At 39.0% G+C, this 71,346-nt stretch overlaps 5 protein-coding genes across 8 annotated transcripts; 3 read left to right on the top strand and 2 right to left on the bottom strand.

Moving 5' to 3' along the window:
• The first annotated feature begins 14,385 nt into the window (after positions 1-14,385).
• LOC103973504 (ATP-dependent helicase BRM) lies at positions 14,386-31,908 on the top strand. Of its 2 annotated transcripts, XM_009388082.3 has the most exons (14): positions 14,387-14,922; positions 16,341-17,687; positions 17,843-19,147; positions 19,242-19,354; positions 19,597-19,684; positions 19,780-19,866; positions 20,221-20,313; positions 20,396-20,479; positions 22,127-22,330; positions 25,072-25,317; positions 25,388-26,962; positions 27,073-27,588; positions 29,336-29,593; positions 30,939-31,908. In XM_009388082.3, the coding sequence occupies exons 1-14, from the start codon at positions 14,758-14,760 to the stop codon at positions 31,641-31,643; spliced, it is 6,786 nt and encodes a 2,261-aa protein (XP_009386357.2). In that variant the 5' UTR covers positions 14,387-14,757; the 3' UTR covers positions 31,644-31,908. The 2 variants fall into 2 exon arrangements, with proteins under 2 accessions (XP_018676990.2, XP_009386357.2); XM_018821445.2 differs by lacking the exons at positions 29,336-29,593; positions 30,939-31,908 and having other exon boundaries at positions 14,386-14,922; positions 27,073-27,109; positions 27,181-27,420.
• Positions 31,909-33,896: 1,988 nt separating this feature from the next.
• LOC103973503 (probable E3 ubiquitin-protein ligase RHB1A) lies at positions 33,897-39,533 on the top strand. The gene is made up of 5 exons (XM_009388080.3): positions 33,897-34,037; positions 35,597-35,736; positions 37,148-37,538; positions 38,590-38,699; positions 39,113-39,533. Exons 2-5 carry the CDS (start codon positions 35,674-35,676, stop codon positions 39,164-39,166), a joined length of 618 nt encoding a protein of 205 aa, XP_009386355.1. The 5' UTR covers positions 33,897-34,037; positions 35,597-35,673; the 3' UTR covers positions 39,167-39,533.
• Positions 39,534-40,725: 1,192 nt separating this feature from the next.
• Positions 40,726-44,547, bottom strand: LOC103973502 (bet1-like SNARE 1-1). Of its 3 annotated transcripts, none has more exons than XM_065192418.1 (7): positions 44,401-44,547; positions 43,849-43,915; positions 43,048-43,195; positions 41,331-41,387; positions 41,172-41,231; positions 41,003-41,088; positions 40,726-40,836 (listed from the first exon to the last, which is right to left on the bottom strand). In XM_065192418.1, the coding sequence occupies exons 2-7, from the start codon at positions 43,860-43,862 to the stop codon at positions 40,749-40,751; spliced, it is 453 nt and encodes a 150-aa protein (XP_065048490.1). In that variant the 5' UTR covers positions 43,863-43,915; positions 44,401-44,547; the 3' UTR covers positions 40,726-40,748. The 3 variants fall into 3 exon arrangements, with proteins under 3 accessions (XP_065048490.1, XP_018676987.2, XP_065048491.1); XM_018821442.2 differs by lacking the exon at positions 44,401-44,547 and adding an exon at positions 44,262-44,396; XM_065192419.1 differs by lacking the exons at positions 41,331-41,387; positions 44,401-44,547 and adding an exon at positions 44,262-44,396.
• Positions 44,548-44,622: 75 nt separating this feature from the next.
• LOC103973500 (deoxyhypusine hydroxylase-B) lies at positions 44,623-49,244 on the top strand. The gene is made up of 7 exons (XM_009388077.3): positions 44,623-44,845; positions 46,354-46,487; positions 46,574-46,809; positions 46,888-47,026; positions 48,032-48,158; positions 48,678-48,796; positions 48,874-49,244. The coding sequence occupies exons 1-7, from the start codon at positions 44,689-44,691 to the stop codon at positions 48,904-48,906; spliced, it is 945 nt and encodes a 314-aa protein (XP_009386352.2). The 5' UTR covers positions 44,623-44,688; the 3' UTR covers positions 48,907-49,244.
• Positions 49,245-49,521: 277 nt separating this feature from the next.
• Positions 49,522-51,226, bottom strand: LOC135679043 (protein LYK5-like). Its single transcript, XM_065192417.1, has one exon. The coding sequence runs from the start codon at positions 51,008-51,010 to the stop codon at positions 49,661-49,663; it is 1,350 nt and encodes a 449-aa protein (XP_065048489.1). The 5' UTR covers positions 51,011-51,226; the 3' UTR covers positions 49,522-49,660.
• Between the last annotated feature and the right edge of the window lie 20,120 nt (positions 51,227-71,346).

Genomic DNA, 71,346 nt, shown 5'->3' with positions numbered 1-71,346 from the left:
ACTAGCAGCAGCTATGAGACCATCATATGTATGAGTATATAGTACACCAGTCTATCTAGTTATCTCAATTTCCCTCTTGAGTAACCTATAATCGGGATTATTTAGGTTTTATGTTTAAAGGCTAATCAGTCTCATTATCGTTATCTCATCATAATCCGATTCTCATTGCATAGATTTATGGATATCACAATATATATACGCATATATGCAACAAACAATATAAAGTGATAAAATACTAAATAATATAATGAGCAAAAAGAATGTATATCATGTCACATGAGCCATTACTCACGTGATTGGCTTGCAAGGCATCTATGACTAGCACTTTCAATGGGCAAAGATTAACTACCCTTACAATTCAATGGGTGAAGATTAACTACCATTATAACTCTTCCTCCTTTTTACAAGCTTAGAAGAAAACCTTTATACCTCTCTTTTAGACACCACTTTTCCTTTAGAAAACTTCTAACTCTAGGAAGAAGAAACACTAAATCCTAAGAGAGTTTTTAATTTTTCTCAAGTATTCTTTCCCCCATTTCAACTCGATTTCGTGCTTAGCTAAGCAAAAATATCTAGGGTATTCATAGACCCTAAATAGCTTCAAAAATTAAGCTAGAAAAGGTCTCATCTCGGGTTTCTCAAGTCGTAGCGATACCACCACCTGTGTTGGACGGTACTACCGCCTGCAGCATTGACACTAGGTGGTACCACTACCTGACACAGTCTGGGAGACTGTGTCTGGGTGGTGCCACCGCCTAAACTGGTGATATCATCTCTTGATACACCTTGGGAGATTGTCTGGGTGGTACCACTACTAGACCCTGCTATAAGTCACTGAATAGGCCAAACAACAAGCCCAATTCAACCTTGATTCAGGCCCAATTGGCCCCTAATTGAGTTGGTATTGTTTCATCCCAAAACTGACTCAATTAGTCCTAAACTAACTTGATTTAGACATATAATTATAAGCATGAATCCTATATTGTCCGACATATCATTAGTTCATCCGGGACTAAGTCCGATCCTTCGGCGCATCGTCCTCTCCTTTGGCGTATTACCCAATTAGCATGTTGACTCCTACAACTTCCAATCTCCTTCCCACAACTTCCGATCCTTCGGCCCGATGCCCGAACTCATGGCACGAAGTCTTTTGTCGATACGTCGACCGATCCTCTGGCCCGACGTCTAATCTTCTGACATATTTCACTCTGGCCCAATATCTGATTCCTCCTGCTTTAATCGATTTGCCTTTTCTAATCAAAGTTAGTCCTACATCATTCAAAACACAGATTAAATCGTAAACTCAACAATTAATTTCATCATCAAAATCTGAGATTCAACAACAGCTTGAGAGGTCGAGCCTCAAGCGGTGCTATTCGTGGTGCCACCGCTTCGGCTAGCTAAGGGTCATTGAATGGGTCTTTCACTTGACCTAAAACAATCCAACTCTAGCCCAATTAACCCCTAATTAAGTTAGTAAAGTTACACTTAAACTTAACTCAAATTAATACTTAACTTTGCCGATAAGGACAAATATGTTGAATCTCGAATTTTGATGATGGAGTCAATTATCATTTGTTATCTAATCTATATGTTGAGATAAGTGTGCAGGATTAACTACGATGAAAGTGAGACATGCAGCAGGAGTTGTGCCGGAGTCAAGACAATGATCATGTTGGGAGTTCGAGAGTTCGATAGAAGTTCGGACAGTCGTTGGAGGTTCTACGGGAACAAATCCGAGAAGTCCATAAGCTTGCCAAAGAAGCTTGTCGGAACTCGCCAAGTGAATCGTCGTAAGTCCAGGAGTTTGCCGGAAGTCCGTAGAAGCATCACCGAGAGTTCATCGGATGATCGACGGAAGTTCGCTGGAAGCTCGCTGGAAGAAGCGATTGACGAACTGGAGCAAGTTGCAGTAAATGTCTTAGGAAAAATCGTAGTTAGCAAAATGATTAAGTTGGAAATGGGAGGTGATCCCATTAACTTAATCTTGGGACAATTGGGCCTCTGAAAAACCCAAATTGGGCCGAATGGATCAACCCATTCGGACCCTGATTTCTACCAGGCGGTTGAACCGCCCAAAGCAGGAGGTTGCACTGCCTGGGCTCAGTCTCCAAGCGAGACTGGGAGGTGCAACCACTCTAGTCAGGAGGTGCAACCGCCTGATCCCGGAATTTCGGGAATTGATAGTTTTGAGCTCCAAATTTGAACTGGGTTGGGGCCTATAAATACCCCACCCATTCAGCACTAAAAGGGTATGAACTTACACCGAAATCTTGATCTTTTTCTGTGATTCCTATAGCTCAAAATTGTTGTAAAGGCCAAAAGTTCTTCTCCCTCTGTTCTTCCAAGTTCTGAGTTGTAAAGAGAGGAGAGAAAATTCTGTAAGGGTTGTCTCCTAAGCCCGTCAAAAGGAGTGAAACTGTAAAAGGGTGGTTGGCCTTCGCCTATTGAAGGAAGGCCTCTAGTTGACGTCGGTGACCTCGTCGGTGGAAAAAGCCAAAAGTGGAGTAGGTCAAGATTGACCGAACCACTCTAAATCTCGGTTTGCATTTACTTTGAGCATATTATCTTTACTGCAAACCTCCTCTAAAGCTTACTGCTTTCTGCGCATATACGATCGGGTTTCAAGCTTTGCACTTTCCGAATCAGCGTTTAGACGTAAATCTATTTTTTTTGTACGATCATCATATTTCAGTTTATGTTTACGTTTTGATTTCAATTATAACTGCAAACTGCCTTTATATCCTTGCTTAAACTGCATATCGCCTAATCAAGTGATTTACGATTCAGCATTTAGACGTAAATCAGCTTTTTAGTACGAACGTCGTATTTCAGTTTGCGCTTATATTCTGGTTTTCATCATAACTGCAAACTATCTTCATAGATTGATTTTAACGTCATCTCGCTTGATCTTAAGTTAAAGTAATCTTAGAATCGACATTCACTCCAAAATCGTTTTTATCATTCGAACGTGTTTTATCGTTGAAAGATTTCCGCTGTATTAATTCAACCCCCCCCCCCCCCCCCCTCTTAGTGCTCTTGATCCTAACAATTGGTATCAGAGCGGGGTTAACTCTCTAACGGATTAAAACCCAAGAGAGATGGCATACGCCGGAAACCAAGAGGGTCATTTTATTACACGTCCACCCATGTTCAATGGGACGGACTACACATATTGGAAGACCCGAACGAGGATCTTTCTTATTTCTATAGATTTTGAACTTTGGAATCTTGTCGAAAATGGATTTTCGAAGCCTTCTCTTCCAATGATCGATTGGAATGAATTGGAGAAGAAGGCTTTCGCTCTTAATGCAAAGGCTATGAATGCCTTATTTTGTGCACTTGATAAAAACGAGTTTAACCGTGTTTCGACTTGTGAAACCGCATTTGATATTTCGCACACACTCGAAGTGACTCACGAAGGCACAAGTAGAGTGAAAGAGTAAAAAATCAATCTTCTGTTACATTCTTTCGAACTTTTCCGGATGAAACCGAGTGAAACCATTGGCGACATGTTTACCCATTTCACGGATGTCGTCAACGGTCTAAAAGGACTCGGAAAAAGTTTTTCGGATTTTGAGCTCGTAAATAAGATTCTGAGATCCCTTCCTAAGAGTTGGGATCCTAAAGTCACCGCTATTCAAGAGGCGAAAGATCTAAGCAACTTCCCTCTTGAAGAACTAATCGGGTCATTAATGACCTACGAGATGACTTGCAAAGCTCATGAAGAGCAAGAAGACATCCTTCCAAAGAATAGGAAGGATATAGCACTTAAAACTTCAGAAGACCACTTGAGAGAAAACTCAAGTGATGAGGACTGTGGTGATGACTTGGCACTTCTAACAAGAAATTTTAAAAAATTAATTAAAAGAAACAAGTTTAAGAATGACACAAAAAATAAACTTGAACCCAAATAGGACCAAGTTATTTGCTATGAGTGCAAAAAGGCGGGACACTACAAGAGTGATTGTCCCCAAGCCAAAAAGAGAACATCAAAGAAGAAGGCGCTCAAAGCAACGTGGGATGACTCGAGCGCGTCCGAAGAAAAGGAGTCCAACACCGAGCAAGTTACTCACTACGCCTTAATGGCCATCAGAGAGGAGGTAACGAATTTAATAGATACAGATTTATCATTTGATGAATTATTAAATGCCTTCCATTACTTATTTAATGAATGCAAGATTATTAGAAGAAAATACAAATTGCTAAAAAAGGAGCATGATAGTCTTACTTGTAATTTTGATAAGTTAAAAGCTGAATATCATGATAGTTTAGGCTCATGTATAAATTTTCATGATCTAGAAACTCTCCAAAAGGAAAACTTGCTACTTAAGGACACCTTAAAGAAATTCGAGGTTGGTAGCAAGTCATTGAACATGATCCTTGCAAACAAGGGTCACGTTCCCAAAAGAAGTGGAATTGGATTTGTGAGAAGTCCTCACCAATATCCAACCACCTTCATAAAAGGCCCCATCTTACATGTTCGACACCAAAGCAAATGCAACTTTTGTTGCAAACTTGGACACAAAACGTATTATTGTCCATTCAAGAAAATTAGTCCAAATAAATTAATTTGGGTTCCTAAAGGAACCATGACAAATTCTATGCAACATGATAAACAATGTAGATCTATTTTTGAGGCACCCAAAAGCAAATGGGTACCTAAAAATTATCCTTTCCTGTAAAGACATAAAAAATAATAAGCTGGAGCAAGAAATAATATTCTGCTCCTTGGATTCTCGATATTCATGACCCAAGATCCAAAAAGAACTCGCAATGCTCTCTAGCCTAAATAACAGATGGAGATTAGGAATTTAAAATCACAAATGCGATTTAGATACAATCCTATTTGATTTTTCAGAATTAGAAACGCATGATTCTCAATTTACATATCCTCTGGATTTTTGAACCCATCAATTTCATCCGTTCATAACTTTCGAATCCAACTCTACATCATGAACTGACTAAGTTTGTCATGAACTTGCAAGGCTTACCAACTTGAACAAACTGTCACAAACATGTGTACGATATTGAGAGTATGCACGTCAAAAGATCTATTTTGGTCGTGCAAAAGTTCTTATCTTAAAATGAAAACTCTTACGTAATTACGTAAGTAAAGCTGATTGCTCTGAATGAAAATTCTTCCCAAGACAAAAACTCTCAAATCAGATCACACTGCGATCAGAACAAGTGCTCACCGCCTGCAGGCGGTGGCACCTCCCCAGTTGGAGGTAGCACCTCCGGTTGTCACGTGTTGCAAGCGGTTGCACCGCCCCAGCCAGAGGTGCAACCGCCCGCAACTCTGCCCTTTTTAACCCAAGCTAGGGCCGACGGTGAAACCGACCCCAACTCACTCCCTTCCCTTATTTACTCTTCCAAAGCTCCTCCATCCCCATTTCTCCCCTCATAGCATCCCAAATATCCCTCATTTCGAAGAAAAACATCAACAATTCTTCCCTCTCTTAAAGATCTCACTAAGGTATTCTCTAAGAAGCCCTTAAATTCTGTTTTTGATTCATTTACTCTTGCTCATCACTATTCTTCTAAACAGCAGTAGTTATGAGATTTAGAAGATCCTCAAGGGACAAAGGAAAGAGGAGATTAGTGGAAGATTTTGATCTCACCCTTTTCGATTTAAAATACCATGCTGAAAAGTTTTCCTCTTTCGAACTTAGGAGTGTCAATAAGGGAAAATATGTAGATTTAAACGAACTAAGAGACTTAGAGACAATCCAATGGTTTGCAAACTTAGATCTACTCCCTATTTTACAAATTAATGAACCCATCTATCCAAGACTTGTTAGATTGTTTTACAACAACATATAAATAGATGAAGAAGAAAGAATGTCTACCTATCTTTTAGGACAACACATCTCCATTACAGATAAATTCATTTGCGACATGATAGGCCTTCCCATAAAAAGTAGAGGACTTTACTTTAGAGGATCATGGGATGATGAAACTGTTGGAACAACATATGTTGAAGCCTTAGGAATAATTTTTGCCAATCCCAACTTAGCATTTGTTCCTAAAAGTTGTGAACATCTACTGCCTCTAAACACTAAGGTACTTCATCATATCCTAACTAGCATCATTCTCCCTAAACAATACCATCATGATGAAGTAAGCCAATTAGAATTAGGAACTATGTATTTGATCATGAAAGGATATGACATTTGTCTTGGTTATCTTATCCAACAAAACATGTTAGAACTATCTAAGAAAGATATGATGCTCCCATATGGTGGTATAATCACTAGAATAATGAAAGCCTACGATATTCTAATACCACCGGAAGAAGAAATAATAAAAGTAGATAGGTTTAGCATAATAAATAAAAATCTACTTCACCGATTAAGATGTTTTTATAGAAACAGTAATTGGGTTAGAATGCCTAGAAGAATCGATCCCCCTCAACCTGAACCAAAACCGGAAACACCAGTCTTTAGGGGTACCCAATCTCCTCCGATATGTCCCTTTGAGGAAACACATCCATTTGAGCAAACTCATACATCATCTATCGAAGATATTGGGATTCGGATGGACCGATTCGAACAAAGACAAGAACGGCTTGAACATCGACAAGATCAAATCCTATCTGAGTTGCAGCAAATTCATCGACAATTTGACTCTTTATTTAGGCACTTTAATTTTTCACCTTATGAATGAGCTTGTATGAACACAATCATCTGTTGTTATTGTAAACTCCTTATGTTACTCACCATGATGGGCTTTGCCTTGATCCTTTATATGGTTACCTAATATATTTTTTGTGAGCATACGCAGAGTTACAAACATCTCTCATTGTTTATCTCGGATTTTACATTGAAACTAAATGTTTTGAAAACCCTGTGCCTTGATTTCCATGATAAAGATAATTTGAGAAAGTGATATACCAATGCAGTTGATAAGTCATGACATTGCCATGATATTAATACTAAACATCAATTAGCTAATATTTTTACAAAACCTCTGAGTGAAGAGTAATTTGATTTCATAAGAAGAGAATTATGAATGTTGATGTGTCCGAATACATAAACCAGTTAAAATTATTTTTCGGACTTTATTAAATGCATAACATGTTGGAAATTATGTGTTGAAATACAAAAATGTTTTGTCTTCATGATTGTATTTGAAAATCTGTAGCATAGTCTTGTCCGAATGCATGAAAGAGTTCATTTCATTTTCGGATTCGCTTAACAATTAGAATGCTAAAAATCGAATTTTATCATACACTTTTATGAAAAATATTTTTTTTCTGAAATGGATTTGATGAAATGATTCCTACTTATGAATTCCATCTTGAAATATGGATGATAGTATTTTTACTTGCAAAAAGCTGTTTCACACACATATCTTGACTCAAAGTAAACTCACAAATAGTTGGTATCACAAATGGCTTTCCTCCTTCATGCAAAAAGATTATAACAAAAAAAAGAGGAAGAAGTATTCAAAGCAATCTACGTATCATGCCTTCCTTTATATGCGTGATAATTTGCTTATATTGTTCTCCTGGTATCAAAACTACCATGTTTTTTGTTGATGACAAAAGGGGAGAAATATATGAATTGATGCTATAAACACTGATGCTATGATTATGTCATGCTTGTATCACCAAGAGATATATGAACAGATGTCATGCATTAATTTGCATTATGCCTTGAGTTGATATCTTACCATGTGATGAAATGCAATACTTGCTAAAATATTTGAAATGTATACATCATGTAATGATATCAAAATCTTACTTCACAGCTTTACATGTTGATATCTTACAATATGATGAATTGCTACTATTACCATCATTCAAACTTGTTATATTTGAAAATGAATGTCAAGCCTTGACATCATCTTCAGAGAGATACATCATGATGGGAATCATGATAGGAGTATTGATAAGTTCAAATGATTTTAACTTATCAATATGTCTCTTGAATTCTTAGGTTTTGAATTCAAGAATGACTTATCTCAAGTATGGCATATAGACAGGGGGAGTTAAGGTTAACTCCATTATCAATTGATTGTCATCATCAAAAAGGGGGAGATTGTTGAATCTCGGATTTTGATGATGGAGTCAATTGTCATTTGTTATCTAATCTATATATTGAGATAAGTGTGCTGTTGAATCTCGGATTTTGATGATGAAGTCAATTGTCATTTGTTATCTAATCTATGTGTTGAGATAAGTGTGCAGGATTAACTACGATGAGAGTAAGACAAGCAGCAGGTGTTGCGCCGGAGTCAAGATCATGATCACGTTGGGAGTTCAAGAGTTCGACGGAAGTTCGGACGGTCGTCGGAGGTTCAGCGAGAACAGATCCGAGAAGTCCAGAAGCTTGCCAAGCGAAGCTCGTCGGAACTCGCCAAGTGGATCGTCGCAAAGTCCAGGAGTATGCCGGATGTCCGCAGAAGGATCACCGAGGGTTTATCGGATGATCGACGGAAGTTGGCCGGAAACTCGCCGGAAGAAGCGATTGACGCATCGGAGCAAAGCTGCAGAAGTTGTCTTAGAGTTAATCGTAGTTAGCATGATGATTAAGCTTGAAAATGGGAGGTGATCCCATTAGCTTAATCTTGGGGCAATTAGGCCCCTGAAAAGATTCAAATTGGGCCGAATGGAGCGAACCATTCGGACCCTGATTGCACCAGGAGGTGCAACCGCCCCAGCCAGGAGGTGCAACCGCTAGGGCTGTGAGGTTGGGAGGTGCAACCGCCCCAGCCAGGAGGTGCAACCGCCAGGGCTGCGAGGCTGGGAGGTGCAACCGCCCCAGCCAAGAGGTGCAACCGCCCAGAGCTCAGTCTTCGAGCTAGACTGGGCGGTGCAACCTCCTCTGTCAAGAGGTAGCACCGCCAGAGCTCAAGTTTCGAGCTCTGCCAGGCGATGCAACCACCGAGCTCAGTCTTCGAGCTCTGGCAGAGAGGTGCATCTGCCTGAGCTCAGTCTCGAGCTCTGCCAGGTGATGCAACCACCGAGCTCAGTCTTCGAGCTCTGGCAGAGAGGTGCATCAGCCTGAGCTCAGTTTCGAGCTCTGCCAGGTGATGCAACCACCGAGCTCAGTCTTCGAGACTTCGAGCTCTGCCAGGTGATGCAACCATCGAGCTCAGTCTTCGAGCTCTGGCAGAGAGGAGCAATCGCCTGAGCTCAGTCTTCGAGCTCTGCCAGGCGGTGCCACCTCTCCAGTCAAGAGGTGCAACCGCCTGATCCCAGAATTCTGGGATTTGATCGATTTGATCGTTTTGAGCTCCAAAATTGAACTGGGTTGGGGCCTATAAATACCCCACCCATTCAGCACTGAAAAGATATAGACCTACACCGAAATCTTGATCTTTTCTGTGATTCTAAGAGCTCAAAAGTGTTGTAAAGCCTTTAAGTCTCCTCCTTCTGTTCTTCAAGTTTTCAGTTGTAAAGTGAGGAGAGAAAGGTCTGTAAAGGTTGTCTCCTGAGCCTGTCAAAAGGAGAGAAATTGTAAAAGGGCAGTTTGGCCTTCGCCTATTGAAGGAAGGCCCCTAGTTGACGTCGGCAACCTCGTCGGTGGAGGAAGCCAAAAGTGGAGTAGGTCAAGGCTGACTGAACCACTCTAAATCTCTGGTTTGCGTTTATTTTCGAGCACTTTATCATTACTGCAAACCTCCTTCATTACTACTGCTCTCTGCGCTTTCACGAACAAGTTCTAAGTGCTGTTCTTCCGAATCTGCATTCAGACGTAAATTCGTATTTTCATACATTACAGTTTACGTTTACGTTTGATTCTGCAGAACTGTCTTCCGTGCTTTTACGAACGAGCTTCTTTGCAGTTTATACTTACATTTTGATCCTATTGATAACTGCAAATTGTCCTCTACAATTTTACGAACGAGTTTCAACATTTAGACGTAAAACTGCATTCAGACGTAAATCGGCTTTCCTCGCTCAATCATCAGATCTCAGTTCACGTTTACGTCTTGATTTCAACTGCATACTGCCTTCTGCGAGTATACAAACAAGTTTCAAAGTTTAGACGTAAATCTGCGTCTAGACGTAAAACTGCGTTTAGACGTAAATCTGCGTTTAGACGAAAATCTGAGTTTAAGACGTAAATCTGAGTTTAGACGTAAATCTGCGTTTAGACGTGAAACTGCGTTTAGACGTAAATCTGCGTTTAGACGTAAATCTGCGTTTAGACGTAAATCTGCGTTTAGACGTAAAACTGCGTTTAGACGTAAATCTGAGTTTAGACGTAAACTGCGCTTAGACGCAAAACTGCGCTTAGACGCAATCTGCGCTTAGACGCAAACTGCACTTAGATACAAACTGAGAATTTGCTTTTGCATCATAATAGTTTTTGAACGAACGCAGCTTTTGGTTTTTAATCGCTGTAAGATTTCCGCTGCACTAATTCACCCCCCCCTCTTAGTGCTCTCGATCCTAACATGTGCATGATTAACTACGATGAAAGCGAGACATGCAGCAGGAGTTGCGTCGGAGTCAAGACAATGATCACGTTGGGAGTTCGAGAGTTCGACAGAAGTTCGGACAGTCGTCGGAGGTTCTACGGGAACAAATCCGAGAAGTCCATAAGCTTGCCAAAGAAGCTCGTCGGAACTCGCCAAGTGAATCGTCGCAAGTCCAGGAGTTTGCCGGAAGTCCGTAGGAGCATCACCGAGGGTTCATCGGATGATCGACGGAAGTTCGCCGGAAGCTCGCTGGAAGAAGCGATTGACGCACTGGAGCAAGTTGTAGTAAATGTCTTAGGAAAAATCGTAGTTAGCACAATGATTAAGTTGGAAATGGGAGGTGATCCCATTAACTTAATTTTGGGGCAATTAGGCCTATGAAAAACCCAAATTGGGTCGAATGGATCAACCCATTCAGACTCTGATTTCTACCAGGCGGTTGAACCGCCCAAAGCAAGAGGTTGAACCGCCCAAAGCAGGAGGTTGCACTGCTTGGGCTCAGTCTCCAAGCGAGACTGGGAGGTGCAACCGCCTGATCTAGGAATTCCGGGAATTGACAGTTTTGAGCTCCAAATTTGAACTGGGTTAGGGCCTATAAATACCCCACCCATTCAGCACTGAAAGGGTATGAACTTACACCGAAATCTTGATCTTTTTCTGTGATTCTTAGAGCTCAAAATTATTGTAAAGGCCAAAAGTTCTTCTTCCTCTATTCTTCCAAGTTCTGAGTTGTAAAGAGAGGAGAGAAAATTCTATAAGGGTTGTTTCCTAAGCCCGTCAAAAGGAGTAAAACTATAAAAGGGTGGTTGGCCTTCGCCTATTGAAGGAAGGCCTCTAGTTGATGTCGGTGACCTCGTCGGTGGAGGAAGCCAAAAGTGGAGTAGGTCAAGATTGACCGAACCACTCTAAATCTCGGTTTGCATTTACTTTGAGCATATTATTTTTACTGCAAACCTCCTCTAAAGCTTACTGCTTTCTGCGCATATACGATCGGGTTTCAAGCTTTGCACTTTCCGAATCAGCGTTTAGACGTAAATCTATTTTTTTCGTACGATCATCATATTTCAGTTTGCGTTTACGTTTTGATTTCAATTATAACTGCAAACTGCCTTTATATCCTTGCTTAAACTGCATCTCGCCTGATCAAGTGATTTACGAATCAGCATTTAGACGTAAATCAGCTTCTTCGTACAAACGTCGTATTTCAGTTTGCGCTTATATTCTGGTTTTCATCATAATTGCAAACTGCCTTCATAGATTGATTTTAACGTCATCTCGCTTGATCTTAAGTTAAAGTAATCTTAGAATCGGCATTCACTCCGAAATCGTTTTTATCATTCGAATGTGTTTTATCATTGAAAGATTTCCGCTGCACTAATTCACCCCCCCTTTTAGTGCTCTTGATCCTAACAAAATAATTATAAGACAGTAAATCTAAGTTGTCTTACTTTTCATTTATTCATCCAAACTCCCGGCAAACTTCTTGTGCATCGTTCAAACCTTCGACATATCACCCGATCCATCAGCAAGTTGACACCTGCAACTTTCGATTTTAACGCAACATCTGATTCTTTCGGTTCGATGCCCATTTTTGGACTTTGGCCCAACGTCTGATTTTTCTTGCTTCAATCATTTTACTTTTTCATATCGAAGTTAGTCTTGCATCACTTTTCTCAAATAACACATTAGATCATAAACTCATTAATTAATTTTATCATCAAAATTTGGAAGTCAATGTTATCCACACATTTGATATCGCTATCCCACGATATAAAATGTTTTAGATGGAAAGTAGAACAAACCTATTTATTATTCTTCTAATAATTAATATCAATGTATATCTTAAAAAAAAAAAAGTATATGGATATAGGCTAAATCTATCATCTTCGATTATCGAAGCCAATCCAAATAATGAAGGATTTAGTGTTCTTGGAAGCCATGGACAAAAAAAAAGTATTTTATCCAAATAATCGAAGCCATGGACAAAAAAAGTATATGGATATATGGATTTAGTGTTCTCGGAAAAATGAAGGATTCCATGGACAAAATCGAAGCCAATCCAAATAATGAAAAGTGTTTTATCATCTTCGATTATCGTAATTATGTGTGGTAATATCTTCAACATTATCATATCTATCATGCAATATTTATCTCTAAGAATAAGATGGAAATATATCTCGTAAGCTCTACCACTAATAATTTTCTATGTGCAATGGGCAATGATCTTATGATCATGATCCAAGTGATATGCTGGATTAGGTTGTGAAACAAAAAACAAAAATCGTATAGAAATAATAAAAGAATATCTCGGTATGGTAAATATTAAGGTTGATATGATTTATGTGATATATCAAAATTATTTATTTATTTATAATAAATTCTTGAATGATATATGTTATGTTTGGGAACACATATGCATATGCATTTGAAGAAATTAAGTTTTAATGAATGTGTAATTATGGAATGATTTGAATGTTTAGTAAATAATAGATTGAAACAATATGTTAAATATGTATTGGTGTAAGTATTGCTCGGTAAAATTATATTTCAAAAGTCTGTTAAATATTATACTTTATATATTTTTAATATTTATTTAATATATATATATATATATATTATTTTAATTAATAAGTAAAAATTTTATGTAATTTTATAAAAAAATATATGACACAAATATATATGTAATAAATAATTAATATAATCATTTAAAAATAAAATAAATAAATAACTTGTGAGGGAAGAGATGACGATAAATATTAATAGAATAGATGAAATGAGAGTTAGAGTTTCTGATATACTGTCATAATTTTATTATTTTAAATAATATCTTAAAATACTTTAAAAAATATGTTAACATCAATATTTGAATATTTGTATACAAACCAAATTTGATTTAAAAGAAATTTATATAATATAATTTTATATTTAAAATATGACTTTGATCCTCAATGCATAATTCAAACATATTTATAACTGTACCCGTAAATCATTATAAATAATTTAAAATTAAAAAATAAATTGATGTCACAATCCCATCCGATAACTATCACATTAATTTATTAAGCTCGAATCGTTGATTCGATATAGCTAAACCAAACTGACGGTAACACCAACGAATATGTTATATTAACCTATTTATTAGCTCACCAGCAAATTGAGTATATCCGGTCTATCCGCTTATTGAATATAAATTATTTATTCAGTATGTTTAAGCTAAATCGGTGACAGTACACCGTGAAATTGTTATAAGCTAATTAAAATTTTTAACCACTTAAACTTAGTGCATTATAATTTCCCCATGTAAGGGGCATTAACATTAATTATATATATATATATATATATATATATATATATAAAACTTATATTATATAAACTTATAACATTAAACTTAAACTTAGTGCATTATAATTTCTCCATCAGCCTAACTTATATTATAGATGTCTTTAGTCCCTTTTTTATAATTAAATAGATTAATTAACTTATTGTAACAATTAAATTACTGATTTGTGTGACTTGAATCAAAACTCGATTTACTAGGAAAAAAATTAGCGTCTCAAGACTTCATTGGATTCTCGGAATATTTTTGCTCAATGGGTTGGAATAATATATGTACCACCAAATGTTTTTTTTACCCATTATTTGTTAATTATGATTGAGTACTTCCCCAAATAATGGATGCCCTGATAATAAATACATAATTAAAAGTGGGGGCACAAGGGTAATTTTATTGCCTTCCCGGATTAGGGGCATTTCCGTAATCTGATGAAACCGCGGTTTATTTCCACCCGCGTCAACTGGGGGGAAATTGGTAATTATGATCAATACCGAGGGCATACGGTTCTCCGGTCACGGCTTCTTAACCATGGTTTTGGCGTAACCCAACCCGGCGTCCATGCAGCAGCGAGCGGATATAAATAGTCGAAAGCGGAAGAAACAGAACGAAATATAAAAAAATACAGGAAAAGGATCCTTCCCAGGGTTAGGGCTTGACCGTCGCACGCCATCGAGGGGTTTTTGATTCCGGGCCAAATTGCCGGTTTCCCAGCTAGATCGTGGTATTCCGGCCCAAGATTCCACTTTCGCCCCCCGATCTGCACACGTAGATCCCTAATTTTGGGGCAGAATTGCCGGAAAACCGCGTTCGTTGGCCCCGAAACGGCTTCCGTCGTTGCCAGGGTGGCCGAGGTGGGAGGTGCGGCGGGTTTCGCGTGCTTTTCGGGGGATCCGAGCCGCGATGAGCGTTGATTCCATCGGAGGCATCCGATCTCCGGGTTTTTAGGGCTTCGAGGTCCCCAAGCTCGCGCCTCTCTAGGCGGTGTCGGCATGCAGTCCGGGAACGGACGGAACCCGAGGCCTTCGCCGCATCCGCAGCCGTTGCCGTCCGCCGCTGCGTCGCCGTCTTCCTCTTCGTCGCCCGCCGCCTCCGCTCCCACCCATCTGGTGTTGGATTCAATCCAACAGCAGCAGCAGCAGGAGGCGTATAGGCAGGTTAGTTGTGGCATTTCGCGCCCTTTCTTTTTTTATCGGTCTTCCCACTCTGCTGGGGCACTGTTGCGACTGGTACGTAGGAATGTGAGTAAAAGACGGTCGTTGATTTGGTTTCCATATTTGGGGGAAAGTGGGGACAGGCTTGGGTTCTTTAATTCGAAGCGCGCAAGGCCTCAGGAGTTCGACTTAGGATCCCGTGGCCTTGATTTGCTCAATCATGCGTTCCGCGTATTGTAGACACCTTGTTGGATTCTGTGGTTTATTTTTCCGAGGTTTAAAGTACGGACTGTCCGAACTAAACGTTGTCCACTGGCCACCAGTCTCCGGGACCTCGTTCATTACATCTGGAATTCCAATGGGTTTTATGTGGTCTGCCATTGTTGGAGTTGTCTTATCGTAGCTTTATGTTTTAAGCCGAGCTTGTTCATTTCTGTACCCATTTTCTTGGCTAAAACCATCGTTTCGATACGTTTCCCGATTCATTCTTAGACTTGCTTTACCTCACTCTTCGTGTAGCTCGTCGTTGAAGGCTCTCTTTGTGTGACTACAGTTTTGTTTGTTGCTGTATCTGTTGCTGAGTTTCTGCATTTCCCCTTCTCTGATTCTGTGTTCGACTCTTTTTCCCTTTGTGACGATTTGTGTTGGAGGTTTTTTAGTTGCAGACCATGATTGTGGTACTGGTGATCTCTTTGGAGGGTAGACGACTCTTGAGTTTTAGAGTGTTGCCTCTCCGATTCTGAGTTTCAGCAAAATGTTTGATTTCTTTTTATAACATCTATTTTCCTTTTGAGGTGACCTTGTCTTCGGCCTTGTATTTCGAGACTTCAGTTCTTGGTTCCATGTAGATTCAATCTTACTCTTTCTTTTTTATCTTCTTTGTGACTAAGTTCATTGAATGATTTATAAATCTTACATATTGTTTGGTATGAGCTTTTGAAGTCATGAACATAAATGTAAGTTCTTTAAAAGCTGGTTTTTTTTCCCTCTACAGCGTAATTGCTGTTATAGATAGCTAGTTTGCTGTCTAAATTTGTTCCGTACTTATGTGGTTGGTGTTCATTTGTTGATGTGCCACTTCGGGCTTCAGTGACGTGTTGACGTTGCCACTTGGCCCTACATGGGAAATGAAATTGTTTTCTATTACTATTGATGCATTACTCTTTCATATCATGTGAAACAAAGAGATGTTTCTTGAGTTTCTGCTTGAACAAGCATCCTAGTTCTGTTATCGATTGGAAAGCTGCTAGTTCGATATTTTATAACTAAAAATGTTGCAATGTTGTACTATTGGCTTTTTGCGTGGTACTTTTGGCTTGTACGTGATTTTGTTGCTAAAGTGATGCACGGTACTTTTGTTTAGAAGTTCATCAAAAAAGTGTTTTTAAAAGCATTAGTATCATATTCCATTTTCCATGCAGGCACTGCAACAACATGAATATCAGCAACAACTGCAGCAGCAGTTAAGAAAGGCTGATGGTGACCGTACCCTCCTGACTTATCAATCTGGTGGCACTCATGGAATCATTGGTGGAAATTCCTTTCCATCATTACAAGGGACTATGAATCTATCTCAACCATCGAGAAAGTTTGGCGATTTAACTCATCAACCTGTTGCTCCTCAACTTTGCGAGGAAAATTCAAACAAAGGGCAGCATGTGCAGAATCCAATTCATCAAGCTTATCTCCAGTTTGCTTTGAAGGCTTCCCAGAACAAACCTCATGGGAATTTGTTAATGCATCAGCAGGGCAAAATGAATATGGCTGCTCCAACTGGGAGTCAAAGTATGTCTATGAATAATATTAAGATGCAGGAGCTTATGTCTCCACAGGCAGCCAACCAGTCACAGGCATATATATTTAACAGAACAGGTGAACAGTGTGCACATGCCGATAAGCAGTTAGAGCAAGGGCATGTTAGTTCTGAGCAAAGAAGTGATTCAAAACAATCTCCATTGATGGCTGGACAGTTAGGGTTGACAAACATGGTAGGAGCAACACAGTCACGACATTCACAAGCAAGCACACAAAATATTGCAACCAATCAGTTCACAATGGCACAGATGCAAGCTATGCAATTATGGGCCAAGGAGAATAATGTTGACCTGTCAGTTCCAGCCAACATAAACCTGATCGCTCAAGTTCTATCCCATTGGCAGTCTAACAGAATGGATGCAATGCAGAAGCAAAGTGAACCTAGCACCATTGTGCAGCAATCATGTCCGCCATCATCAAAGCAATCATCTATTTCTTCTCCGGAAAATGATAAGTCTGCATATGTGAATTGTATAAGTGATTACTCCAGTCAAGTTGGTCCCTCACAAGTCAGACAGCCACTTGCAGCTGACACGATTCCTGGTGGAGATACCACCTCAGTAAATCCTAATGATTTCCAGATACAACAACAGGCCCATGCTCATCAGAGGGACAATGAGAATGAGAGGCCTGTTAGGCCTTCATTCACAACCACTAACATCAGGCAAATTATGCATTTACCACAGTCATCTGGTAGCAAGACTCAAACAATGGAACAGTCCTATGCGAAGCATACTTTTACTGGGAACAACATGCAACAAATGCAGCATATTAGATCCTTGCAGCAGATGAACCAACCCATTTCACAAATGGCAGTTGCTCCCACTGATGCAATGAGTACTCAAGTTTCATCACTGAGTGGATCTGTTGAGGTGCCAAATCAACGAGTTGGGTTTACAAAACAACAGCTTTATGCTCTTAAAGCTCAAATATTAGCTTTCAGGCGTTTGAAGGTATGCAAAAGAATTTGGGAACTGCCCCCACTGCTCTCCCTTTTTGTTTCATAAAGTATCCTGAACTCATATATTATATAGTTCATTAAGAAGTGATGTGCTGTAGGTAAAGCAATTACAGAACTTATAAATGATCTTGTGTGTTGTATCATCAGCGTGGCGAACGTACTCTACCGCCCGAAGTTATTCAAGCAATAGCAGGCCTGCCGGTTGATTCTCAGCCACAACAGTCATTTGTCCAACCAGGAACAGGTATCCAGGAAAAAAGCATCATGAACAGTACCAAGGAGCACACATGTGCAGAGACTAATGACCAGGCTCTTCAACCTGTTCCTTCGAGTACGGCCTCTAGTCTACCAAAGGAAGAGCCCGGGTCTTGGGAAGAGAAAGCTGGAATAGCGAGTCAAGTGCAAGAGATAGGAGGTTCAACAAAGGAACCTGTGCAGATTGGAGCGGTTGCTAAGTCAGAAGAAAACATATCTATTGTTATACCTGAGCAGGAGGTTGGAAGGGGAGATCAGAATGTGCCTATTAACGGTGATAACTACTCTGACAAGGGAAAGGCTATACCAGTTGACAGTGGAAAAATCAATGCAGGACAAGTGAAGAAATCAACCTTAAATACTACACCATCTCCAAAGGTTGGTGTAACGAGAAATTATCATGGCCCAATTTTTGATTTTCCATCATTCATAAGGAAACATGATTCTATGGGTTCAGCTGCCCACTCCAATCATATGACGGTATCTTATGATGTGAAAAATATGCTGTTGGAGGAAGGTAAGGTCATACTTAGCAAGAAAAGAATAGAAAATCTAAAAAAAATCAGTGGATTACTTGCTGTAAATTTGGAGAGGCGAAGGATTAAGCCTGATCTTGTTATACGCTTACAAATTGAAGAAAAGAAACTCAAACTTTTAGATCTTCAGGCCCGATTGAGGGATGAAGTTGATCAGCAACAACAGGAGATAATGACCATGTCAGACAGGCCATATCGGAAATTTATAAGGCAATGTGAAAGGCATCGAGTTGAGCTGTTAAGGCAAGTTCAACAGATGCAGAAGGCCTCTAGAGAGAAGCAGTTAAAATCTATCTTCCTGTGGCGTAAAAAGCTCCTGGAGACTCACTGGGCCATCCGTGATGCAAGGACTACAAGAAACAGAGGAGTTGCTAAATATCATGAGAAGATGTTGAGGGAGTTCTCAAAGAAGAAGGATGATGGCAGAAACAGAAGGATGGAAGCATTGAAGAACAATGATGTGGACAGATATCGTGAAATGCTACTGGAGCAGCAGAATAATGTTCCTGGTGATGCAGCTCAACGTTATGAAGTTCTTTCTTCCTTTTTATCCCAGACAGAAGAATACCTTCACAAACTTGGAGGGAAGATTGCAGCTGCTAAGAGTCACCAAGAGGTGCAAGAGGCAGCAAATGCTGCTGCAGCTGCTGCACGAGCACAGGTAGTTTTGCTTGATATTATTGTTTGCTTTTTTTCTACCTCTCTTTTGTTATTGTCATCCATTAGAAAACATAATTGAGCTTTTTTCTTAATAGGGCCTTTCAGAAGAAGAAGTCAGGGCTGCAGCAGCATGTGCAGGTGAAGAGGTAATGATCAGACATAGGTTCTCTGAAATGAATGCTCCAAAGGACAGTTCATCAGCTAAGAAGTAAGTTTCTTTCAAGAACTGTTCTGTGTGCTTTGTGGTTTATAAAAGCATGTTCTGAAGTTATTTTTTATATCTCTTTAATTAATTGTTTTGTGTACAACAACAACCAGCCTTCTGTAACATAGAACTACGCTATCAAAGTTCATTGGTGGAGAATCAATTTAATTTTGTGTTGTTATTATTTCATCTAAGTTTCTCGTTCTTTTTGTTGATTGCTTCTTTCTTTGGCATGGTTTCTTTAGGTACTATAATTTGGCTCATGCTCTGACAGAAAGGGTTGTAAGACAACCCTCAATGTTACGATATGGAACTTTAAGGGACTATCAGCTTGTAGGTCACAGCTTCCTGGATGTTTCATCTTCACTGTTTATATTTTAGAGTTATTATGCAGAATTATGTTCCCTTACCTGAATAAGATTTTCCAGGTTGGGCTGCAATGGATGTTGTCCCTATATAATAACAAGTTGAATGGAATTCTAGCGGACGAGATGGGTCTTGGAAAAACTGTACAGGTTGTATGCTATCAGTATTTGCAGTCGGTTTCTGCATTTGTGCTTTTACCTTTCAGTTATATTGTTAATAATCAACATTCTGATGGTACTTCTGTGCCTTTTTCACGATGGTGGATTTACCCTCTTTAATTTTGTGTAAAAACTGGACTAGACAGCTAAGTGAAATAATGTGAGTTGCATTTTTTTGGGCTATGTTGAAGATCTGTTTCTATTATTATGTTTTCTTTTCATCAGTTTTAATTTTCTAAAGCTGTGTTCAATTTATTATATCAAAATATTTCTATATCCATATGTTTTGAGTTATACAAAGTTGATATTGATTACCATGATGTTTAATGGTCGTTGTTCTAACAGGTTATGGCATTGATTGCTTACCTGATGGAGTTCAAAAGGAATTATGGTCCACACCTGATTATAGTTCCAAATGCTGTTTTAGTTAATTGGAAGGTAAATTCTTTCATACCTAGTGCTTTGCCGTCTATTATATGGGAGGGTATTTTTTAACAATTCTTTTGTGTTTACTGTTTAGAGTGAGTTGCTAAATTGGCTACCATCTATATCATGCATTTTTTATGTTGGCGGAAAGGATGAACGAGCTAGGTTATTTTCACAGGTTAGGTTCCTCCTTTTGTTCTCTGTCAGTGTAAGAATACTGTTTCTATGTTGTCTACCTGTATTTCAAGAGTTCTGAAATTGCTTCATTGCTGTATGATCTTTGTGACAAGGGATGTTTTCTATGGCTGGGTGCCTAGTTATGCTTTTCTCTCATGTGATATCTGTTCCAACTTTAAACTTCCTTCTTCCTACCATGATATAGATGCTGCCATCTTTTTTCACTCTCTAGTTGCTGTCGTATTTAGTAGATCAATACTGCAAACAACCAAAACTAGGGGTTTATAGTGAAAGCCTACTAAAGCGAGCTCAGGATTCCGGCCTTTATGATGTATGGGCTCCTACGTGTGCATCATTCTTTTAGGAATTGAAATCTCGATTCAATTTTATCACTTTGCATTGCTTTCCGAACTAAATTTACTTGAAAATCCACTACCCATACATTTCAATTCCTGATTGCTTCTTATCTGTTACCTGGTGCCTTTGTTTTACCACAAAATTCCTGTGTTGGGGCATTCTATTAATGACATCCAGTGGTGCATTGGTTAGTTTACATTTTCAATATTTAGAAGGATATAATAGTTGGCCATACATCAACACCTCGTAATTATATCTGAATCATTCAGATTTAATGTAGCAAAACTTCTTGTTTATTGGTGTTTTCTCTAGCTACAAAAAAAATGGGTATTCGGTATTGGATGCATATATGGCAAGGGATGGGCACACTGATTAAATAGAATTGATATAATTTTTTTTTCCTGATATGCATGTGATAAAGCTTGTCATTTGTTTATTTTTAAAAATATTTTGGTACATGTAATGACAAATATAACAAGCCATTAATTAATGTTTAATACCTATATGTATTAATCATGTAAGAAATTATTTGTTGATGAGTAACAGGTCAAGAATCTAGAGAAGATGCAAGCTTTTGATTCATGTAATATGGTTATTCTTCTATATTAACTCTCTATGTTTGATGCTTAACACAGATGACAAGTAAATTATATAGTAATATATTGACCTCACCTAAAATTTAATGTTAATGTCTAAGAAAAAAAGTTCACTCATCAAGTATCTTTGAATTATTCAACAAATATACTAAAAGTATCCAACCTATTTAATATTTTTTTATAAAAATGTGTCATTTTGTATTTAGCATTTCTTCAGGAAGTGTCCTGTAAATTTAATATTCAGATAATGAATTTTAAAATTTCACATTTTGTAGTTCTTTGGCATTGTTATTATGAAAAAAATAGTCGAGATTTTCAGATAAATGTCAATGTCATATTTAGCTGCATGCTTTTGTGGTGATTTTTCAATCGGGTAAGGAGTCCTTGGAAACATTTTTTTGTTGCTGCAGCACTAGGCAGTGATGTGTAAACTTGGGCTTTGGGTTTAAGAGTAAAGTTAATAAAATCTTTAAATATATAATTATATGAGAAATAATTTGGCAAAGATACATTCATTTGGATTTCATATATTTTGATGAATTGTGTTGTATCAAGTGTCAACAAGGAAGCAGAGCTTTGTTTTGATAATTTTAGAAAGTTTTCTCATTTTTTTAGGAGATACTTCAATGTTAAAATGTACTACATTTTTAAGTGTATTTTTAATGGCATATGAATTTCTGACTTTTTTCTTGCAGGAAGTATGTGCTATTAAGTTTAATGTCCTTGTAACAACTTATGAGTTTGTTATGTATGATCGTTCTAAGCTATCAAAAATTGATTGGAAGTACATAATTATTGATGAGGCCCAAAGAATGAAGGATAGGGAATCTGTTTTGGCACGAGATCTGGATAGATATCGCTGCCAAAGAAGGTTGTTGCTCACTGGGACCCCATTACAGGTCTGCCTGTTAATCTGGTTTTATGGATATGCACACAAAAGTTTTCTTGTTACATATAGTGATTATGTTTATTTTATTATGTGCATCATGTACTATAAAATGTTCGATGCATTAGCTATTGTCTTCAATTATCTTTTATGTGAGCCAGAGATGGTTTTTTTTTCATTGTTTTCTTTGGAAACAAACCATTAGAAGTTGAGGTAAGAAACTCCTAATTGGATTTATTTATTAATTATGGAGAAGGCTTTATTAAACCTTTTTTTGTAAAATGAATTTGAGCAGCTAGTCTCTTGAAGTGTTTGCCTAGAAGCCTACAAGGCACATTATGTTTGAAAACACTGTATTCAGCACAATTACTCGACTGCATGATAGTATATCACCTTCCAATACTGTCCATTTCTTAATAATGAAGTTTAATAGTCTCTTATTTCTTCAACTAGGTACATGTTTATGTGACTTCATGCTTCTTTGTACTAAATTCTGTCTTTTTTGTGATTTGCTCATGAAGATCAAAGTCAACTCATATTGTACTTGAGAGTTGAGACTTATAGTAATGAAATATCTGTCGCGAAAAGTTGAAATAAATAGCATCGTATTAAATTTGGTATTTTACTAATTGTAAAGCTCTGATATGAAGCTTGTTGGACAGTCCGATGAAATATGTCAATGTTGCTTCTGTTCATTCAGTTTGTGAGATCTGATCAAGGATCTTTTGACCAGCAAATCATGTTTTGAGGAGGTGCTGGCCCATAGTTTGGCAGGGGCCTATGCTAAAAAAGATATGTTGGAAGGCCCTTCATGCAACATGTTAATACTATGCTGGCACAGTATGCTACCATCAGTGCCACTCATGACAGGAATAGTTTGCCTATTACAATAATTAGAGGATCTTGCTTGTAGCAACTTCTTTCCTTTTGTTACAACATCTCCATTTCCAATAACTTTGAAGTCTGGCCAAGTTTTCCTGGAGAATGTTCATTGAAGAAAAGAGAGTCACTCTATACTCTATTATTAAAAGATGTAGCAAAGATTTAATTGCTATTCATGCCTTAAGATGTACCTGCATGCTTATGGTTATGCCTATGCATAAGTTACAATGCACTCATATCTTTAGTTTTATGGTGCATACTATGTCTTATACTGAAGTACCATCATGGCTGCTGGTTTGAAGGCATTTTGATCTTCGACATGTGGCATCTTGATCTTGGATTTTAGTGATCTATGATCTAGCTGAATCCATGAGGTACCAACATGTCAAATTGCATCTCTGAGTTCAGTATGAGTTACTTGCCTTGGAGGCCCAGTAAGTCAACATTGGACACTAACGGCATCACAAGCAGCATGGTCTTCTGATTAAATATCTATAGTAATTTAAAGAAAATGTGATTCCTTTTGTGGTAGAGCCCTTTCTTTCTTCCTGTCACTTGCATGCTTCATAAAAAAATGAGATGTTGTACCTGCAACTGGTGGATCCTTGATTACCCAACTCATATACGGGTGATGAATAATTAAGGTGTTTTTTTCATCATGAAGCACACTAAAAATTTCTCTGTACAAGCATTTTCTCTGTTCATTCTTATTTCGATTCCTGCATGTGTCCTCCATTGTTGTTCACATTGAGAAGCAGTCAAACAACAACACTGTGAGCTACCGCATAACCACATATCTTTTGTATGGCACGGTGAAGTTTCTCTTTATGCATGAAATTATGTACTTACATTGCATGTGCTGATTAATGACTGAAATAGAGAAAACTTGAATTAGGAGCTCACATGCGATTGATATGAAGTAGGCAACTAATGCTCAATTTTGGAAAGATGTTCTTTTTATTTTGTTTAATTAGACAGCTAGTGCTCGACTTTCAAAGATTGTTTTTACCTATTCATTCTAGTGAAATTTAATAGAAGTACGAGGAGAGATAAAGGAAAACAAAAAAAGACTATAATAGAAACTATAAATAAATATCTAAGTACTCTGAATTTAATTAAATATATGGCTTCTTACATATCTCAATGATGACAAACGATTCATATAGCCTACCCAAAATGATTGGGACTTACAGCTTTGTTGTTGTTGTTGCATTCTAGTGAAATTTAAGGAAGCCTTGTGCCGTGCAAAATTTCAAACTTTCTTGCAGATTGTTGCATTTATTTGCATTGCACAAGCACACATCTTTGTTCAATAGTTGCCTTTGTGCATAGTATCACTTAAAAGATCATGTTATTATCTCTCTGGAAACTGATTAAAGTTTTGTGATACCTAAATCAGCTTGAACTGCATCTTGGCAGCTTGGCCATCAGTGGGAGTTATAGTAGAGTTCCTAACTGGTCATAGCTAGGCCTATATATATATATATATATATATATATATTTGCCCAAAATGAGGTTTGTTGCGAGATATGCAGAAAGAGATGTACAGAAAGTTCCACACAAGATAACGACCAGTGAGCTCCATGCTGAGAAATTGCTGGTCATGATTCCGCATATTTTCTGTGATACCATGTTAAGCCCATAGTTATCTCCTGTGGGACTTGCTTCATGGGTGCAATACGTGGCTCCTATAGAGGTGCTGATCAACATGGATTCCCATGGGTTGAAGTTGTTAGTTACAATAGGCAAACCCAATGTTTGCTTTAATTACATGCTGGCTTTTGTCTGTTATGTTTTTTTTATGTATAATAAATCTGTTCCATTAAATGAGCTAGTTTAGTAGAGTATTGACATCCTCTATAAAATATGCAGAATGATCTGAAGGAACTATGGTCCCTCTTAAATGTGCTTCTCCCTGAAATATTTGATAACCGCAAAGCATTTCATGATTGGTTTTCAAAGCCCTTTCAGAAAGATGGTCCTTCCCATAACCCAGAGGAGGATGATTGGCTTGAGACTGAAAAGAAGGTAATCATTATCCATCGGCTGCATCAGATTCTTGAACCTTTCATGCTAAGAAGACGTGTTGAGGATGTTGAAGGTTCACTTCCTCCTAAGGCAAGTATTATGAGTTTAAGTGTTTGTTTCTCTGAGCTCTGCAGAATATTTAGTTGATTCATGATTGCAGGTCTCTATTGTTCTGAGATGTAGAATGTCAGCTTTTCAAGGTGCCATCTATGATTGGATTAGATCTACCGGTACTCTTAGAGTTGATCCTGAAGATGAGATGCACAAGGTTCAAAAGAATCCAATGTACCAGGTTAAAATGTATAAGAATCTTAATAATAGGTGTATGGAGCTGCGGAAAGTTTGCAATCATCCTTTGCTTAACTATCCTTACTTCAATGACTACTCAAAGAATTTTATTGTTAGATCATGTGGGAAACTTTGGATCCTCGACAGAATTCTCATAAAGCTTCACAAAGCAGGTCATCGAGTTCTTCTTTTTAGTACAATGACAAAACTTCTTGATATATTAGAAGAATATTTGCATTGGCGGCGGCTTGTCTACAGACGAATAGATGGTACAACTCCACTAGAAGATCGCGAGTCAGCAATTGTGGACTTCAACAGTCCTGACTCTGATTGTTTTATCTTCTTGCTCAGTATTCGTGCTGCTGGAAGAGGTCTAAATCTCCAGACGGCAGATACTGTTGTGATATATGACCCAGATCCAAATCCGCAAAATGAAGAGCAAGCAGTTGCCCGAGCACATCGTATTGGACAGACGAGAGAGGTAAAGGTCATATACTTGGAAGCTGTTGTTGACAAAGTCTCAAGCTACCAAAAAGAGGATGAAATGAGGACTGGGGGTGCAGGGAATTCAGAGGATGATTTTGCTGGCAAAGATCGGTATATGGGGTCAATCGAAAGCCTTATACGTAATAATATTCAACAATATAAAATAGACATGGCCGATGAGGTCATAAATGCTGGCCGTTTTGATCAGAGAACAACACATGAAGAAAGGCGGCTGACTTTGGAGACATTACTGCATGATGAAGAAAGATACCAAGAAACTGTGCATAATGTTCCCTCTCTTCAGGAGGTAAATCGCATGATTGCTCGTAGTGAAGAAGAAGTTGAGTTGTTTGATCAAATGGATGAGGAACTTGATTGGACAGGAGATGTGGTGAAATACAATGAAGTCCCAAAGTGGCTTCGGGTTAGTTCTAGAGAATTAGATTCTGTTGTTTCTAGTTTATCTAAGAAACCTTCGAAGAACATTTTATCCAGCACCATTGAACTGGAATCAAATGGCATGCCTTCTGGTTCATCCCCCAATAAGACAGATAGAAGAAGAGGCCGCCCTAAAAGCTCAACCGCCAAGAAGTATCCGACATACAGGGAATCAGATGATGAAGAAAACGGTGACTCTGATGTTGACACAGATGAGAGAAACACATTTGAAGAAGAGGGAGATGTAGGAGAATTTGAAGATGAAGAGTTCTATGGTGCTGGTGATGTGCTACCAAGCAACAAGGATCAAGCAGAGGAAGGGCTGGTCTGTGATAGTGGTGGAGACGAGTTCTCTCTAGCGATGGAAGGCAGCAAAGATGTTCATGCATTTGATGAAGCTGGTTCGACAGGATCTTCTTCTGGTAGTCGGAGATTGCTGCAGCCTGTGACTCCTAACACACCTTCACAAAAATTTGGATTAATTTCTGCTTTGGATGCCAGGCCAAGCCCTTTGAAAAGGATGGTGCGTTGCAGAAACTACACATCTTGAATTTGTCCTATTATCATATTATATTTTGGTTATATATACTCCTTAACCTTTATTTCTCTTGGTGTTTTACATGTGCACTCCAGCCAGATGAGCTAGAGGAAGGGGAAATTGCGGTGTCAGGTGATTCCCTCATGGATCTACATCAGTCAGATAGTTTGGTTTATGACCATGATGACTTAGATGATGAACAGGTTGTGCAACCAAAAATAAAGCGAAAACGCAGTATACGGCTTCGGCCAAGATATAGTATGGAAAGAACTGAAGATAAATCCAGTAGTCATAGAGCCCCTTTCCATCATGGTTCTTGGCCACTCTTGCAGGCGAAGCATGAAAAACTTGCAGAGTTCAACGCTGAAGAATTTGAGGCATTTGGGGAGGCTGGCTCAGGAAGTCAGGACAGGAGTAGCCCACCTTTGAAGCAGAGATGTACATTACCATCAAGAGTTATTTCACCTCCTGTTGTGCAGAAGTCTGGCCGGATGTCTGCATCTGTGGAAGATGGCTATGATCACTCTATTGAAAGCTGGAGTAGCAAAGCCATTAGCTCCAGTGGCCCAAGCTTTGTGGCCACAAGAATGACTGACAGCACACAGAGAAAGGTATGGATACACTATATTCTCCCTCTTTTATTTTTTTATGTTTCAACTGTTAGCTTATGTCAACCTTTTATCTTATTACTTGCTTGGTCAATATACTTCCTTCATAATGGATCTTTTCAAGAGAGTTTTATAAAACAATATGGAGTAATACCACACAGTATGTTTTACTGATTACATGCTTGAATTCATCCATAACTTGTTTCTGAGTGCCATATGGAACACCACCCCTATATACTGCTGTTATCATTATAAGATTGCATCAGTGTTTAGTTTTCACTTAGTGTTGCACATAAACTTACTAGGCATATTAATGCTGTTCTGATGGATGAGAGTTTAGTTGGAATTAATTCTAAACTTAAGATTTAGAAACCTTCTTCAAAAATCAATAGTTTTGAACTTTAAGTTGAATCATTATAAGATTGCATTAATGATTAGAGTTAAGTTGGTTTTGCACAAATTTAATAGGCATATTAATGTTATTATGATTGATGAGAGTTGGTTGGAATTAATTCTAAACTTGATATTAGAGACCTGTTTTGGAGTTGACTGCATGGAATTCTTTCCACCACCACCATGACCTCCTCACTACTACAGGTATCATAGTTGCTTCCACCAGTACCTCCACTACCTTCAATACTTCCCCTGTTATAGTTGCTACCACCGTCACCATCACTGGCCGCCGCCACTACTGCCGCTGCCATAACCACTTCCACTGTTAGTCATCACACTGCCGCCACTACTTCCACTGTTGCCATGGATCATTTCCTTCATTACTGCCACTGCCATCTCAGGCTACCGCCATCACTTATTGCTACCACCATCTCTACCCATTAGTTCTATTCATTTAGTTGCCATTTTAACCTTCACCACCATCTCCACTATTGTTGTTGACATTATGTCTGAAACATCTATCAAGAATCTGTACAACAATAACAAAATCGTAAAGTCCGAACTATTTGTGGTTGGTTACATATATTTTTTGTCAAATCCGAAAAAAATACTTATTTAGTTAAGTTAAGAGTATTTAAATATTTATTTATGGTTTCTATTCAAGTATTAGTAGGAATCATATTACCTTTTCTAATTGCTGCATTTGTAGATTTCCTAAGCACATACCTTACCATTTTAAACGATTCTCCTTTATTAATGAATATTAGTTAGTAAGAAGAGGGCCTTTAAAGCTTACAAACCTGTAATCAACACCTCCACAATTATGCAAGCACTTCCATAAACTAGAACTTTTTAAAGAATTATTTTATAAAGGAGAAGAAATATTAAGCATGCTCTTTATATCCTTTATTTTGGTAAAAGTGTAACAAGGTGAAAGTTGGACCTGTTTCCCCAGGATTTTTTGTCATCAAAAGGATGAGTCTAACTTCTGTTGGTCTCAACTATCATGATCAGAAAGTATTGTGTTCTTTAGATACATATTGAAAGTTGTTTCTTTTTTACATTCATTCTTTCACTAATTGGTGGATAGCTTGAGCTTTGAGAATGTCTGATGCAAATTTCAAATCCCAAGGTAGGTCAATTTAATGAATTAGTTGCCACATTGTTAGTCAATCTCTAGTTGCTGCTCTGGTTAATGTAGCTAATAATTTCTTCCTTTGGTATGCCTAGTCTTTATTGCTTAGGTATCGATTTCTGTTGTCAGGCCCAACTTTTTCCCTTTTCATGCCATCCTATAGGCATTATAAAATTCATGCTATCGATGAATAGCCTAAAATTTATCTTTTTTTCATCTCAGTGCAAGAATGTCATTAGCAAGCTCCAAAGGAGGATACAAAAAGAAGGGAATCAACTAGTACCATTTTTGTCAGAGTGGTGGAGAAGAAATGAAAATTCTATTTTTGTTAGTCCTGGTGCCACAAGCAGTAATTTGCTGGACCTAAAAAGAATTGAACAGCGTGTGGACAACTCAGAGTACAATGACGTGATGGATTTCATAGCAGATTTGCAGTTGATGCTGAAAAATATAGTGCGACATTGCAACTACTTGTGTGAGGTACGAATGCTTTGTTTTCGTTTTCTGCTTTGTGTTTCTTGTTCTGCAACTGCAGAATTTTAATGCCTCTTTCTGTATGATGATTTCATTTCTTTTGTCCATAACTTTTCTCTTAGCAAGCCTGTCCACCACGAGTAGTATTTTTGTCATCAGAAAATGACATTTCTGTTTGCTGCACATTCATGTCCTTACAAGTTCAAGGGTACCTCAAGTTCAAGGGTACCTCACACCAGAAAAGTTTAGTAGCCTTTATTTGTTTTGTGGAGCTAATCTGATGTTAGATATTGCTTAGGATACTTCTCACACATAAAAAACAAATTCTTACAGAAAGGTATATGGCTAGGTTTATAAAATACTGGTTATCTTTAGAGCACATCAGCTACTTCATGATCGTTTAACTTAGACATCTATTAGTGCTTTGCTTGGTATATGAGTTTGATAAATCAAAGAAGCAAATCAGTGTTTCGATAGAAATTAAAGAAATGCAGAGTTATGAGACACCAAACATAGCGCTACTGATCTTGTATTCTCAGTAAATGTTAAAATATGGACAACAAGCCATATAGCTATAATTTTCTCATATTTTATGTTAAGGTAGGTTTTATGTACCATAAGAATGACTAATTATATATTCCCTGTTAGTTAATTTGTCATTATTAGACAACTATCAACATTCATATTGTCATGCTTTAATAGAGATAATAAAAATACTAGAACTGCTTCTATGTTGATTTCAAATATTCTCTTACTAATCTAAATTTTTTAAACTTTTATAAAATATTTCACAGTTTTTTAAAAACTTTATTGGCAAGACTAAAGTTTGCTACGTCTCTTATCTACTTGGAGATTTCTTGAGTTGCAAGATATTGATATCGGGCGAGCGTTGGCATTATTGTATGGTTGCCCCTTCCGACTGTGAGTGGTGAGGATTCTTATCTTAGAATTACCTAGCCATTTGCAGAGGTAAGGGTGCTGATGTCGACTCTGGAGAATCCTAGTGTGCTGGATCACTGAGGGAAAATATCACCATCTTATTTCCTTTTCTTTATCTTTATGATTGTTTTGTAAATTCAATTGAACTTTTTCCAGCATGCTTGGTTGACTACCCGATAGACTGCCTTTGCCACTCGTAACCATCCCACCTCCCTTTCCTCTACTTCTTCTCAACCTTCTCCTTCTCTCAGTTGATCTAATTGTTTATCTTCTGAAAAAGAAAGCTACTTCTGCCTCTCTGTGACAGTACTTTGGTAATTTTACTTTTGGAGAAACTTGCAACTGTTTGGTCATAATATTTGCTTAAGAGATTTGGTGTGTGTTTTTCTCAATTGTTTCCTGACTTATGCAGGTGAAATATGAGGCAGGAAAGCTTCAAGACATGTTTTTTGATATCATGAAGATAGCATTTCCGGATACAGATTTCCGAGAAGCTAAGAATGCAGTGACGTTTTCCAGTTCTAGTGGAGCTGCAACTCCATCTCCAAGACTGGCTTCTGCCGATGAAGCCAAGCGGCAAGCACCAACCAAGACAGAGACAGGCTCAGGCCCTGGCAAGGCCTTGGCCCATGGGTCCATTCCTGCTCATGATGAAAGGAAAACGAGGTCCTGTGCTTCCAAGATTCATAAAGAATCAAGATCAATTGGTGCAAGTGCGAGGCAGCAGGTGCCTGAATGTTCACAGGTCTTGGCGCACCCAGGGGATCTGGTAATTTGCAAGAAGAAGAGGAAAGACAGGGACAAATGTGCCATGAAGCAGGTGAGTGGCCCTACATCGCCCTCTAACACTGGTCGGATGACACCCTTGGCTCCTACCAACAAGGGATCTCTGGGCCTTGTGACTGCGCCAAGCATGGTCAGAAACAACGGGGCCCCGATTCAGGGCGATTCCCGTCCATCTCAACAGGCAATATCTCCACTAGGCAGGGCACACCATGAGAAGCAGCAGGTTGACAGAGGGAGTGGTGTGCTCCCTAGCATAAGGGATGTCAAGTGGGCTAAGCCAGTAAAGCGAATGAGGACGGATACTGGTAAAAGGCGGCCAAGCCAGATGTGAGCCATACATATAGTGTATGTAAATTAGGAAATGCAGTTGCTACTAATTCAGGGCTTAGTGTGGTGGTCTCCGAAAGGTATGTGAAACAAAATTTGGAATTAGTCATCCGCCCCACCCTTTTACCCTCTTTTTTTATTCCCATTTCTCCTTGACTCTGTTTGGAGTGGTGGTGATTGCGATGTTATATAGATCAAGAGATGAAGGTAATTTGTTATATCCACCATTTGATTCACAATGGATCACTTTCATGCGCTGCATTATGCCATTCATTAAGCCTCCGATTCTATATGCCATCGTGTCCTATATATATATATATATATATGCCATCGGGAAATATTACCCATTTATACAGCATGCTGAACCTGAGTTGGCCTGATGCTAACTTTTGCTGCTTCTCTTTTGTTTTTCTTGGCCTAATGCTACATTTTGATTGTGAATGTGACTTCAATGTCATGTCGGTGATATGCTCTCTTGGGAGCCAGCTACATAGGAAGAGAAAGTCATATGTTCACGAAGGTAAATATCTCGATTGTCTTGTGGATTTCAAAACCACATATACGAAGTAGTAGTTTTTTGTTTGGAAAAAAAAAAAATCTATTTACTTGTTATAATCCTTCAGCTGGATACTGCATTCTTGAATCGTAAGAAAAGCTTGTGGATTGAACACCACTCACTGCAAAGTATCTGATTCTTAGGCCTGCACGCACGCACGCACGCACGCACAGAGAGAGAGAGAGAGAGAGAGAGAGAGAGTGTGTGTGTGTGTGTGTGTGTTGTTGAACAAATAACATGTTTGAAGCAGTCTCTCTCTTGTCTCCCTCGTGTCCGGGAGACAGAAATCTCGGGCACCATTGCTTTTTGTGTCTTCACTTGGTATTATTAACCATTCTTTTTCCTCGTAAAAGGTTAGGAGAAGTCTGCTCACCCACTTCCACCACTAAAGTAAGAAACCAAAGTAGAGGAAATGTTTGCCTTTTGTGGCATCATATGAAATAATGAAACATTAAAGCTAAATTTGTGGGTATTATTGTAACAACATTCAACGTGAGCTCTATATTTTAAATTTGGAATTTGATTTTAGGTACATCAACATCCCTGTATATGGGGCAGTTATGAAAATTAGAATCCTCCTAACTTTTTATGGAGGAGAATGCTTAATTATTTGGATAAGAACAATTTATTCCGAGACGAAAAATTCATTTGCAAGATGAAGCAAGAAATTTAAATTGGCTACTATAAAATTCCCAAGTCTATCAAATGATTATATTTAACTTTGGACGGATTTATGTGAGAATCATTCTTTTTGAGTTTTTTGTTTTTTCGATGATACTTCTTTTTTAGATTTCTCATTTGATGTATTTTTTTTAATATCCTAATTTGATATATTTTTAAAATTAAATCCGTCATCTTTCTAGGAAAGAGGTGCAACTATTTTATCAAAAAGAAAGATGTGCATCTTTCTTTCTTTCTAGGATACTAAAAGAAAAAAATTGACACAACAAATGCAAGTCTAGAAAATGACCGGCTCAAAAAGAGGTCTTTTCAGGAAAATTCGTTTCATATCATAAATAAATAAATATATTTATATTTATATTTATATTTATATGCGTAGGAAAAAGGCTTACGTACTAATTTCTGTCGACCAACCTTTACCCGCGATTGCTTATTACACAGACATTGGGGAGTCAATAAAGGGGCCCACTTTGCTACCCAATAAGTGAGTAGGTGAGCGAAGTCGTCCGCGGTCTTGGCGCCCACTCAGGTCGGGAGCATGGCGCCGGCCGCCACGCGGCCCACGCTTTCCGCCGAACAAAGCAAAAAGAAGCAGTTGTATCTCTTACCCATCTTCGACTCAGAAACCTGCCCGGTGATTGGACCAAACGGCGGCCTCACCTGTGGATCCCACTCGCTCTCCGTCGCCCCCTTCGATCACATCGCAGCGACGCCGGTTCGGTGAACCCACGCCCGGTAGAATAAAAGGCCTCTTCATTTTATGAAATTGATGGAATCTCTTTCTGCGTTACGTTTTCGTTATACCGATAATACCTCGATACCCCATCTCCGCTGTGGGACCAACGGACCGCTCATCTCTTTAACCAAACAAAAGACAGGTGATTCAAACGTGTAATTTTACGGATGGAATCCTTCGCTCGCTCTTATTCTCTCTGTTCCGTGTATGTATATATATATATATATATATATATATATATATATATATATATATATATATATATATATATGGGTCTCCACATTTTGCTCGAATTTGGCGGAGGAAGAGGAAGAGGAAGAAAAGGAAAAGGCCGACGAAGACCGCCCCTCGGTCCGACCGATGGCTCGAGAAACCCTTGCCGTCGCTGCCAACGTCTAGGGTTTGCAATTCCGCTACATCACACGGTAAAACCCTCGAATTTTCCTTGCTCATCACCCCTCGCCCTTCTCGCCGAGCTGCGGCAACCGGTAGTTCGTCGAATTCGGTCGGTTTCTCGCGCCTAATTATGTGTGTGGATGTGCTCTTGATTGGTTTGGATGAGTGATGGGGGCTTGACATCTGATCGTTCTGCTGGCCGGGATGATTCGCTCGTCTGTCTTGTTTTGAGCCTTGTGGCGAGTGCTAGATCCCTCCGTTCGCCTTTATTGCCCATGAGTTCTACCGAGGGTAGCAGAGCTCGTGTTTGGGACTTCTGATTTCCTCTCAATGGAGGTCCTTTTGGTGTATCGTGCAGTTATCGAACTCAGGTGATAGGGGGAGTATAAATCCTGTTGGGCTATCACACGCGTGTATCTCTCCGAGTTCACGAACTGATAGATGCTGTCCTCTTAGACAAATTTAGACCCATTAGCTAGATTCGCGATCCTTTATTCTCTTTCATGTACTCTTTGTTTAAGGTATGTTGGAGCAGTTCTATCAAACTCTGAACGCCATGGTGGATTGTACACTGACCTTCGATCCAGAATTTATCTGGATGGCTGGCTCTTTATCCTTACATCATAAATTTGGGTTGTCCAACACCTTAAATATTGGTCTGGTAATGATGTACCAGACCATCTTACCAAAGGTTGGGAGTTTGAAACTTATCTGACATATTTAAAAATTTGAAGGTGTCAGCTAGCTTAGCTGGTAATGACCTTGATAATTTATCACAAGGTTCTGAGCTCGAATCCTACCTTCGATATTTATCCTTTGTCCCAAAAAAAACAAAAAAATGGTAGTCCGATGAGGGTGACTTCACTGGAGGCTGGTGCTTGGTTATCCTTGCATGTTACTTGTTGTAAAAAGAGTCCAATTTTCTCGATGAAGAGTGAATTTATAATCAATCTTTAATTTGACTTTGCCTTGAGATGTGTCTAGTAGTTTTTTTATTGTAACCAGATATTTGTATTCCAGATTTCCTCTTAGTTAGCACAAGAGCGTTGGGTTTCACCTCTTTGATGCACAACTGATCGGTAAATCAAGGAATTCTTACCTCCTCATCATGATGCTAATTTTGAGTTATGTTGTGGATGATAAATGGAACTTGTATTGTGGTTTGAAAAGAATCGATGACCGTTGGTTAGTCTAAGTGTTGTTAAATATATTCAGTCAGTGGAAGAACCATAGGTGGGAAGTTTGAATGCCTTTTTTACATTGGTTATTAGTGGATCTGAAATTTACTGCTTATGTGGTTGAGTTGACATCACATTACGTGAATTTTGTGTTAAGTTTCACTTCTGTTGGACACTGGCTAGAAGGCTCCAGATTAAGTAAATTACAAATACATTAACATTTATAATCCATAAAATAGAGTTTCTCATTATCCAAATCAAATTCTATGTGTTTGCCTTTAACGATGGATGGCTATGCTTTAACTTATTTGCAGAATCCTTTTCAGTTTTATCTTATGGTGCAATTGAGATTTATTCATTCATGTGTATGTTTTGGCAAGCACTAACACTCTTGGTATCTCATATGGCAGATCACGGGAAATAATGTATGAATATCCTGTAACTTCCAAGTCAGATTGCACTTTTGACTTAAACAAATAAATAGGTAATGGGTGGTTGCTGTTGCTGTTCATCAAGGGCTGAGTTAGATAGAGCACCAGCTTATTCCTATGTGCGTAGCCATTTCTTCTGATGTGTTTTTTTTGTTACTATTGACACTGAATACTAAATATGTGCATTGCATACGCCATTTAAGAAATGTTGCATTTACTTTGCAAAGAAAAGAGAGGTGGTTCATGTTGGTAGCAAATGGACATGTAGCAGAAGCAGCATTGTGGAGCTAGTGCAACACCTTAGATGTAGTGATCTATCGATTTTTAAAGTTCTATAGCTCAAGTAATTGTATAGAGCTATTGTCTTGTACTAAGCTTACTGATGGTAACATATCTATATAATTTACGCAAATAGCTGTGACATTGTGGCATCTTGTTGTTGTAGGCCAAACTGTTGTATACAAGTAGATATTTGTGTCATTTAAGATAATATGCACCTGTTTCAGGTTGATGTTACTTGAGAAGCAGCTGCTTTGCCAATTATTCAATGGTGTGTTTTGCTTAGTCTGAATGTTATGGCCTAAAAAATATAGCAGTTTGACAATCTTGATTTTAAACAAGACAGTACCAACTACCACATTATGCCTATTGTGGAAACTATAGTCGCACCTGAAAATTAGAAGTGATTGGAGATGGGTTTGTGGATAAAATTTGTATCCACGTACTCAAAATGCTTTCATCATGATAACATATAGAATTTGGGTGATTGAATGACCATATGAAACCTATTTATTAATGTAAGGTACATATGCAGATATTGGCATGGATTTTAGAAGATTTAAATTATGAGTGTGTTCTGTTATTGAATATCAAACACACTTCTACCGATGAAGCCAATGTGCAATATGCTTAAGTAGCACTCTGCTAGTAGTTTTTTAAACTATAATACTGCTCAAAATCATAAGTATAGGCTGTTGTGAACCTAACATTATACCGTCTTATCTTAAGATGATTTTGTAAACTAAGGAAAAGGTATAGTTCCTCAATGAAAAATTGGATATGACAATTTTTTGATAGTAATATAGACAATCTGACTAGATACAACTCAGATCAAATCCTAACTAGACTCGATCAAAACATTTGACTTGATCCAAGTTACATCCAGTTCAGCAGCTCTCAGCCTAACTTTCTTGGTTTCTTTCTTTTCTGTTTTGTCTGGTTGTTTTTGGGGAGCCTTTGCCCACATAATGATAAATACATCTTCTTTTTTGTTGTATTGTTTGATCTATTATAATTGTGCAGTAAACTTATTTCCTTGGTTGTATTGAAATGGAGCCTTTTGATTAGTTTCTTGAATTCTTTTTTGCTTCATGAGACCATGTCTTTTTGTTGCATGTTCCTCTAAATTGGGCAAGTATGTGAACATTGTTACTCATTAAGGAGATAATCTAACAACCCATTTAATTTATGCACACAAAACTCAGTATCAGGATCAGAAGCTTGGTAATTTAATTTATGTACCTTTTGCAGTGCCCTCAAGACTTGGAGGAGCATGAACCTCTGTCATCAGCCAGTCATGGTGCATTGTCTGCAGTCTCTTCAGGACTGCTTGTTGACACTAATCTGGACACATCTACTCCAGATACTTACCAAGCACCTCCTGCACCCTTGCCCTATGATGTGGGTTTGGCAAGCACACAAACTTTGCGCAGAGATGTTGACTGTTGTGCCACCAAAACTGATCCTATGCAGCTAGACAATTCTGGGCCAACAGGAGAAACTAATGATAGGTTTGAAACTTCAGACTGCAAGAATAAAGCTCAGAGCGAGCATAATTCTCCTAAGACTACTGAAGATGAGATAAGTAAGCCTGTTACCTCAACTACAGATGAGGAGGACGCTTGCCCCATTTGTCTCGAAGGTAGTCCTATTTTGTTTGTGGAGAACGATTTCTTCCTGCTCTAGGGTTTTTTGATAGTGTCTCATGATATTAGAACTATAAATTTTTCTCTGTTTTTAGGAACTATTTCTCTCCCTAAATAGTAATAGTGTTTATACATCTGATATAATGACATCATGATCATACTTATTTTTTAGCAATCCTTGTTATCTTTCGAAACTTAAGAACCATTTTTCTCCATAGAATAATAATAGTGATTATCCATCTTTTGTAACTGTATGATGGTTGTACTGACTTGCTGGCAATCCTTGTTAACTGCATCATGGAAGCTACATTATTGAAAAACAAATTCATTGACAGAAGCTCATGCTGTCTCTCTTTAGTAATGTTCTTACATGACAGGAAATTATACATGGTGACTATATTATGGATTTTATGCCCTGGACACATGTCCATTTTCTTCTGAATATTTGGCCAGCATTTCTTGGATTACAAATAATTTGGAATATTGTTATGTATTTCTTTGCTGAACAGGTTGATATATAAGTTTTTCTCAATTGTAGATTATTGTGAGAACATTTGTCAGCAATTACATTTAAAACATGAAAGTTGCATGTGCTTGCTACTGTGGCTTTTCACTTAACTGAGAAGGCTTTGATGTGTTATAATTGAAGAATTTTCTGTGTCATTCTTTTCTTCACAAGAATAAATTAACATTAAGATTTTTTTTTGGATAATTAATTAAGCCACTGTGGTCAGGTTTGATCATTTTAACGTTCTCCTTGGAGACATCCAATAAGATACTTTTTGCATTGGAGTAAGTTGATTTTCACATTAAAGAGCTTAAGGATGACAAAGATTCATGTGCCTGACCCCAACTATATAGTTGGGACATTACAGTTTCTTGTTATTGTTGTCTGACTATAGCAAGTTAGTTTGGATTCTTATGTGTGACTTGTCATTAGCACGAAGGGTTAAGATCTGACTATGCTGAATTGATCCAATGAGCATTGAGTTTGTGTTTTTCTTAGAATTGATAGTCTGATGAATTTTTCTCTCCCCTATTTGACAGATTATGACACAGAGAACCCTCGAATTATGACAAAGTGTGAACACCATTTTCATCTGTCTTGCATTCTTGAATGGATGGAGAGAAGTGATACTTGTGCCATCTGTAATCAAGTATGAATATGAAGCAACTCATTACTGCTTAACGTTATATTTTATTTTATTCTTTTACATTCATCACAAGTAGGGTTTCATTTACTTCTCTGTAGTATTGGCAATTAGCATTTACATTTTCATATAAGACACGAATTATACGCATAATGATCTTAAAAATCTTGGATAAAAATCTCTTCTGCTATATTGTTTAAGCATCTCACAGTTGGTTCTGTTCACCCTTTCTAGAATTCAAGGAATCTAGAGTTTGCTAATCGAGAAATCACCACCAAGTGCATGTCAAATTCTTTGATATATGCTCAGGTTCTCAAAATTGACGTCGAGACACAGTAAAAGTTGGAGAAAGAATTGTAGATTCTGATTTTTCTAGTCTATTTCTTACAGTGCAGAAAATATATTTTTCTATTCTGCAGATAATGATGATCGACACCACATACAGCATGTCGTCTCCTGAAAATGGTTTTTAGTGGTCAACCGTACAGAGTCGGCTTCAGTCCAGATGAATGCAGGCTTCCCTTCTATTCTAAAAGCAACTTGAAGGTTTTGGGTGAAAGTTTGCACGTCATAGATCAAATTCTTTTGAATTGCCTATTGTGGCAAAACAACAGGAGAAAAGAAAAAAAGCAAGAGATCGTAGTATCTGTTATAAATTGCTATCATGTATATCCTTTGTTGTTCTCCCATGTATTTCCTAGTTGTCACTTCAGCAGGTAAAGGTGTGTGCCTATGGGTTCCTTCTGTATTTTGTCAGTCTTCATTATCGTTCGCTTTGATTGCTTTGTCTGTTCTGTTGTATAGCTTTTAAATATGAGTAGGTGATTATTTGTTTGCTGTTGTGTTGGGTTTGAATGATAGTGCTTCAGGTCATCCAACTAAAGATGCATAATCTTCCATTTCTTTCCCATATGTTTTGGGTAATGCCATATTGTTTTTCCAAATGAGACTAGTCTTCCGTTGTAAGTTTTATGCAACTCCTGAAATGGTGACTAGATTTCGACAAACTCAATCAATTTGTTCTTGTGCCTAATGCTAACATAGGGGATTCAGGTGAGAATAGAGCGTGCAGCCGGAATGATAGAGGCTTTTCAGTGGTGATACTTCAACTACCCAAGATCGTTTTGACTGGCAGTGTATGCGTTAAACTTGTAGAGAATTTTCAGTGGTGATAGTGATCGATCAAGTGGAGACTGGATTTATATTTCTGAATTCTGTTTTCTTATTCTTTTACGATATTTGGTACTTAGAAAGTGTCCTCCAACAATGCATTGTTGATGGTCTATAGAAGTCTGCTACAAGGCAAGTCACCAGAGATTGGCATTGTTGAGGGATTGTTGATGATGTTTGGATTCATGTGAAGAAAATTGCAGTTGCTTTTACATACATACATATATATATATATATATACCTACGTACGTGTCATCTTTCTTTTCTGGGTCTGTTTACTAAACATCTATTTCTAACTTCGAATACTATTATTATTATTATTATTATTATTATTATTATTATTTTATTATGTCGCTTTCAATTCACCGTCTCCTTCCCCCTAGTTAACAATCTCTCCTGCTTCTCCAAGGTTTGATTCGAGTCTTTCGGTGACAGCATGTCATCCCTCACCTCCCTCTCCATCTCATGCCCTATCGTCGCTCTCATTTTTCTCTCCATCTCTTTCCCTATTTATTTGGATGGGTCAGAGAACCATCGAGCCAAAAAAAAACTCCATGAATTATTTATATTTTTATGATTAATTTTATTATTTTTTAAAAATAAAAAATTATTATCAAAATTAATTGATAATATCAAAATTTATGAATAAATAACAAGTTAATATTATTTTATCAAATTCATTTGAATCAAATATATCATAATTAATTTAATCAAAATTCAATTGTGGATCAGGCATGCAGGCCCAAATATTGATTGAATGAGACGAGAACGAATAATACGAGGACGAGACGAGAGGTCGTCCTTTATTATTCATCCCTGTGCCATATCCATATAATAGAAAATAACTCATCATCCCCACAGCTATAATCGACACCTTACCATTTCTTATGGTTTATTAAAGCACCACTGCTGGATGACCAAGTTTAAGAGACCGACTGGTAGCAACTGACCGCTCAACTCAGGTGCCACCCATCTATACAATAACAGCAACTTCACTTGTTAACATTGACAATATAGGAGGAGCACACACAGTTATTACAATTACAGTCATTGCAAGCATAATGACATATCACCACCACCCGATCTTGAAAGTACAATCTAACACGCTTGCTTACTTACAATCTAACACGCTTGCTTACTTGGTCAAGAAATAAACGAGCAAGAAGAGGGCCACAAAAGATGCCACCAGGGTAGCCATTCTACGACTCGACTTCGTCTCAAAAACCTAAAATACGAAAAGAAGGCTCAATATGTTCAGCGGTCCAGATATAAGGGGGTCGCAGTAACTATGAGCTTCAAACTATTTACCATCTTGAAGCGATCCATTGTTCCAGACAGGATGCCCCTTGATGAATCCATATCATTGCCCTGATATCAAACAGAGCAATGCTCATGTACACTGACCATGACCAAACAACCAAGGCATTGGTGGATCGGTACATGACCACAAACATGTAAACTACGTACCATACGATCAAGCATTCGATTGTGACTCTCAACCTCACCATGTATGTCACCTGTCAACTGTAAAAAGATTGACTGATATTGCAAGTTTTGTAGTATACTTGGTCCAGGCATCAAGAGATGACGATCCAGTGAACTTGAACAACACATGCAGAGAAGAACGAAGCTCAAACCCCATAGGGGTAGGAACTCTGATATGGTGGACCAAGTGAAGGTGAAACTTTTTGTGGTGCCAAAGGGCATGAGTCGCATGAACTACGAGGAATATGAAAAGGGAAAGGATGATCCCTCAGATCAGAATAAAAAACTCTATTGACCATCCAAAGATGGAGCTTTTGCATCTTACAGGTTTTACAATTCTTATAATTCTTAACTGAACAGATGCCTAACTGGTATGAGACGTGAAGATATCAATTTCATGATTAGGAATATATCCAATTTGCATGATGCAACTAAATTGCTAGTTAATATTTACTCTCAAAATTTTGGCACTGTTATTACCACGAAACTCTCTTCAGCCTTGATAGGTTAAATATACATAAATCAGAGAAGAAAGACAAAAAAGGAAACCATCAGACAGGAAGAGTGTGCGCTCAGGCACTTACGCACAGAGACCTGTGCAAGCCATTGCACTTGTGCCCGTGTCGAAAAGGTACACAGACTCAATTTTCACATCATGAACAGGAAAAAGAAATTCCAAGGTTCTCTAGGCTGGTTTAAAATTTTATTGGAATGCATTTCTGATATTGAGTATAGAATATAACACAAAACTTGTAAAAGATATGCTTGAGATGTCTATATTTGGTGAAGTCATCCGATAACTGATCTTTTTAATTGCAAGGCACAGTTTCTGTCACGTTTTTGTCATTCAAAGTTAATTAATTCAGGAATTTCTTTTAGTGTCTGAAGGCATGAAGAAATAACAAAATACATTTACTCTGAGGTTAGGCAATTAAAATTCTAAGAACTTCCAAAAATAAAGAGAAATTTTATGGTGCCCTTGTACAGGTCATCCATTTAGCTAATTGCCATAGCACTGAAGAATGAAGATTCTCAATAATCACACCAGTTTCATTCAGGAAAAAAATTAACTCATCTAGAAAATTCTGTGGCCTGTAATCAAGTTTGCTTAAAACCATAATCTTATGTCATGGGAAACACATATTAACAAACTTAGGTTTGACAATCAAACATCTCTCCTGAAAACAAAACTTGGCAATCAAATGTCGTAAACGAGTGTCACAACTCGATTGATATTCCAAGCCAACAATTTGCACATAGTGAATCTAAGCCAAGATAAGTAAAAATGCTTAATTCCTGGTTATTAGCAACAGATCACATATATCAATCAATTGATTTTTCAGAACTACCTCGGATTTATCAATATATCTGCATTCAAATCCATGACATCTTTGTTATTTATGGTATCTCAAAGTCTTCCTTCAAAATTATAATGTGTCTACCCATATATACTCTTCAATGGGTGAGAGACTAGACACAGCCTATGCCCAGATTACATTAGGACCATCCATTTTAACTTGGTTGTGGTAAAGAGATTAGGAAAAAAATATGATAGAGATCTCTCTCCCATGTTTCTCCCATTTTCAAACTTCTTGCATGCATGGAATGTGCAGAAAAACTTACCATTTACTCATCAAATATTATAAAAAAAGAACCAAAAAAAGTGAAAAATTGCAGTCAATTACTCATTTACACTTACTCTCTTCAGAATGTTGACTCTATCTTGCAGCCCTTCCATAGCAAGATCATTGTCATGCTCATCAATTTCATGAGATGAGTATGCTGAAGCTCGAACCCCACCTTCTTCAATGCTATCAAAAAGAGCAGTTCTGTTGCTGTGATAATCCCTGCAATCAGTCGAAAGTCACAATAACCACAAATAACATCATGCACAGAAGATTTTGCTACTTTTGTATCTAAATGCACCTAGTCCAATCAAACAGGAGTGCTATTGGTTCAAAACATTGCTTATTTCTTGAAAATAGAATGCAAGATCATGAACTAATCACCATATATATAAAAAAAAAGTTTCCAAATTTGTAATTCTCACCTTTGAAATGTGCAAAAGTGGTATCCTAATACTATGATTATAATGTAAGTTAAGCAATTTGTTACACTATGAGGGTTCTAGTTTCTCTTTTACTAAGGTTCCATGGGGGCAACAACATTGCCCTTCTCCCACAACTCCTACAAATACGTGAATATGTAAGACACGAGATTATGCTCGGATAATCTCTCTACTTCTGGCTTATTTCATAGCTTAGTCTTCTTGCTCGGATAATCTCTCTACTTCTGGCTTATTTCATAGCTTAGTCTTCTAGTCACTAGCTTTAAAAGGCTTCACACTCTTAACATGCGCACACACACGGACGCGGACACGTAAACACCCACACACACACAAAAGAAGCAAAGCATAGCAAAATAAGATCTAAGTTGTAGTGATTTTACAGTAAATTATCATGCCAACCATTTCCAGAGTAAGAGAAAGATCAGAACTAACCTTCTTGAGTTCATGGGTGCACTAACTTCAGGAAAAAAAATCCTCTGCCTTTCCTAAAGAATCTTTTCTGTGTCGAAATCAACAATTTCATTGTTAGGGTTTCAGCGCAGTTGCACAAAAATATTCAAAACACCTAAACGTTTGAAGAAGGCCATAAACTTCGCACGTAAAACCAAACCCAAGAAAACAATCTTCAAAAACAATCTGAAGAGCGCGATCAAATACTGATGAACCTTTCTCGTGTGTCTCAGCAATTTGAGGAAATTAAACTCAAGAATGCAAGAAGGGCGATATTGAAGCTTCGGATCGATTAACAAGCATCGGAAACCCTAGGCATATAGATCGATTGAAAGACATATCGATCAACTGACTCATCGACATGAGATGAACAGGGAGCAAGAAAACAAGTTTACTCCGATCGCGTGGCCAAACTTGTCGTCGGGTTTTTTCGATCGGGGGAGATCGACCAAGAGGGACATCTTATTTTCTTTCCACGGTTTTAATGATGCACTTTATTTGCACGCGCACGGCAGACAGGTACGGAAATCTCACCGTTGATGGGGTCGAGCGAGCGTCTTGATGCTTCCGATGAGTGTCCGGGCGAACTTGAAGCGCGATGGAAGGGAGGCGCAGAACGAAGGTAATATCACCGTTCATATGGTAATTGCGGGAATCTCAAAGTCCGATGGATGTAGATTACGCGATTGGAATGCGTTCGACTAACGCCAAATTAATCGGCATATATATATATATATATATATATATATATATCGTTCGCCATCGTCAGCGAGGGTTTTGATCGCGGTTCCCCCTCGCCGTCTTCCTCTCTGCGCCGAAGCGATGGGTTGTGAGAACTCCTTCGAGTCGTCTCCGGAGATGGAGAGATTCCTCTGCGAGCGGCTTCTCGATCCCAGCCAACCCATCTCGGAGCGCTTCAGGGCTCTCTTCTCCCTCCGTAATCTCCGCGGCGCTGGCCCTCGCGAGGCCCTAATTTGTGGTACGTTCCAATCATCATCCAGTTCGATCGTTTTCTTCTCCTGTTAATTCGATTTTTCATATGGACGTCGCATCCTGATGATTTTGTTGATTTGGACTTGTGATTTTTGAGCACATATTGGTATGTATTTAGATCTTTTGAATGTAGACTTGTAGGCAGGCAGAAGACGACACAGATAACTTATTGATTAAGAGATGACAAGATAGCAAACCTGTGGTGTGTGATCTGTGGGTTAGTGCTGAATTGGAGCTGCTTAGGCAAACGGGTTTAATTTAGGAGGTCAGATTAGGTGTTGGATTATATCTGATGTTCAAGGTGGAAAAAGGTTCCTATTTTTTATATTTGTTTTATATTTTTTGCAATTACATCTCACCTTCTGAGTATCATGAAGGCAGGATTCTATATTTATCCTACTTCTGTCGATCATTGGTTATATTCAGGCTGGTAACACAATATGAAAATGAATCTTTACCCAAGATTGTTTGATAAGATGTTAATGGTGAAATTCTTTCCCCTCTTGTAATGTATATAGTTTTGTTCAACAGGACCAATGTTTGGGACAGTATGAGACATCTTAACTTTTAGAAGTACTTAAAGAGAGAAAAGAGATAGCTTGAAGATCTTACTAGAAAATTGTTTATATGGGTGACTACTCATTTATGGTTTATGGTGAAAGTCTTTCATGTGACCTCTGAGTACAGTAGTGTGTACTGAGTTTAATGTTGCCGGAAGAGGTCAGATTAATACTTCTTTCTTGAATATTCATTTCATGGTATTGCCTTTCATGTCTTCCAGACTTGAAGTCTAAATTCATGTTGAAATTTATATTTCAATCATAGTACTAAAGTGGGATTAATCTGACAAAGTGCATAATTCTATAAAACAATGTCACATTTTGCCTTCAGTGATATCCTTTTCAAGGATTATTTTTGTTTATTGTGTTGTATCATTAGGTCAGTAGTATATGTTGGTTTGGATTGGTACAACATGGGATTAGAAAAAAAAACAGAGCAAAAAATTGAAATGGATGATGGAGCATATCATTTTCCGCTGTTTATCTTAATGGCTGCATGGTACATGTTCCAAGTATGGATTTAGAAATTGCCATTCCGCCAGCAAAAAGCGATCAGCTTGCCAAAAAGAAGAGGAAATTTTAAGAAAGATCTACCACAGATCAACTGTTTAAAACAGGGATATCAGGGTCCTCTCATTGCAACTTTGTCAAAATTTATCTGACTTTTGACCAGAAAGCACAAATTTTGTGAAATCGAGTGATGCTTGCGCTGGTTTAAGCCAGGAACAGTTCACGAGATGTCTTCCCTTTCTCTTTGTCATCACAGTCGATTTTGCAAAACATGTTTTGGTTTGCGTACGAAATTTTTCCACAGCAGTTCCTGAGAGCATTTCTGAATTCAGTTTGCAATTCTGGAAAATGTTGCTTAGAACTTAGTGGGATGGAATGGATTTTGGTTAACGGTTTCCGTATTTTTTTTCCCTCTTCTTTTCAGCCACAAGGGATTCTTCAAATTTGCTTGCACATGAGGCAGCATTTGCTCTTGGTCAGATGCAGGATGTCGAAGCAATTCCTACCTTAGTGAATGTTCTCAAAGATATGTCATTACATCCAATTGTTCGTCATGAGGTCACCCCTTCTCTTGAGCATTTTATTGCATTACCAAGGTTTTTCTTGTATATTTTTAGTTGTGCTCAATTGTCACTAATACTTAGGCAGCTGAAGCTCTTGGAGCAATTGGCTTGGACAGTGTTATTCCCATTTTAGAAGACAGTTTGACAAATGACCCAGCTCCGGAGGTGCAAGAAACATGTGAATTAGCTCTTAGACGAATTAAGGAACAAAAGAGCCTCAATAGTGTGGATGGAACATCCCCAATAAACGCTTCTCCCTTTCTTTCAGTTGATCCAGCTGTGCCTACTTCCCTTATTTCTTCAGTAGATCAATTGCGGTATAATATCACTAGTTTGGTACTTGAATTGTTAATTGGTTTTCACCTGGCTCAGTTGCCATTTTGTTCTTGTTTAAGGGAAGTTCTCCTAAATGAAGAAGAGGGTATGTATGAGAGATATGCTGCACTATTTGCACTAAGAAATGATGGTAGAGATGCTGCAGTTAGTGCTATCATTTCATCACTAGGTGCAAGAAGTGCTCTCTTACGGCATGAGGTATGTCAGTTGTCTGTGGACACAAATAGGCTTGTCTTATTTGTTTATGAAGATTATGTCTTCTGTATGATGATTATTCACAATTAATGCTGAAGATGTAAGCAAGCATTTTATTTTCTTGATAAGTTATTTTGTTGTGAAATTTTTTGACTTGGATTATGTTGCTCAGTCTTGAAGTTTGAATAAAGGATTTAAGTCTTCATCCACTACCAGTTTTGGTAACTGCTAAATATCAATTGGTACCATCCTATATGGTCTGGTACTGGTACTGGTCCTTTGTCAAACTGGTTGATACTGACTCGCACAAATGAGACTTGACCCCTTGGTTTTGAACCACTGTTGCATTATAACGGTATTTGTTGGGTGAAGATGTTAGCACAATATCTTTATTCACATAATCTGATATGATGCAGCTAGCTATGTGTAAGAGACTTAAACATGAGGCATATTTTTTCTTCTTGAATTTGATTTTATTTTTTTATACTACACTAAGTATTTTTGTTTATACTTATAAATATATAAAAATCATTGTGCCCAAAAAAAGGATGAACAGTGTTCGTATAAATGCTTGAGTTCAGTTGGATTTTCAGTTAGCTGATCTCCGTTGCATTCTGCTTCTTTACAATAGAAGTGTTCTTACAATGTTAGTCAGTAAACAAGTATTTTGATCGGAGAAACTGAGATTCAGTAGGAATACATTTAATCATTTGATTCAATAGTTTTGTGAAATTGCTGGTGTTTAGTTTCAGGCCTGTTTTTGATACTTTTTATGACTTTCTTTCTTATCTTTCAGAATCTGTATTTTACATTTGAGAACTCTTTTATGCACAATGTTCAACTTATTGTCTCTGTAACAAAACCACCAAACAACATTGTTCAGCAACCATGAAATTAAAAGAAATGCAACTGTAAGGATTTCCTACTTTAAATTGTTAATGTGATATTTTGCAGCATGACATCAGACTCATCTACTAAACTAATGATCTCTTTTAACTCACTATGCAGGTTGCATATGTCTTGGGTCAGCTGCAGAACAAAACAGCCACTGCTACACTTTCTGAGGTCCTAAAAAATGTCGATGAGCACCCAATGGTTAGACATGAAGCCGCAGAAGCCCTCGGCTCCATAGCAGGTATATCTGCAATCGGCAGTTGGTTTTATATCAATTTTATGAAGTCAGTTGATTGTATAAATCAATTATTTGGTACACTTGTTCTCCTTAGAAGATCTTGTACCGAAATGTGTTGTGTTGTATCGTATACTCTTTACCTAACTAGGCTGGCATCAACTACCAAGTGGTGGTGGTGTTGCAAATGAAGTCACCTCCTGGTTGAGACTCTTAGTTCCCCTATCTACTTTTGTTTGTTTTACCTCAAAGCCATAGATTCTCTCATTAGTGATGGATTTGGACTAAGAAGCTGCTTGTTCCATCTGTGTCATATATTTCTACAGTCCTTTGCTTGTCATTCCTCCACCACCTTTTTTTTGTTTATCATTTTTAAGTATCTTAATTTCCAAGTGTTCTATTTGCTTTGTTTCCATGACCTTGAATTTTGTTAATGTTGTTGTGACACTTCATTTTAACCTAACAATCTCAGTTTTTTTTGTTTTTGGATTTTGATGCCTTTATTTTCTTCTCGACTTGCTCCAGATGGTGAATGTGTGGCACTTCTGAAAGAATTTGCATCGGATCCTGAACCAATAGTTTCCCAGAGCTGTGAGGTTGCTTTGAGCATGCTCGAGTACGAAAGATCCGGCATGTCCTTCGAGGTAAGGATCCAAAGTGACCTAGAAATTGTGACCTTATCTAGGTAGGGTATCTTAACCCATGTTCTTTTTCCATGCAGTATCTGTTTTTGCAGAAGCCCTTGGTGCAATAGGCCCTGGTAGAGAAAGAGGCTTCACTGCTGTATGTCTCACTATATCAGGACGCGGTGTCTGCTTACTCTATATGAAACCAACAGCCAGCCGCTAAGAAACCTACTAATGCAGAATTAGTTGCAGGAGTTGTTTGATCATTATGATAAATTATCCCATGCAACATGTTCATGTACTTCTTTTTATATCGATTGTTAGATTTTTGCTGTTGGAACATGATTATGGCAGAACAAAAAAAAAAAGACCATGTTATCCAACTTCATTTGCATCAATATATGATGTAGCTCCATATAAACTGCAACTTGTTGCATTATATTGATTGTCATCACTCTTTTTATTATATTACCCAGTTGTGATTAACTTGTTGGTTGCATACTTTTATCATAAGATCAGGTGAGATATCTTTGCCAAAGCATATTCCATGCTCGCTGCAACGCACTTTCCACCATCTATATCACTAGCATTCTGCGCGAATCTCAAAAATGTGAAGTTCTACACCAATTTCAAAGCATGATGGCCCAACACCACTGGATTGTCAGATAGGATTGTCAAAAACGTGCAGTTCTACAGAACGCGACGAAAACTAATTAAAAAGATTTGCGCCCCGTCACATAGGATTGTCAACAATTGCAGTCTCGTGTATTGAATGAATCGTTAGTTTATTTGACCCAATCACACCAAAACCACTATTCCCAACACGCAAATAACCAATAAATCTTTGGATTGAGATACCCAAAAGAAATAGACGACCTACACTCACCGCGGAGCCATCGACACCGAGAAGTCGGTCGGAATCCTAACCTTCTCCGCCCACACCTTCGATTCCAGGTACGCCTTGGAGATCTTCCCGGCGACCCACGTCATGTCAGGCCGCGCCGCCGCCTCCGTCTCCACGCAACGCAGTGCCACCCGGATCAGCTTCTCCGCAGCCTCCACCGGGAACGAGTCCCGCAGCCGCCTGTCCACCCATCGCCTCACTCTCCCCCGCCGCTCCTCCTCCTCGTCCACCTCCGACGCCACCCCGATCGCCTCCCGCGCCGTTTCGATGAGTGAGAACACGTCGAAGGCCTTACGCTCCTTGTCGTACCGGTACTTGAGCGGCTCCTCGCCGGAGACCATCTCTAGGAGCATCACCCCGAAGGCGAACACGTCGGACCGCCTCGACACGGCCCCGTGGGCGAGCACCTCCGGCGCCATGTACCCCGTTGTCCCCTCAATCTTTCTCTGACGCTCGCTGGATCCCTTTCTCGTAGACGACGGCGATAGGACCGGGGTGATCTCTGCGTCCTCGGCGGCGGGATCGGGATCGGGGACCTCACCGGCGAGATCCGCAGCGCCGAAGTGGCAGATCTTGGCGTGGAAGTCGGGCTCCGTGACGATGACGGCGGAGCTTTTAACCCGGTTGTGGACGCCGGCGGCGGCGGAGGAATGCTGGTGGATGTACTCGAGGCCGTGGGCAACGTCGGCAGCGATCTGGACGCGGGAAGCCCAGGTTGCGAGCGGAGTGAAGCGGGGATTTCGCGGGTTGCGGAGGCAGTCGGCGAGGCTGGCGCCGGGAACGAATTCGTAGACGAGATAGACGTGGTCATCGGCGAGGGAGGCGCCGAGGAGGCGAGCGAGGCTGCTGTGGTGGGACCTGCCGAGGGCAGCGAGACGGGCGCGGAGGGCAACCTCAGGGTGGCCGCTTCTAAGGCGGTGGCGGAGGGGACGCTGGATGACGACGGCGTCCCGGCCGCGGAGGGTGCAGCGCCAGGCGGAGGACGAGGCGCCGGGGAGGCGCTTGGCGAGGAAGTTATTGGTGGCGGCGCAGAGCTCCGGGAAGGAGTAGAGGGCGGGGGCCTCCGGGAGGGAGGAGCGGAGAGAGGCAAGGCTAAGGGCGGAGGAAGAGGAGGACGTATAGGGCTTGGATGACAACGACGAGCCGGAGGGGATAGAGGTAGGGGGCTGGCGGCGGGCGCGGCTACCGGGGTCGGTGCGGGTACCACTGGAGGAGGAGGAGGAGGCGGCGGCGGCGGACGAAGAGGGGGCAGTTGAGGCGGAGGAGGATTTGGATCTGTGCCGTGAAATGGGCTGTGAGGCCTTGGTGGCGGATTGGGACTTGCACATGGAGCGAGACCATGGAATTGGGCGAGTGCAGCCAGGGGGATACAAAAATGGTTGGAATTGCCACGTCGAGAATAATACTAATTATATGAAGTGCGTTATGATTACGTTTGCGAGCGAAGGATGTGGGCCGCGGGGAGACGGCGAAGGGGTCGTGACTTGGACGACCCGAGGCCAGACCAAACGCTTCATTATTAGATGAGCTCAGGCGCTGCATTGGGTCCCAAAGAGACCACTGGGAGATGAGGTCACAAGTGACGTAGCCGGGGTCGTGGGTCGGAGTGTGGGAAAGCCAAGGCGCGACTTCGTTGCGTTGCTTATTGGCATCCCTAGCATACGACGTGTTGTGTTGGTTTCCTCGTGACCAGTCGCGTGACGTGGCTCGGACACACGCCGTTGTCGTCGCAGCACGATGGGAAAGCCAACCGGGTCGAATTCCCCGAGTTTATTTCACTCGCTCCAACTTAATTCATGCGCTTTTTAATTGCATGGCATATATTTGAAGGAAAAAATTAAGTGCTCGTATTCAAGTTCAAATATCATTAATTATATATAATTATACGTATTTTTGGCTTTTTTTTCCTCCTTTTACGGCATAGTTGTTGTGTAGTAATCTTCAAAGAGACTAGCTCTAGGGCACGTCAGGAGAGAGGGTCCTTGGTGACGTGTTCGATAGCAAAGGGACTCTGCATGCTCCTGATATGAGTCGCACTATTTTGATTCGAAGTGGTTGTATTGATGGGTTGGCTTGCAAGAGGAAAAAGATAGCTAATGCAATCATACGTAACTGCTATATGAGAGATTGTATTATAAAGATATGAATTAGAGGCATATATGCTCAACCTTATCTAGACACCAGTTCACTTTTCAACCTATATATTGAATTTTTTATTTTAAAAATAAAATTAATTTATGAACCTGAGGAACTAATATTTTATTAAAATAATTAATATAAAAAATATATCAAATAATGCTTCAGATTGCCAGAGGGTCAACCGTCTAGGATTGGTTATTATATGGAAATATTGTTGAACTAAAAAATTGGATATTGAGTCATACGATCGGATAATGTATCAAAAATCAAATTTCATATAGAAGGATAGGATATTATATCAAAGGATCAAATGTGATGTCGAAGTTGATATAACAAAGGATAAGGTGATATATTGAAAGATTCGACTACATGTTAAAATTTTGATTGAAGTCAGCTTGGGCTAAATTATGGTTAGAATAAAAAATCACTTCTTATGACAACTTGTGCCTGTCTTTAGGCTTAAAGTTGAGAAAAACCGGGATCCTTACTAGGCTAAACATATTAGCCCATTCTAATTATGATGATGATATCACTATTTCTTGAGTTACGGTTTTCAGCTCATTCAATCAAAGTTTTCTAAAGTCGATTGTGCTACCAATAATATCTTGAAATTATGATAATATGATCATTTTGACTCTATTTTTGAGGTCCTTCAGAGTATTAAATATCTCATTTGGATTGATTTAGTGATGTATAAGTGATATAGAGAACATCGTAAATCAATCGTCATCCAATATATGACCTCTATGTGGTATTAAGGGTGAAAGGAGACGATGGACGTCACCATCTACCTATCTACTCACGTGGACAAGAGTTCAAAGCAAATAGTTATAAGTTGTCCATTCCCCTATCTTGTCGCCTATGTGGATAAAAGGTCAAGAGAAGTTTGTCGGAGACGATTAGAGATTATCTCTTTGCATAAAATTCTATCAAATTTCTATCTATTTATGACCAAATATAAAAACTCATCTTTAACACAATAAAAAGATGACTACCTTTTTTTATCACTCATGTTTATACTTACATGTTAGCCATAAGTGTCTTGCAAGTCAATCACGTGAGTGATAGCACGTGTGACATTACACACACTCTATTTGATCATTAATATTATAATATATTTTTTATTTTATATTACTTATTTCATATATATGTATGTATATATATATATATATATGTATGTATATATATATATATGTATGTATATATATATATATGTATGTATATATATGTATATATGTATAGTGATGTCATGGATTTATGCAAAAAGAATCGGGTCGTGATGAGATCATGATAATGAGATCGATTCACCTTTAAACACAAACCTTAAATAATTCTATAGGTTACTCGAGAAGGACTTCGAGATAACTGAACATATTGGTGCACTATATACCCATCTATATGATAGAGGCGGTTGGTCTTATAGTTGCTCATGTGGTAACACTAGGGATATAGTGCAGGTGCTCATTGGAGAATGAGTTTATTGATTGATCCGCTCACGAAATGTTGGATGGTTGATGATGTCTTATTGTTAGACAATAATTTCATGGTCCCAATGGTGTATCTGGTCCTTAGACTTGAGACACTAATGATATTTTGTATGAGTACTCTACTCTTTGATGCTAGACTTACAAATTTAGAAGTTCTAGATTTAACACAACCGATCATCGGAGATAGCAACCAATCTTATGAGGGTTATTGAGTGTCGATAAAGGATCATTTGCTCTCGGTATTATAAGAGGAATATCCTATGTATTCTTGCTCAAGCAAATCCCTAGCTAGGGTTATTCGAATTAATAGAGAAAGAGTTCTTTGGGAGAATTCGATTAGAGCAAGACTAGAATAGAAATCATAAGGGCTTGACAGCACCATGTATGGTATATGATCTCTGGGATATTAGATGGATAAGAGGCTATAGATACATGATAACTAAGGATAGATAAATCCAATAGATTGAATTCTCCTGCATTGTCTGAGGATTACAGCGTAGTGGCTTAGTACGTCCGTAGTAACGAGTCGAGTGAATTATTATGGAGATAATAATTCACTAAGCTAGAAGAAGTTATGATAGATATGACTTACGACCAACTCAATATTAGGCCTAGAGGGCCATATATATATGGTAGGTATTGTGACGAGTAGAGGTTCGGATATGAGATATCCGCCGGAGCCCCTATCTTATTGGATATCTAATAAGTGTTGAATCTCGGATTTTGATGATGAAATCAATCAATATGTGTTTATGTTTTAATCTGTGTTTTGAGTAACGCAGGATGCTTCGATCAGAATGAGACAATTAAAGCAGGAAAAATAATGTTGTGCCGGAGGAACATGTCAAAAGATTGGACGTCGGGTCGATGGATCGGTCGACGTGTCGACAGAAGGCTTTGGGCCGAGGATTCGGGCATTGGGCCAAAAAGAGCGGATAGTGCACCAAGGATATCGGAGTTGAGGATTCAACTAGCCGATTGGGCAATAGGCTGCAAGAGAGGACGATGCACCGAAGAATCAAACGAAGCGTCAAGGGACCAATGACATACCGGACAACTTGATTAATGCTTAATATTAATTGTCTAGATCAAAGTATGTTTTACATGTGCAGAATTAACTATGATAGCAAGGCATGAAGCAAAATAAAGTCTTAGAGTCAAGGACGCGATTACGTTGGGAGTTCGAGAGTTCGTTGGAAGTCCTGACGTTAGTCGGAAGTTCTGGAGGAACTAGCCGAGAAGTCTCGGAGCTTGCCAGAGAAGGTCATCGGAACTCGCCAAGAAGATCATCGTGAAGTCCAGGAGCTTGCCAAGAGTCCGCCGGAACATTGCCGAGAGATCGTCGGATGGTCGCCGGATGATCGTTGGAAGCCTACTGGAAGAATAGACATAGGGACTTGTTTAGCTTAGAAAATGTCTTAGGATTTCGTAGTTAGCACGTAATTGGGCTTGGATTTGGGCCAACCCAATTAGGGGCCAACTAGGCCCATATAAGAATTGTGTTGGGCCTAATAAGAGGCCCAAACAATGCCCCAAGAAGTCTCATCATCGTGGCATAGTCTTCAAGACTGTGTCAGGCGATGGTACTGCCAGTCTGGGCGGTTGTACTGCCCTTGGCAGGGTGCCAGGCGGTGGTATTGCTAGTCAGGGCGGTGGTACCACCGAGCACTGCCCCCCAGGCGGTGGTACCGCTAGACTTGGGTGGTGGTACCGCCCAGGGCAGTGTAAGCCAGATTGACACTAGGCGGTGGTACCGCCCAACGCAGGCGGTGGTACTGCCCGTGCCCGGGGAACCCGAGATGGGAAAGTTTTAGGTTTCAAGTTTGAATCAACTTGAAACCTATAAATACCCCTCTCATCCCTGGTTAAATCACCAAAGTACAAAGAGTCTAAAAGCAAAGAAACACTGCTCCAATCTCTTTAGAAATTCCCTCCTCTAAGTCTAAGTGTTAGAATTCTATTTAAGAGAGGAGAGTGAGTGCTTGTAAGGGTTATCTCCTAAACCCCCGGTAAAAAAAAAAGAGGGGTGTAAAAGGTGATTGGCCTTCGCTTAGTGAAGGAAGGCCTCTAGTGGATGCCGGTGACCTCATCGGAGGAGGAAGCCGAAAGTTGATGTAGGTCACATTGACCTAACTACTCTAAAACTATCATGTTCTCTAGTTTGCATTTTATTTTTGCTATTACCTTACTGCAAACCTCTTTAAGTGCTTACTGCCTTCAATTCATTTATGAACGTGTTTCAAGTTAAGATATTTCTGAGATCCATTTTCGTCGGAAACGGTTTTTGTCGAACGATAGTTTTTAAATCGACATTATTTTACTACTGCACTAATTCACCCCCCTCTTAATGCCGACCCTAATCCTAACAATTGGTATTAGAGCCTCGTGATTTCTCAGTTGGTTTAACACTAAAGAGAAATGACTCATTTCGGCTTTCAAGAGGGACTTTCTCTCATTCGCCCTCCCTTTTTCAATGGGACGGACTATACTTATTGGAAAACTCGAATGATAGTTTTCTTGCTTTCGTTAGATTTAAATTTATGGAATATTGTTGAAAACGATTTTTGAATGTCTTCTCTTCCAATGAACCATTGGAATGATTTGGAGAAGAAGACGTTTTCTTTAAATGCTAGAGCTATGAATGCTTTATTTTGTGCCTTAGACAAAAACGAGTTTAATCGGGTTTCTATGTGGAAAACGACTTTTAACATTTGGCATATTCTTGAAACCACTCACGAAAGTACAAGTAGATTAAAAGATGTCGTCAATGGTTTAAAAGCTCTTGGTAAAACTTTTTCGAATTTTGAACTTGTTAGTAAAGTTTTACGCTCACTTTCTAAAACTTGGGATTCAAAAGTCACGGCTTTATAAGAATTGAAAGATTTGAACCATTTCCCTCTTGAATAACTTATCGGGTCATTGATGACCTATGAAATAACGTGCAATATACGTGAAGAATTTGAGAACTACCTTCCAAAGAACAGGATGGATTTCGGACTAAGAACAATAGAAGACCACTCGAGCATAAGCTCAAGTGATGGTGAATATGAACTCCTCACTAATAAATTTAAAAAGTTCATGAAACAAAAATTAAAGAACAAAAAGAACGCAACTATTTGTTTTGAATGTAAGAAGAAGAACATAAATTGGGATGAATCGAGTTCCTCCGAAGACGAGGAGAAAATCAACAAAGGCGAGGTGACAAACTACGCCTTAATCGCTTTCAACGATGAGGTAATAGAAATCCCCTTAATTTATTTTGAAATTACTTAATGCTTTCCATGATGTATTTTATTTTTTATTTAGTTTCGAAAAATTATTTTTTAAAAATTACATAATGAAATGAAAATGCAAAAATTAGGAATCATGCTTATCTTTCTAAGTAATTTTTGAAAACGATCATGAAAATTATATAAAAATATAATAAAATATTAATCTAATACTTGCACATCAAATATAATTAATTTTATGTATGTGCTTGAGAAGTAATAATGTATATCTTAATGATTTTCATATTTCCTTTCGATTTTAAAAATGATGCATGGCTTTTGTATGGAAACTAAGAATGAAAAGTTAGATTCACCTTAAAAAAAAAAAGCATGACTAGAATGAACTTGATTGAAAATGCTTTAAGTTTGATGAAATAATGTAATGATGCATAATGATCATGCTTAATAAAATTTGAAATTATGCATGATGATTCTTGAGATTTATGGATTATTGATTTTCACGATAATAAAACTAGCTTTTTTTGTTATAAATAAGATAAATGGTTTTTATGATGAAATTTATTTTTCAATCCTAAATGTTGATGCATGTTTTTATTTGGCATAAAAAAAGGGGCATGTTGGAATAAAGTTAATCACATGAATTGAAACAACTAAAAAGAGAAAAGTATTTTTCTTGAAATTTTTTTTTCTCTGTCTTATTGACTTTGATGAATCTATTTGATCATCCTTTTATGAATCTCTAGAAAATGATTTTGATTTGATGATTTGAATTTGAATGAGTTTGTATTCAAATCATGATCTTGATTTCTTGGATTTACTAATTGAGATTTTTTTAAATCAAAATCTCTTCCTTGTACACCTATAATTTTTGCTATTTATAAAAAGAAGAGATTTGATAAAATGAATCATATCTTTTGTAATTCAAGAGGTCTTATCTTTCATGACATGATGTGTTTGTATTTATGACTTGTATGCCTTAAAATGATTGAAATATTTTATACTATTTTGTTCTTCCCTTATTCTTTCTTGTTTACAATGATAAAAGAGGAAAAAGTTATGATGATGTATGGTAGGAAGTAATTTGACAAATTAATACCATCATGATTTGAAACATTTATGATTTGGAATGATGCATGCAATACTTATGCTTTTTATTGTGATGATATATGTGATGCATATGATGTGTATCATGAATGCTTTAAATTATGAATTACACTATTATTTTTGTTATTCCCCTCTTTTTGCCAATGACAAAGGGGGAGAAAGAATTTCTAGCGTGCACATCATAAAAAGAGGCAAACTTATTAGCTTATAATCTTAAGAAGCAAAAAGTTGCTATCTCAACAAATTGCAAGAAATGCTATCTTGCGATCTAAAGCAAAAGTGCTATCTTGCCTATCTCAAGAAGCGAAATATGCTAACTTTCACAACTAGCAAAATCGACAAATTTGCATATTTCAAGAAGCAAGAGTTGCCTTCTTGAACATCTCAAAACTGCTAGCTTGCATGTTGTAAAATTTGCTAGCTTGTATGTTGTAGAACTTGCTATCTTACTACCTTGCATATCTATGATGATAGCAAAATTGCATAATGATAAAACTGAAGATTATGTTTATCATGCAATGAGTTAAACTTATATTTTGAAACACATGAATTATGGACTTCTCATTTTTGTTGATGACAAAGGGGGAGAAGTATGTGGATGTTATGCATGATTATAACCATGACATATTTGCTTAGATTTTTGAATTCAAGAGTTTCTATCAATATGACATATTGATAGGGGGAGTTTGTTTAAATTCCGGGAGTTTCATTAACTCCATCATCGATTGGTTGTCATCATAAAAAAGGGAGAGATTGTTGAATCTCGGATTTTGATGATGAAACCAATCAATATGTGTTTATGTTTTAATCAACGTTTTGAGTTACGCAGGATGCTTCGATCAGAATAAGATAATTAAAGTAGGAAAAATCATGTTGTGCCGGAGGAACATGTCAGAAGATTAGATGTCGGGCCGGTGGATCGGTCGTCGTATCGACAGAAGGCTTCGGGCCATAGATTCGGGCATTGGGCCAAGAAGAGCAGATAGTGTGCCAAGGATATCGGAGTTGAGGAGTCAACTGGCCGATTGGGCAATAGGCCGTAAGAGAGGACGATGCGCCGAAGAATCGGACGAAGCGTCGAGGGACTAATGACATGCTGGACAACTTGATTAATGCTTAGTATTAATTGTCTAGATGGAAGTATGTTTACATGTGCAGGATTAACTACAATAGCAAGGCATGAAGCAAAATAAAGTCCCAGAGTCAACGACGCGATTACGTTGGGAGTTCGAGAGTTCGTTGGAAGTCCGGACGTTCGTCGGAAGTTCAGGAGGAACTAGCTGAGAAGACTCTAAGCTTGCCAGAGAAGCTCATCGAAACTCGCTAAGAAGATCGTCGTGAAGTCCAGGAGCTTGCCAAGAGTCCGCCAGAATATTGCCGAGAGATCGTTGGATGGTCGCTGGAAGCTCGCTGGAAGAATAGACATAGGGACTTGTTTAACTTAGCAAATGTCTTAGGATTTCATAGTTAGCACGTAATTGGGCTTGGATTTGGGCTAACCCAATTAGGGGCCAGCTAGGCCCATGTAAGAACTGTGTTGGGCCCAATAAGAGGCCCAAACAATACCCCAAGAAGTCTCATTGTTGTGGCATAGTATTCGAGACTATGTCAGGCGGTGGTACCGCTTGTCTGGGTGGTTGTACCGGCCTTGGCAGGGTGCCAGGCGGTGGTACCGCCCAGCACTGCCCCCTAGGCGGTGGTACCGCTAGACCTAGGTAGTGTCAACCAGACTGACACTGAGTGGTGGTATCGCCCAGCGTAGGCGATGGTATCGCCCGTGCCTAGGGAACCCGGGATGGGAAAGTTTTAGACTCTAAGTTTCAATCAACTTAAAACCTCTCTCATCCGTGGTTAAAGCACACAAGCACAAAGAGTCTAAAAGCAAGGAAATGCTGCTGCAATCTCTTTAGAAATTCCCTCCTCCAAGTCAAAGTGTTAGAATTGTTGAATCTCGTATTTTGATGATGAAAACCACTTGATATATGTTTATGATTTAATCTACGTTTTGAGTGACGCAGGATGCTTTGATCAGGATGAGACAATTAAAGCAGGAAAATCATGTTGTGCCAAAGGAACATGTCAGAAGATTGGACGTCGGGCCGGTGGATCGGTCGACGTATCGATAGAAGGCTTCGGGCCGTGGACTCGGGCATCGGGCCAAGAAGAGCGGGTATTGTGCCAAGGATATCGGAGTTACTGAGTCAACCGGATGATTGGGCAATAGGCTGCAGGAGAGGACGATGCGCCGAAGAATCGGACGAAGCGTCGAGGAACCAATGACATGCCGGACAACTTGGTTAATTGCTTAGGATTAATTGTCTCGATCGAAGTTTTGTTTTAATTGTGCAGGATTAACTATGATAACGATGAAGACATAAAGCGAAACAAAGTGTCGGAGTCAAGCGCAAAGGATTTGTTGCGAGTTCGAGAGTTCGACGGAAGTCCGAAGGTTCGTCGGGAATGCTACCGGAACTAGCCGAGAATGAGTTGGGAGCTTGCCGAAGGGTTTTTCGGAAGCTCGCCGGAAGGTTCGTTGGAAGTTCGCGGAGCTCGCCGAGAAAGATCGGAGCTTGCCGAAGAAGCTCGTTAGAACGTGCTAAGATCAAATCGTGAAGTCTAGGAGCTTGCCGGGAGTCCGCAGAATGGTTTCCGAGAGTTCATCGGAAGACCACCGGAAGTTTGCCGGAAGCTCGCTAGAAGAAGTCTTGACTTACGGACTTTGTAATAGCTTAGAAAATGTCTTTAAATTCATAGTTAGCACGTTAGTTAGGGTTAAGATTAGGTGTTAATCCTATAACCCAAGTAGGGGCCAATTAGGCCCAAGTTCGGACTGGTTTGGACCAAGTTTGGAGCCAAACCAAGTGAGCTGGAATAGTAAAAGAGGTGGCACCGCCAGGGTTGGAGGTAGCACCGCCCAGGCTATGTCTTCCAGCGAGACTGGGAGGTGTAACCGCCCTAGCCAAGAGGTGCAACCGCCCAGGGCTCAGTCTCCAAGCGAGACTGGGCGGTGCAACCTCCTCTATCAAGAGGTAGCACCGCTAGAGCTCAAGTTTCGAGCTCTGCCAAGAGGTGCAACCACCAAGCTCGGTCTTCGAGCTCTGGCAGAGAGGTGCAACCTCTCTGGACAGGAGATGCATCGCCTGAGCTCGGTCTTCGAGCTCTGGCAGAGAGGTGCAACCACCTCTGGCAGAGAGGTGCAACCTCTCTGGTCAGGAGATGCACCGCCTGAGCTCGGTCTTCGAGCTCTGGCAGAAAGGTGCAACCACCCCTGACAGAGAGGTGCATCCGCCTGAGCTCAGTCTTCAAGCTCTACCAGGCGGTGCAACCTCTCCAGTCAAGAGGTGCAACCGCCTGATCCCGAAATTCCGGGATTTGATCGTTTTGAGCTCCAAATTTGAATTGGGTTGGGGCCTATAAATACCCCACCCATTCAGCACTGAAGGGATACAGATCCACTCCGAATTCTTGATCTTTTCTGTGATTCTAAGAGCTCAAAATTGTGTAAAGTCCAAAAGTTCTCCTCTTTCTGTTCTTCAAAGTCTTGAGTTGTAAAGAGAGGAGAGAAAGGATCTGTAAAGGTTATCTCCTAAGCCTGTCAAAAGGAGAGAAACTGTAAAAGGGCAGTTGGCCTTCGCCTATTGAAGGAAGGCCTCTAGTTGACGTCGGCAACCTCAACGGTGGAGGAAGCCAAAAGTGGAGTAGGTCAAGACTGACCGAACCACTCTAAATCTCTGGTTTGCGTTTATTTTTTAGCACTTTATCATTACTGCAAACCTCCTACATAGCTACTGCCCTCTACGCTTTTACGAACGATTCTCTAAGTTCAGATCTTTCCGAATCTGCATTGAGACGTAAATCGGTGTTTTCGTACGATCTTTACATCGCAGTTTACGCTTACGCTTTGATTCCATTCATAACTGCGAACTGCTTTCTGCACATTCACAAAAAGATTTTCAAAGTTCAGTTTCTGCGTTTAGACATAAAACTGCGTTTAGACGCAAAACTGCGTTCAGACGTAAAACTGCGTTCAAACGCAAAACTGCGTTTAGACGTAAAACTGCGTTTAGACGTAAAACTGAGTTTAGACGTAAAACTGCGTTTAGACGCAAACTGCGTTTAGACGTAAACTGCTCTTAGACGCAATCTACGCTTAGACGCAAACTGCGCTTAAATACAAACTGTGAATCGGCTTTTGCATCATAATAGATTTTATTGAACGAATGCACCTTTCGGTTTTAAATTGCTGTAAGATTTCCGCTGCACTAATTCACCCCCCCCCCCCTCTTAGTGCTCTCGATCCTAACAAGAATTCTGTTTAAGAGAGGAGAGTGAGTGCTTGTAAGGGTTATCTCCTAAATCCAGTAAAAAAGAAGAGGGGTGTAAAAGGTGATTGGCCTTCGCCTATTGAAGGAAGGCCTCTAGTGGACGCCGGTGACCTCGTCGGAGGAGGAAGCCGAAAGTGGATGTAGGTCACGTTGACCGAACCACTCTAAAACTGTCGTGTTTTCTGGTTTGCATTTTATTCTTGCTATTACCTTACTGCAAACGTCTTTAAGAGCTTACTGCCTTCAATTCATTTATGAACGTGTTTCAAGTTAAGATATTTCCGAGATTGATTTTCGTCGGAAACTATTTTTATCGTACGGAAGTTTTTAAACCGATGTTATTTTACCGCTGCACTAATTCACCCCCGCTCTTAGTGCCGACCTTGATCCTAACAATTGGTATCAGAGTTTCGTGATTTCTCAATTGGTTTAACACCCAAGAGAAATGTCTCATTTCGGCTTTCAAGAGGGATTTTCTCTTTTTTGTCCTCCCTTTTTCAATTGGACGGACTACATTTATTGGAAAACTCGAATGATAGTTTTCTTGCTTTCGTTAGATTTAAATTTATGGAATATTGTCGAGAACAGTTTTCGAATGTCTTCTCTTCCAATGAACCATTGGAATGATTTGGAGAAGAAAATATTTTCTTTAAATGCTAGAGCTATGAATGCTTTATTTTGTGCCTTAGACAAACACGAGTTTAATCGGGTTTCTATGTACGAAACAGCTTTCGACATTTGACATATTCTTGAAACCACTCACGAAGGCACAAGTAGAAACCGTTGTTGACATTAAAAAGGCACAACTTTTTAATGCATGATTTTGAACTTTATCATATGAAACCAAGCGAAACCGTTGTTGACATGTACACATGTTTTATAGATGTCGTCAATGGTTTAAAAGCTCTTGGTAAAACTTGTTTGAATTTTGAACTTGTTAGTAAAGTTTTAGGCTCATTTTCTAAAACTTGAGATTCAAAAGTAACGATTTTACAAGAATCAAAAGATTTGAACCATTTCCCTCTCGAAGAACTTATCGGGTCATTGATGACCTATGAAATGACGTGCAATGCACGTGAAGAACTTGAGATCTACCATCCAAAGAACAGGAAGGATTTCAGACTAAGAACAATCGAAGACCACTCGAGTGTAAGCTCAAGTGATGGTGAACATGAACTCCTCACTCATAAATTTAAAAAGTTTATTAGGTCATTTGACCGAACCACTTTAAATTGGCGTGTTCATTGAATGTGAGTACTTACCTTTTTGCAATCGTTATCTACACAGCAGCAAGTTTCCGAGTTTTGCTTTACTCAAGTTACAATCAAAGCGAAATCTCCTTGCATTTTACAGAATCATTTTCAAACTTACAAGTTTTAATCCGCTGCACTAATTCACCCCCCCCCCGCCTCTTAGTGCCACTCCGATCCTAACAATTGGTATCAGAGTGAGGCTCATTCTCATATTTGGTTTAATACCCAAGAGAGATGGCTTACTCCGGCATGCATGAGGGTCATTCTATCACACGTCCACCTATGTTTAATGGGCCAGATTACACATATTGGAAGACCCGTATGAGGATCTTCCTCATTTCCATGGATTTCGAGCTTTGGACTATTGTCGAAAACGGATTTCAAAAATCTTCTCTTCCGATGAGCGAATGGAATGAATCGGAGAAGAAGGTTTTTGCTTTAAACACAAAGGCTATGAATGCCTTGTTTTGTGTACTAGACAAAAATGAGTTTAATCATGTTTCAATTTGTGATTTGGCTTTTGAGATCTGGAGAACTCTTGAGGTCACTCATGAGGGAACCAGCCGAGTGAAAGAGTCCAAAATCAACATCCTTGTGCACTCTTATGAACTTTTCCGAATGAAACCAAGTGAGTCCATCGGAGACATGTACACCCGTTTCACGGATGTCATCAATGGACTCAAAACTCTTGGTAAAGATTTTTCTGACTTTGAACTAGTAAATAAAATCTTAAGATCCCTTCCTAAAAGTTGGGATCCAAAAGTTACGGCCATTCAAGAGGCCAAGGACCTTAAAACTGTTGAATCTCGTATTTTGATGATGAAACCACTTGATATATGTTTATGATTTAATCTGCGTTTTGAGTGACGCAGGATGCTTCGATCAGGATGAGACAATTAAAGCAGGAAAATCATGTTGTGCCGAAAGAACATGTCAGAAGATTGGACGTCGGGCCGGTGGATCGGTCGACGTATCGACTGAAGGCTTTGGGCCGTGGACTCGGGCATCGGGCCAAAAAGAGCGGGTATTGTGCCAAGGATATCGGAGTTGCGGAGTCAACTGGCCGATTGGGCAATAGGCCGTAGGAGAGGACGATGCGCCGAAGAATCAGACGAAGCGTTGAGGGACCAATGACATGCCGGACAACTTGGTTAATTGCTTAGGATTAATTGTCTCGATCGAAGTTTTGTTTTAAGTGTGCAGGAATAACTACGATAAAAGAAAAACATGCAGCAGGAGTTGCGCCGCAGTCAAGACAATGATCACGTTGGGAGTTCGAGAGTTCGACGGAAGTTCGGACAGTCGTCGGAGTTTCTGCGGGAACAAATCCGAGAAGTCCATGAGCTTGCCAAAGAAGCTCGTCGGAACTCGCCAAGCGGATCGTCACAAGTCCAGGAGTTTGCCAGAAGTCCGCAGGAGCATCACCGAGGGTTCATCGGATGATCGACAGAAGTTCGTCGGAAGCTCGCCGGAAGAAGCGATTGACGCACCGGAGCAAGTTGTAGCTAATGTCTTAGGAAAAATCGTAGTTAGCACAATGATTAAGTTGGCAATGGGAGGTGATCCCATTAACTTAATCTTGGGGCAATTAGGCCCCTGAAAAACCCAAATTGGGTCGAATGGATCAACCCATTCGGACCCTGATTTCTGGCGGGAGGTGCAACCGCCCAAGCCAGGAGGTAGCACGGCCTGGGCTAAGTCTCTGAGCGAGATTGGGTGGTGCAACCACCCCAGCCAGGAGGTAGCACCGCCTGGGCTCAGTCTCTGAGCGAGACTGTGTGCAACCTCCCCTGACAGGAGGTGGCACCGCCTAGGCTCGGTCTCCGAGCACTGGCTGAGCGGTGCAACCGCCTCAGTCAGGAGGTTGCACCGCCTGAGCTCGGTCTTCGAGCTCTGGTAGGAGGTGCAACCGCCCTTGACAGGAGGTGGCACCGCCCAAAGGCTCAGTCTTCGAGCTCTGCCAGGCGGTGCAACCGCTCTAGTCAGGAGGTGCAACCGCCTGATCCCGGAATTCCGGGAATTGACAATTTTGAGCTCCAAATTTGAACTGGGTTGGGGCCTATAAATACCCCACCCATTCAGCACTGAAAGGGAAAGAACTACACCAAAATCTTGATCTTTTTATGTGATTCTTAGAGCTCAAAATTGTTGTAAAGGCCAAAAGTTCTTCTCCCTCTTTTCTTCCAAGTTCTGAGTTGTAAATGTTGAATCTCGGATTTTGATGATGAAGTTAATTGTCAATTGTTTGTCTAATCTGTTTGTTGAGATAAGTATGCAGGATTAACTACGATAAAAGTAAGACATGCAGCAGGAGTTGCGCCGGAGTCATGACAATGATCACGTTAGGAGTTCAAGAGCTCGACGAAAGTTCGGACAGTCGTCGGAGGTTCTGCGGGAACAAATCCGAGAAGTCCAGAAGCTTGCCAAAGGAGCTCGTCGGAACTTGCCAAGTGGATCGTCGCAAGTCCAGGAGTTTGCCGGAAGTCCGCAGGAGGATCACTAAGGGTTCGTCGGATGATCGACGGAAGTTCGCCGGAAACTCGCCGGAAGAAGCGATTGACACACCGGAGCAAGCTGCAGAATATGTCTTAGGAAATAATCGTAGTTAGCACATTGATTAAGTTAGAAATGGGAGGTGATCCCATTAGCTTAATCTTGGGGCAATTGGGCCCCTGAAAGAATCAAATTGGGCCGAATGGATTAACCCATTCGGACCCTGATTGTTGTGGGAGGTGCAACCGCCCAAGCGAGGAGGTAGCACCGCCCAGGCTATGTCTCCCAGTGAGACTGGGTGGTGCAACCGCCCCAGCCAAGAGGTGGCACCGCCCCGGGCTCAGTCTCCGAGCGATACTGGGCGGTGCAACCTCTTCTGTCAAGAGGTAGCACCGCCAGAGCTCAAGTTTCGAGCTCTGCCAGGCGGTGCAACCTCCCCAGTCAGGCGGTGCAATCGCCTGAGCTCGGTCTTCGAGCTCTGGCAGAGAGGTGCAACCGCCCCTGACAGAGGTGGCACCACCCAGAGGCTCAGTCTTCGAGCTCTGCCAGGCGGTGCAACCGCCCTAGTCAGGAGGTGCAACCGCCTGATCTCGGAATTCCGGGAATTGACAGATTTGAGCTCCAAATTTGAACTGGGTTGGGGCCTATAAATACCCCACCCATTCAGCACTGAAAGCACATAACATACACTTGAAATCTTGCTATCTTTCTGTGGTTCTTAGAGCTCAAAACTACTAGTTGTCCTCTTTTTGTTCTTCAAAGTTTAAGTTGTAAAGAGAGGAGAGAAAACTTCTGTAAGGGTTGTCTCCTAAGCCCGTCAAAAGGAGTGAATCTGTAAGAAGGTGGTTGGCCTTCGCCTATTGAAGGAAGGCCTCTAGTTGACGTCGGTGACCTCATCGGTGGAGGAAGCCAAAAGTGGAGTAGGTCAAGATTGACCGAACCACTCTAAATCTCGGTTTGCATTTCCTTTGAGCATTTTACCTTCACTGCAAACTTCTCAATAGCTACTGCCCTTTGCGATTTTACGAACAAGTTTCAACGTTTAGACGTAAATATGCTTTTAGACGTAAATCTGCGTTTTGACCTAAATCTGCGTTTAGACGTAAATCTGCTTTTTCGTATGATCATCATATTGCAGATTGCATTTACGTTTTGAGCTTTACCAATACTGCACATTGCCTTTATACTCCTGCTTAAACTACGTCTTATCTAATCAAGTGATTTACGAATAAGCATTTAGACGTAAATCAGTTTCTTCGTACGAACGTCGGATTTCAGTTTGCGCCGATATTCTGGTTTTCATCATAGCTGCAAACTGCCTTCTTAGTTTGACTTTAACCTTGATTAGTATCAACTTTCATACAGAAGTTGTTTTTATCGTTCGAACACAGCTTTCGATTTTAATCGCAGAAAGTTTTCCGCTGCACTAATTCACCCCCCCCCCCCCTCTTAGTGCTCTCGATCCTAACAGTAAAGAGAGGAGAGAAAATTCTGTAAGGGTTGTCTCCTAAGCCCGTCAAAAGGAGTGAAATTGTAAAAGGGTGGTTGGCCTTCGCGTATTGATGGAAGGCCTCTAGTTGACGTCGGTGACCTCGTCGGTGGAGGAAGCCAAAAGTGGAGTAGGTCAAGATTGACCGAACCACTCTAAATCTCGGTTTGCATTTACTTTGAGCATCTTATCTTTACTACAAACCTCCTCAATAGCTTACTACCTTCTGTGTTTTTACGAACGTGTTTCAAAGTTCAGTGCTTTCCGAATCGGGGTTTAAGACACAAATTGCTTTTATCATACGAATGTCGTATTTCAGTTTGCACTTATATTCTGATTTCTATCATAACTGCAAACTGTGTTCATATCTTTGCTGCATCTTTCCTAGTCAAAAGTTGAAGTGATTTACGAATCGGCTTTCTTACCAAAATCACTTATATCGAACGAACACAGTTTTTCGATTTCAATCGCAGAAGGTTTTCCACTGCACTAATTCACCCCCCCCCCCTCTTAGTGCTCTTGGTCCTAACAATTGGTATCAGAGCCTGGTATTTCTCATTTCAGATTTACACCCGAGAGAAATGGCTCTTCATGGCTTTCAAGAGGGCTTATCGGTTTTTCGTCCACCGTTGTTTAACGGATTGGACTACACTTATTGGAAAACTCGAATGAGAGTTTTCTTGATTTCTATAAATTTGGATTTATGGAATATCGTTGAAAATGGTTTTCAACTTCCCTCTAAACCAATGAACGAATAGTCGGATTTGGAGAAGAAGTATTTTTCTTTAAATGCAAAGGCTATGAATGCCTTATTTTGCGCTTTGGACAAAAATGAGTTCAATCGGATTTCTACGTGCGAAATGACTTTTGACATTTGGCGAACACTTGAAATCACGCACGAGGGAACTAGTAGAGTCAAAGACTCGAAAGTTAACATTTTATTGCATGATTTTAAGCTTTTTCGAATGCAACCAAGCGAGACTATAGGCGACATGTACACCCGTTTCACGGATGTCGTCAATAGTTTAAGAGCTCTTGGAAAATATTTTTCGGATTTTGAACTCGTAAACAAGATTTTGCGTTCTCTGTCTAAGAACTGGGATTCAAAAGTAACTACAATACAAGGAGCTAAAAACCTAAACAACTTACTGCTTGAAGAACTAATTGGTTCGTTGATGACATATGAAATGGTGCATAATGCACATGATGAACATGATGAACAAAATCACCTTCCAAATAACAGGAAGTATTTGGAACTCCAGACAAATGAATACCACCTGAGCGATGACTCAAGTGATGAGGACAATGATGAACTTGAACTTCGAACACTAAATCTTAATAAGTTTATTAAACAAAAATCTAAAATAAATAATAAACTTGAACGAAGGAAAAGGCCAAAGAAGAAGAACATAAAGTGGGATGAATCGAGCTCCTCCGAAGACGAGGAGAAAATCAAGAAAGGCGAGGTGGCAAACTACACCTTGACGACATTCAACGATGAGGTAATCAAAACCCTCTTAATTTATTTCGAAATTACATGATGCTCTTCATAATGCATTTTCTTTTTTAGTATAGAATTAATTTTCTTGAAAATTACATGTTTAAAAAAAAAATATTATGATCATGCTAGTAATTTCGAAAATGATAATATTGCATATTTTATGATAAACAAACAAAATGATTTTGATTAAAAATATGAAATCATGGTTAAGAAGTAATAATGTGTATCATGGTGATGTCCATTGTTATTTCTCGATTTTGAGTATATTAAATCATGTTTAATTTGAAGTTATGATATTTTTGAAATTATGTATGATGATTCTTGATAATTATGGATTATCGATTTTCATGATAATAACAGTGGCTTTAAAAACTGATGCATGTTTGACATAAATAAATTCGGCATGGTTATATGAAATAGTGTGAGTGTCATGCTTGACAATTGTATACTCAATGATGCATAATGATGTAATAAAAACACTAAATGTTTGAATACCATGATTTATGATTTTATGCATGAGATTTTAAAGTTATACATGATGATTTTTGTGACTTATTGGTCTTGATGGTTTTATGATGAAATTCATTTTACGATCCTAAACGTTGATGCATGTTTTCATTTGACATAAATGAAAAGGCATCGATCACTTAAGATGAAACACTTAAAAAAGGGGAAAAAAAATATTATCAATGAAATCATGAATCTATTTATGCTATAAATTTTGTGAGCCATAAAAATGATTTTGATGATTTAAATTTGAAATGAGTTTTATCAAAATCATGATCATGATTTGTCAAATTGAATGAATTGAAAATGAATGATGATTTTTCTCTTGAATGATTGTGACCTGTATTCCCTGTATTCATGACATGATTTTTATGCAATTCTTTGTATTCATGAAAGGTTTATCTCATCACCCAATTATTCTCTTCTTGATATTCCTTATGTGATGATATGAATACATGAAATATTCATTAATTTATTTTGATGTATACAAATGAAAAGTTATGATCATGCATGGTAGGATATAATTTAACAAAATTGATACCATCATGATATGAAACATTTATGATTTGCAATGATGCACGTAATACTTGAGCTTTTTAATTATGATGTGATGTATTGCAGATGATGTGAATCATGATTTAAAATGCTATGAGTTGTTGCTAAAATGAAGTATTATAAATGTTGATTTAATGTCATGAATACTCTAAATGATGAATGTTTGGTATCATGATCAAAATGAAGTGATAAATACTTTGAAAATAAATGTTTGTATCATGTTAGATGGTTTGACATATTGTGCATGATAAGCTATAAAGATGATTGAAACAATGATTGAAATAATATGAATGATGATTTGGAATCATATAATAATAAGTTTATATGTTTTAAAAATATATATGATGATAATGATGCATGCAATGATGAAATATTCATGATAAAATAATTGTTTTGACATTCAAGACTTGAATTTTCATCAATGCTATTTACCTTTGTCATAATTTAGAAATTAACGTAAAGGGTCTTCCCTTCTTTTTGACAATGACAAAGGGGGAGCAAAACATGCTTGAAAGCTAATTTGCTAGCTCATATAATTCAAAAAAAGGAGAAAGAAAATAATTACACTTCTCAAAAGAAAAGGAATTGCTATCTTGAACATCACCAAGAAGTGCTATCTTACAAATCTCAAGATGCACAAATCCAAAGATGCAAAATTTGTAATTTTGCACATCATTAAAATTTATGATGCTTTGGTGATTATGCATGTTCTAAAATATTATAAGATTCACTAGCTTGCATGATGTAGAACTTGCTATATTGAACATCACCAAGGATTGTTATCTTGCATAAGCAAAAAGTTAACTTGCACATGTAGCAAAACTTATATTTCAAGAAGCAAGAGTTGCTTTCTTGAACATCTCAAAATTACTAGCTTGTGTGTCTTAAAATTGTAAACTTGCCATCGTACTATAATGATAACAAGCATGCTTTACCTTCATGATTGTAATTAAATATCTATAGCAAAATCTTGTCCGAATGCAAGAAAGAGTCAAATTTTATTTTCGGATTCTCTTGATCCTAACATATCAAGTTTACACTCTTCTGACCTTAACAAGCATATGTCATATCAAGTTTAGTTCCTATCATTGATTTTTGACATATGTAATCAACTAGCAAATACATCTCTCATACACATATCATGTGAAAAATATTTTTTGAGAAATGGATTTGATGAATATGGATGAAAGTGTTTTTACTTGCAAGGATTTGTTTCACATACATATCTTGATCCTTGTAAAAATGAAGCATGATTTAATCTCTCATCGATTTTAACTTCACTCGAAGTAAAATCACAAATAGCATGTATCACAAATAGTTGGTATCACAAATAGTCTTCCTCCTTCATGCAAAAAGATTATAACAAATACAAAGGAAGAAGTATTCAAAGTGATCTACATATCATGCTTGTACAATTGATTTCCTATCACTTACTATTGGAAAATAACTTGAACCTAGTAAAGGCATGAACGACTATCACACTTATGCTTAAAATTTACTTATATTGTTCTCCTGGTATCACAATTACCATGTTTTTTATTGATGACAAAGGAGGATAAATATATGAATTAACACTGATGC

This window comes from Musa acuminata, chromosome BXJ1-7, assembly GCF_036884655.1.
Source record: "Musa acuminata AAA Group cultivar baxijiao chromosome BXJ1-7, Cavendish_Baxijiao_AAA, whole genome shotgun sequence".
Classification (NCBI taxonomy): Eukaryota; Viridiplantae; Streptophyta; class Magnoliopsida; order Zingiberales; family Musaceae; genus Musa; species Musa acuminata.
The sequence above is the reverse complement of the archived record's forward strand: the minus strand, read 5'-3'. Positions and strand labels throughout refer to the sequence as shown.

Bases quoted from the DNA above. Each gene is read 5' to 3' on its own strand.
- LOC103973504 (XM_009388082.3), top strand. From the start codon at position 14,758: ATGCAGTCCGGGAACGGACGGAACCCGAGGCCTTCGCCGCATCCGCAG. The intron at 20,314-20,395 runs GTAAATTCTTTC...TTTACTGTTTAG, and splicing joins CTGTTTTAGTTAATTGGAAG to AGTGAGTTGCTAAATTGGCT. The intron at 20,480-22,126 runs GTTAGGTTCCTC...TTTTTCTTGCAG, and splicing joins GAGCTAGGTTATTTTCACAG to GAAGTATGTGCTATTAAGTT.
- LOC103973503 (XM_009388080.3), top strand. From the start codon at position 35,674: ATGGGTGGTTGCTGTTGCTGTTCATCAAGGGCTGAGTTAGATAGAGCA. The intron at 37,539-38,589 runs GTAGTCCTATTT...CCTATTTGACAG, and splicing joins TTGCCCCATTTGTCTCGAAG to ATTATGACACAGAGAACCCT. The intron at 38,700-39,112 runs GTATGAATATGA...TCTATTCTGCAG, and splicing joins CTTGTGCCATCTGTAATCAA to ATAATGATGATCGACACCAC.
- LOC103973502 (XM_065192418.1), bottom strand. The intron at 41,388-43,047 runs GTAAGTGTAAAT...ATCTTTTTACAG, and splicing joins GAGTCAACATTCTGAAGAGA to TTGACAGGTGACATACATGG. The intron at 41,089-41,171 runs GTAAATAGTTTG...TTCGTATTTTAG, and splicing joins CAATGGATCGCTTCAAGATG to GTTTTTGAGACGAAGTCGAG.
- LOC103973500 (XM_009388077.3), top strand. From the start codon at position 44,689: ATGGGTTGTGAGAACTCCTTCGAGTCGTCTCCGGAGATGGAGAGATTC. The intron at 48,159-48,677 runs GTATATCTGCAA...GACTTGCTCCAG, and splicing joins AGCCCTCGGCTCCATAGCAG to ATGGTGAATGTGTGGCACTT. The intron at 48,797-48,873 runs GTAAGGATCCAA...TTTTCCATGCAG, and splicing joins GATCCGGCATGTCCTTCGAG to TATCTGTTTTTGCAGAAGCC.
- LOC135679043 (XM_065192417.1), bottom strand. From the start codon at position 51,010: ATGTGCAAGTCCCAATCCGCCACCAAGGCCTCACAGCCCATTTCACGG.